Below are 72,089 nucleotides of genomic sequence, written 5' to 3'. Positions count from 1 at the left end.
TTTTAGCTATTGTGAATAGTAACTTTGGGTGAACAGTGTCACTTTGGAATACTGGAATAATGTTATTTAAGGTGTGAAGGGTGAGAGGATGAAATTTGGGTAATTTGGTTTTGGGAAATAGTAATATGTGAATAGTAATATGTAATTAGGTTAGTGAATGGTGTTTATGTAGATGGTTAGTGTTTAGGACTTTTTGGTTGAAATGGGATTGGTTTTAGTTAAATTTGGATGGAATTGGTTAGGTTTGGATGAGGTGTCAAGTTGGTGGTTAGGGTTGGTACTTGGAATAGTATTCAATGAAAGAGAAAATAAATTTGCTCAAGAATTGGCAATAGATGGCCGGGCCGAACTACACACACTCAACACTTCCTTACAATTTTTTTTTATCTATCATAACTCCAATCATCACAAATTCAATCCACAACCATAGCTCTGATACCAACTTGATATGAATTCATGCAACTTCAATTCATATATCACCCTACTTCAACCAATTCTAACTCAACCTAAATTAGGACTCACTTGTAACACCCAAAATCAAATCTGGCCAACACTCCACAAGCACACACAACCCTTATGACAACTTAAAGCGAAACCTTTTATCTATATTTAATCAACTCAAACTCATTATACTTGCAAACACAACACAAATGGGATCACAAACAAGGCAAATCAAACCCGAAAATGAGATGCAATGTAACCAAGGGAAATTAACTTACAAGAAAGATGACCAAGGATCAATCAAGCCTAAAGGAACTCCACCAGCTTGAAAGATCTATCCACCACCAAGTTCCGTCGAACTTGGGTAAAGGAACTCAAGAGAAAAACAATTCTCCAAGGAAAATAATATTCATGCAATATTCAATGTCTACTTCAAATTATGAAAGAGTGGCCTTTAAATAGGCATTACAAAACATGGGAATTTACCCTAACAAATATTACATAAATATTACAAAAAATACTAAGAATAATTCCCCACCATACAATATCAAAAGTGCAAGCCATACCCATTTAATGCTATGGACAACATTTCCTTAAATTAAGGATCTATGTCCCTAATCACAATTTGCTTGATTTTCCTTCAACATTTGAACCAAATAGCATCCACAACTTGGGCTTGGACCAATGAAGCTTCTGCCCACTTGATCTCCACGACTTGGGCTACAAATAAGGGCTTGTGCCATGTCTTGGACCCTTAACACCTGTTGGACAAGCTTGTGAGCTTCCTTGAGTGTTTGGGCCGAATGTTGTCCATCTTGGGGTCCTTGAATTGTAATACACACATTTAGAAATATGGTAGGGATTATTTTATAGTCACAGTGAATATACTTAACTAGTTTTATCGTGGAATTCCATAAAAGTTTCAATAGGGGCAAAATGGTCATTTCACACAGAATCACGTGTTCAAGTGAAAAGTGTGTATGATAAATATAATGTATTAAGTGTTTTAGCCATGAGAATAGAGTGGTAGAAAGATTATGGAAAATACACGTGACGTGATGCCGAGATAAATACGTGTTTGTAAAGCAATAGAAAGAAATTAAAGAATAAGGGTAAAATGGTTTTTTCACTCACAACTAGATGAAAAAGTGGGGAGTGAAAATGACCAAGAACATGTGTTAAATCCATTGAAAAGTGAGGGTATATCGGTACATGCACGTATGGCATAATTGGAAGTATCATAAAAGTGCGAGGGTAAAATGGGAATATATATATATATATCGGTATATGCACGTATGGCATAATTGGAATTATCATAAAAGATGCAACGGAAAAATGGGAATATATATATATTTTATTAGTTATAAGGCTTCAATTGACAAAACCCTAGCCATTCTTATCCCTTGGGCATGCCACCTTCTTCCCCCATTTCTCCTCCATTTCTTCAAAATCTTCCAAGAGAATTACATGAGAATTCATACCTAAGTGAATATATGTTCATTTTGTGGCTTTCGAAGGTAAGAATTTTAGCAAAAGTTTGTGATTTGTGTTTTATAAGTATGAGTTCTCATGAATTTATGTGTTTTAGCATGAATCAATGGAGAAAGTGAGCAAAGGAAGCAAAGAAAAGGATTCTTCCAAGAAAAAGGTAAGTAAACCCAATCTAAGCTTTAATTTGAGTAGTATATGTGTAAGTTGATTCTTTAGTGTTTGTGTATGATATATGATAAGAAGTATTAGCTGTTTAGATGCTAGTTTGATGGAGAATAATGTGTAGAAGTTCAGCCAAGATGAGTAGTTATGTAGATGTGAAGTTTTAATTGAACTTTGGATGAAATTTTGATGAGTTGATGTTGGAATTTGGAAGTGTTGAATCCGGATAGATTTGAAGTTAAGTTTGGTGAGTTTTTGCTCCAATTTTGGTGGATTTGGAGAGATGTGGAAGTGTGGCCAACCAAGTATTTGCATTTGCATGTGAATTGTTTGATGAAAGTTCAAAGAGAAATGCATGCATGAGTTTGTTAAATCTTATTGAAGAAATTGTTTGAGAAATGAAAGAATTGGAGTTGAAAGGTTATGTTAGACTTAACCAAGTGTAAGTTTTTAGTATTCAAGAGTGCATTTTGTTATGCCAAAATTTAGAATATCACTTGGTCATGTTAGTTCAATGAAATGAATGGCCTTTAGTGCATGGTTCAAGTTGCTTGAACTTTTAGCATTAGCTTGAATGGCATATTGTATTTAGTTATTGAATTATGAGTTTTGAAACTTATGACTTTAGAAAAATGATGGCAAGAATTGCATATTAAATTGTTGCTATAGTGTAGAATTAATGATAGTAAAAGATGGGTGATTATATTATAATATTACAATATGCCACCATAAATTGTCAAGCTTGTATGCTTGAAATTATAAAGATCATTCAAAGAATGGCTTGGCCAAATGAGTATATTGTTGTTTCTTGTTTTGAGATTAGTTATAAACAATATGTAATAAGTGATTTTATTATATAAAGAATAGAAAAGCTTTCCCAAGTATAAATATCAAAGAAACATCAAAGAAATAGAAGTTTAGTTTATGTCTTAAATACATGACCATTTTAGAAATTGATTGGTATGAGTATAGTTTTCATGCCTTATTATATATTACAAGCTATAGAATTGTGCTAGAAGATCTTGAGAATATGTTGTATTGGCCAAAAGTTTAGTTAAGAATGTTAATAAAAAAAATTAGAATTTAGCCAAAGTATATATGTTGTGCCATATGTTAGATTGAATTTACAATGATTAATATGGCAATATAGATTAATGTATAGAATGTAGCCAAAAGAAAAGAAGAAAGAAGGGCATGTATAACAATTGAAGTTGATGGTCATGTAAAAGAATGCAAATTCATGGCATTAAGATTTGTATTTAGAAAGTTGTACAAGGCATGTTTGTTACATTAGAAAAATATTAGAGAGTTGTTTAATGACATGGTTATGTGACATATAAGTTTGAGAAAATCTAGTAGCATAATTAGGCAAGTTAGTAGACTTAATACATAAGTTGTGGCATAACTTTTTATAGAAGAAATTAGATTGTCCAAAATGTAGAATTCATTCCCTAGTTGAGTTGTGCCGTTTTAATATCTCACTAATAGAATTATAGAAGAGTAGAATTTGTGAGAGATAATGTACTTGTGTATGTGTACATTTTATATAGCATGATAGAATTAAAAAATTAAAGAATTATGTAGAAATTATAGAATCGCGTACGTACACACGATGCATAGAATTCATAAATAAAGAATAAAATAGAAAATGTTTAAATTAAGCGCGTTGCTAGAATAGAACTTTGGGCTTTCCAGAAAAGTATAGAAATAAAAGCCTTAGAATTAATAGAATACATGCCAGAGTCAGACACATATTTTGGGATCATGCATAGACAACATATAAATGCATGACATAGCATAGCATATATTTCAGAAATTTTAAAATTATTGGAAAATGTCTAGCTAGTTATTTTGCAGATTTACAGAGCATGTTTTCAGAAGGCTGTTGCAATGAGGAACCTGTGAGCATTCACTGCGTTTGCTAGTGGCGACAGAGATGCAGAAGTTTCCCACATGCACGTCGCCATCAATGAGCGGCCTCAGAATAGAAAAAACAAAATTTGTACAGTCCGTTAGAAGTGCATGTGGATGAGGACTGTACCCAGAAAGAATTTCAAAATACGCTCACATGGCCATGGTTCCAAATCCATGCCTCTACCTAGTCCGATTGGCAAATTAGAATAGAATACAGAAATAATTTCAGAAAAAGAAAGAAAAATAGAATAAGAAATAGAAAACAGAAAGAGTTTCAAAAAGAAAGAAAAATAGAATAAGAAATAGAAAACATAAAGAATTTCAGAAAGAAAGAGAAATAATTTCAAAAAGACTTAGAAAAGAATTTTCAGAAAGAATAAAAACATGATTATTTACATATGCATCAGACATTTTATATGCATTGCATCTCATGCATTTATGCATAGATTAATTAGTTTATTTTATTATTGTGTATCTGACTAGCCAAGAAAAGAAAATAGAAGCCCATGAGAATAGAGAAGAAAAGAAAATAGAAACCCATGAGAATAGAGAAGAAAAGAAAATAGAAACCCATGAGAATAGAGAAGAAAAGAAAATAGAAGCCCATGACATTAGAGAAGAAAAGAAAATAGAAATCCATGAGAATAGAGAAGAAAAGAAAATAGAAACCCATGAGAATAGAGAAGAAAAGAAAATAGAAACCCATGAGAATAGAGAAGAAAAGAAAATAGAAGCCTATGAGAATAGAGAAGAAAAAGAAAATAGAAACCCATAAGAATAGAGAAGAAAAAGAAAATAGAAACCCATAAGAATAGAGAAGAAAAGAAAATAGAAGCCTACAAGCATAGAAAAGAAATTATAAATATACAAGAAAAGAACATAAATTAGATACATGCTAGAAAAGAACATAAATTAGAAACATGACAAATAGCAAGGAAATTTAGCGATTTGTTGAGTAAAGAAAGAAACAGAAAGTTATAATCTAGTTGAGAAGAGAAATAAAATGATAAAGAATAGCACAACACTAGAAGGATTTAGAAAGATTTGAGAAAAAAATAGAAGACTACTAAGTAGTACGCCTAAGAATAAAGAGAGAAAGCAAGCAGAAATTTAGAAGTAGTACAGTGAAAATGGGGATAGCAGAGTAAGTGATAATCCGTAAATTATACAGTTTTTATTTAATCTTTTTGTCGGATTTCAGGTACTTTCTAGTGCATTTTTACCTGAATTGGTGCGTAATTCTCTACTTTTCGTGTTTCAGGTTAAAATGGACTCTTTTAGTGAATAAAGACAAAATTTGACAAGTTTTGACTCAGAATTGAAGGATTTCAGAAGTTAGGAGAGTTCCGGAGTAGGACAATGCACGATGAAGCTTGTTTCCAAGGTGGAGAGTCGAAAATCGAAGAATCGGACGAAGAGGCAAGCAGAGTGGCAGTTCTGTAAATTTCAGAACTCTTGAAGAAGCTTCGCCCCGGCGAAGAAATTGTCTTCGCCGCGGCGAAATTGGGCAGAGTCGAATGTAAATTTTTCATTCTTCGCCGCGGCGACAGTTAAAAGTTTCAGTTTTGTAAACGCACAGTTTCGTGTGTGCGTGTTTTTGACTGGATTTTTAGGACTAGGTATAAAAGAAAAACTTTAACTTTTGAGAAGGGGACCCGAACTGTTAGGTGAGCCGTCTTTTACATTTTTCCTGAGAGAGAAAAAGCTGGATTTTTCGGATTGTTGGAGGAGAAGTTCAGATTTTGACTGGAATAATTATCTTTTGGGGAGTTTTCTATTCTTTCATCTTAATTTCATTATGTTTATTCTGTTTACTTGTATTTTCCGTTTTTATTCTGTTAAATTAGCTATGAACTAATCTTCTATGGGTTAGGGTTTTGATTGTAGTTTGGATTTGAAATGGGTTGAGTTTATGTTTGTGCTATTTTCATGTGAATAAGCTATGGTTGTGTGTTACTCTGAAATTAAGTGTTGTATGTGATGAACATGATGAGATTGAGAAATAATTCATGTTAAGCTTCATGGGTAATAACCATTATAGTATTGGATGCTAGAGATAGATTCAAGAATTAATGAAATCAATTTAGGATTCTTGTGCTTCATGATTTAGAGTTATTAACCTTCAAATTGTTGGGTGCGGAATGTTAATAAGGATAAATAGGAAAACATAGCCCGAGAGGGTATGTTATCATAGTAGTGAACCCGATTTACAACCATTGCATGTAAATGTGAAAATAGTGTAACTTTTAGGTATAACCCATAAATAATCCAAACGAAGTCAAAACCCTACCCGTTTTAATTAAATTGAATCTCTGAATTCCATTTCCTTTTCTTTTTAAGAATTTATTACTTGTTAGATTTTATTTTTGTTTTTCTTTCAATTACAAATTGCTCCCACAAATCCAAGATTTTCGATTACTTCAACTTGTTAACACGTTAGGAACTTAGTGCTTAGCTACCAGTCCTCGTGGGAACGATATCCTACCCATCACTCTATTACTTGAATGACTAGTGCACTTGCTAGTTTTGCATGTTGTAGTAGACACACATCAGTAAGAGCATAGTTATATTTGGTTTACTTACTGAGCATTTATAGCTAACCCCGTTGCTTTCTTTATTTTGCATGTTTTAGATTGTAGTGGTCGGGAGACGTCATGCTGGCAAAAGGATTGCACACACTATCTCAATGAAGGAATTAATGTGGATTTATATATGTGAGAAATAGTCATTGTGTAATAATATGTTATAACTGTATTAAGGATAAAAACTTTAGATGAACACCCTTTTTTAAGCTAGCAATTCTCTAGATTCTCTCTATAAGATACTTAGTGAATACTTGCCTATTGAGATATTACATGAATCTTCAATGAACTCTTTTACATGTTTAAAGAATATGATAGGTTTGGATTCTCATCAAGAAATTTCTTCATTTCTATGTTCTTGCATTCCTTTAGGGATTTGTTCCTCTTCAGGGGTTTATGTCTGTTCAGGGACAATTAACTCTTTTGATGTTGGTTTAGAAGGTGTGGAATCGTCAGTTGTTCCTATATTGTCAATATTGGCACCCGTTTGGTTTTGTGCCTTTCATTTCCTAGAAACAATATCCTTGGCTCCAATAGGCCTACCATACTTTTGGCGTGTAACAGGCGAATTGATCGTTGCCCATATGGATTTTTCATTGGTAACATCAATTATTGCTGGTGTATTAACAATCGGAATGTATGATCTCGTTATTTTTGCTGCATCTGTAAATGCATCAGGCATTTGGTTGGCAATATTTTGCAAATGTGTTATTCTTTACACTTCAATTTCAGATGGAGATGTGCGAGAATCTAAATGAGACATAGAATTCACTTTCTAAGAAAGTTCAAGCCTTACTTTAGGAGGCTTTACCTTTTTCCCTAAAGGTAGGAATGTTGTCTCATCAAAATGGCAATCCATAAAAAGTGTTGTAAACAAATCGCCCATCAAGGGCTCAAGATATCTGATGATAGATGGTGAGTCATAGCCAACATATATTCCCAAACAACGTTAGGGTCCCATTTTGGTGTGTTGAGGGGGTGCAATTGGAACTTGCACAACACAACCAAAAGTTCTTAAATGGGATATATTAGGCTGATGTCCAAATACAAGTTGTATTGGGGAGTATTGATGATATGCAGTGGGTCTTAGGCGAATTAACGTTGCAGCATGTAAAATAGCATGAGCCCAAGCAGAAGTCGATAATTGCGTATGTAATATCAAAGTTCTTGCAATTAATTAGATACGCTTTATAAATGACTCTACCATACCATTATGGGTATGTACATGTGGTACTGGGTGCTCAACATCAATTCCCATTGCTGTACAATAATCATCAAATGTCTTTGAGGTAAACTCACCAGCATTGTCCAGACAGATTGCTTTAATTGGGTAATCAGGAAAGTGTGCCCATAATTTGATAATTTGTGCTAGCAATCTAGCAAAGGAAAAATTATGGGTAGATAGTAGACAAACATGTGACCACATGCAGATGCATCAATTGGTGAATAGGTCCACATATGTCCCCTTGAATTCTTTGTAAAAATGATGGGGATTTTACACCAACTTTAGTGATGAATGGGTGCCAATTTGCCTTGTGAGCAAGCAATACAAGCACTCTCATTAAGTGACAGAATCTTCAAGTTCTTTAATGGGTGCCCATGTGAGTTTTTTATGATTCTAAGCATCATAGTGGATCTTGGGTGACCAAGATGGTTATGCCAAATATTAAAAAGTTTAGGATCAATGAACTTCTAGTTCATAACTGCATAGACTTCAACAGTCTTCAAGAATGTGTAATATAACCCTAATGAGAAAGCAGGGAGTTTCTCCAGTACATGCTTCTGGCATGAAATATTAGCAGTGATGCATAGAAACTCTCCATCATTTTCACTTAAAGTTTCAATGTAGTATCCATTGAGTTGTATGTCTTTGAAACTAAGCAAATTTCTTCTAAATTTGCTGGAATATAAAGCATCATGGATACTTAATTTAATTCCACTTGATAACACAAGTGTTGCTCTTCCAGAGCCCTCAATTATATTTGCAAATCCTGATATGCTATTTATTTTAGCCTCAGTAAAGGTCAAACCTAAGAAATATTTTCTATCCCAAAGGATGGTGCGCATTGTTGCATTGTCTACTATACAAATGTCTCCACCATTACTAGATATCGATGTCTCAGTTTTGAAGTCCATCTTTCAATAGGGTGCATCGTTACACTTGTTAAACTTTTCATGCTAATAACTTATTGTAATCTTAGTGGTATAAGTGTAATATATTAAGGAAGACAAAATGTTAAGTAAAGTCGAAAGGCAGCTGTAAAACTTCTTTTCTTTTCACTTAAAAGTGGTAGTCAAATGAAGGGGAGGGGGGTCTTTTATAGCCAATGCCCCCTCCCCCCATTCACCGCCTCAAAGTTAAGGTAGTGGATGGCCAATTACAACAAATTTAAATAAATAATTCATTTATTTTCTTTTTTCTACCAAAACCAAAATTTTAATTCCAAATCAATATTTTTAACACAACATTGGAAACATGAATCAAGCATTGATATATTTCAAATAAGCATTAATAATTTGAAGAGGTTTTATCAAGTGGGTAGATGATATTATTTTTCCTTTTTTTTTTTTTTTTTTTTTGATAAATATGTCGAATACATTTTCATTTTTTACATTTAAAAATTATTTTTAATATTCTTTAAAAAAAACACCATTTTTAAAAATTCTTGTAATAACTAGATGAGAACTGCTACGAACACTCACTTTTGCATTCTCTTTCTCACTCTCTTACAAGAGATAAAAAATTAACCAATAAATTATCACTTTTTATTTATTTATTTATTTTGGTTTTGTTTCATTCTCTTTGTCTTCTTCTATACTTGTCACATGATAAAAGAGCGAGTAAAAGAGTGTAAAAGTAACTGTTCATATGCAGTAATTTCTAAAAATATTGGGGTAAAAAGGTATTTTTTTCAGGGTCTACATGGTTATCCTAAACATTATTTGGGCATGTTTGGTAGATTATTTGAAATTTGTTATTCTAAAAAAACTATTTTGAGTTGAATTGAGTTGGATTAAATCAAATAGGATGAGATTCTGAGCATGTAATTGGTATAATATCTGAAAATTATATCAGAGTTAAATAAAAAGCTAAAAAGTTGTTTGATACATTTTTGGAAAATATTTTGTAAAAAATATTTAGATTATTTTAACCCCCTACATTTGTTAATTTAGCTAAACACCCCCCATAATAAAAGTTTAAAAATGAACAAAAACACCCCCACCCCTCAAGCTACTACCAACCACCTACAATCACCAGAATGGTGCACGACCAACTGGATCTAGGCGGTCGTGTGCCGATTTGGCCTTTTCTAGCCAGATCTACATCCATAATCTGGTCGTTGTCAACGGCCAGAACTTTGGCCATAGATCTAGCTGGAAATAGCACGATTGGCACATGACCAGTCGGTCATGCGCCGTTCTGGCACTTTTGGCTGTCGACGAATGTGGTTGCTAGCTGGGGTGCTTTAGTTAATTTTGAAACTTTTATTGGGGGTGTTTAGCTAAATTAACAAATGTAGGGGGTTAAAATAATCTAAATATTTTGAGTTGAATAAAATAGGATAAAAAAAAACAAGTCCCCCTCTTTTCATTTTCAATGGAAAAAATCTTATTAAATTCGGTTTAATTTTCAGAATAATAGTTTCAATAAGTAAACAAATATATATTCTCTTTTTTAATCCAAATGGGATAATAGAAAATTGTAATATTCTCTGTAGCTAGTAATTCGTTGAGAGATATATGATAAAATCCACTAAATAATTTTTGAAAACATATATACATATATGTATATAATGTAAAATTCAAAAACGCTAATTTTAATTTATATAAATATATACAAAAAAAAAACTAATATAAATTAATAAGTGCAAAATATCCTTGGACAGTGCTGCCAAACTCCTCCGCTTACTGATGTCCCACCCGACCGTATTTCATCTAGTACGTGTAAAACAGTAAAATAACAGAGTGAGCACAAATTGCTCAATAAGTAAACCAATTTGCACTATTGTTTTTCCTCCGTTACTCATATTCTGGCTTTCCTTTTCTCACTTCAATCTTTTCTATTATTCTTCATTTTTTTCTATTATTCTAATTTGCCAGTTACCGACATGCAAGGACAATTAATAAAAATGTAAATAGTCGAGCACATAAGAAATTCTAGTTAATACAAGTAGCATAATACATATGCAAAATAATAAACTTTTCCTAAGAAATAAAATTTCTTTTATGTTTTCTGTCTCTTATTGTGTTTCTCTTTCTTTTTCTTTATTCTATTTTGGTTTGTCGATCGGACTAGGCTAAGGCATGGATTTGGAACCCTGGCCGTGTGAGTGTATTCTGAAATTCTTTCTGGGTACAGTCCTCATCCACATGCACTTCTAACGGACTGTAGAAATTCTGTTTTTCACTCATGGCGGTGTGCATGTAGGAATTTTCTACATCTCTGTCACTCACTGGTTTCCCATCGCAACAACCTTCTAACATAATATTCTATATCTCTGAAAAAGATTCTATACACATTTATAAATAAATTCCCAAGTTATGTAAATTCTACAATTATATTCTTTAATAAGTAGGAAAATATACATATTTACATATTAGCTTAAAATGAATCTACAAAGTAATTTTCTTTTCTTTCTTTCTCTCAATTTTTGCTAAAATTTTCCTCAATATTCTCACTTAACAAATCAAGTATATATATATAGATAGATAGATAGATAGATAGATAATATGCACAATATATGTATGGCCAAACCCATTCTTTGATATTCTTTCCAAATTCAAGTACACAAACTTGAGAATTTATTATGGCATATTGATATGTCATGAAATTATACCATTCTCTACTATCAACAATGCTATATCAAAGTAACAATTTAACATACAATCCTTTCTAACACTTTCCCAAAGTTATAAGTTTCACAACTTCTAATTCAATAACTAAAAATAATGTGCTATTCAAGAAAGACTAAAGGTTCAAGTAACTTGAACCATGCACTAAGAGTCCTTTATCTCATTGAACTAACATGAAAAAGTAATATTCTAAATTTAGGCATAACAAAATGCACTCTTGAATACTAAAATTTACACTTAGTTACGCCTAACATAACCTTTCTACTCCAATTCTTTCCTTTCTCTAACAACTTCTTCAATAAGATTTAACCAACTCATGCATGCATTTCTCTTTGAATTTTCATCAAACAATTCATATGCATATGCAAATACTTAGTTGGCCACACTTCCACATCTCTCCAAATCCACCAAAATTGGAGCAAAAAACTCACTAAATTTAGCTTCAAATCTGGCCGGATTTCAACAATTTTCAACACTTCAAAATTTCATCAATAATTCTTTCTTATTTCATCCATAATTCCACCAAATCACCACATACTCATGCACTACTTCTCATGGCTGGAAATTTACACATCATTCAACATCAAAACAGCCAATAATTCCCACCATACAATCACATACAAACATACAAGAATCAGTCTACACAATTATTGCTCAAATCAAAACTAAAATTGGATTTACTTACCTTGAATTTCCACAACACTAGTGATATAACCTCCCTTTGCTAAAATTCTCTTCCTCTTGGACCTAGATCATATAAAACCATAAGAATTTAAAACTTTAAAACTTTAAAGTTTAATCACACACATTTGTGCTAGAATCTTACCTTTGGATGCTTTCTGATTGAAAATCTACAAAAACTTAAGCCAAATCCTATGAATTCTCTTTGAAATTTGGTGAAGAAGTTTGAGAGAAAAAGGGTGAGGGGTGGCGTGTACAAGGGATAGAAATGGTTAGGGTTTAGTCTAATGAAACCTTATAACTATATATATATATGAGGGTAATTTGGTAATTGACTAAAAGATATAGATGAGATTTATTAGAAAGTGCAAGGGCAAAATAGGAATATAGATATATATTCCTATTTTGCCCTTGCACTTTCTAATAAATCTCATCTATATCTTTTAGTCAATTACCAAATTACCCTCATTTCTATTATCTTCTTCACATTATTTTACTTCCTTTCACTCCCACTTTTTCATCTAATTATGAGTGAAAAGACCATTTAACCCCTAACGAAGTTTTAAAGAGTTTTCTTCACATTTGTCTAAGATAAACTCCAAAGAAATTCAACTAAGGGTATTAGGGCATAAATAAAATTACGTACCTTGATGTGGGTGTTACAAAAAATGTTTTTAAAGAGTGAAACAAACATAGGCGAAATTTTGTAAGTGTTTCTACTAATCATCCACATTTATAGCGTGAACATATCAATAATGCTACAGACACTAGGACTGTGCATCGAATTCTTACATCGAATTATGTGTCCCATGACTCACACAAGCCACGTTTCACATTCACAAATATTTTGCCAGTGAATGGTCATTCATCAACTATGGACGGTCGTTCACTTACGATGGACGGGAGTCCATATTATATGGACTAGAGTCCGCATTTAAAGGGCGCCCGTTCATCAGTAAATGGAAAAAACCTTACAAACAAAAATAATGGACGGCCATTCATAGGTTATGGACGGTCGTCCCTAAATAATGGATGGGTGTCTACATGTAATGGATGCCCATCCATAATTTAAATAAAATAATTTATGGCCGAAATTCAGGGATACCCGTTTATCAGTTATGGATGGTCGTCCTTGAATTTTGGACCAGTGTCCACATATAAGGGACGCCCATCCATACTGTAAATTAAAAAAAAAAACAAATTTTTGGATGGGTGTCCACATATAATGGACGCTTGTCCATACTCTAAATTAAAAAAAAATAAAACAAATTTTTGGACGCCCATCCATTATTTAGTGGACAAACGTCCCTAACTTGTGGACGGGCGTCAACATATAATGGACATCCGTCAATACTTTAAATTAATACAAAAATTTCAAAACAAATTTTTCGAACGCCCGTCCATATGTTATGGACGGGAGTCCATATAAAAAGGACAGTCGTCCATATAATATGGACGATTGTCCATAATATAATAAAATGTTTTTTTTTTAATTTACCTTTTATTTTTTCTATTTGTGAAAAACATTAGCTTCTCCAATATACGACTTCTCCAAAACAAGCGCCAAAATTTTGCGAGCGAAAGAAAAAAGAAAAAAGTTCATTTTATACCTATTGCCTTCTGCTTCATCGTTCCCATCTGTTCTTTGCGTTTGCATTGTGATGTGTTGTTACTACAACATGCAAATATAGCAAGTGCACTAGTCGCACAAAGTAGTAAAGTGATAAGTGAGTATCATTCCTACAAGGATTAATTGCTAAGCACTGATTTTCCTATTTGTTCTCAAGTTGGAGAAACCGAAAGTGTTTGGATTTATGGGAGAATCTAAAACTAAACTAAAAGCAAAATCTACTATGCAATTAAAAGACTAATTACTTAAAGCAAGAGTAATATCAAGTAAAGCAAACGGTTAGGGTTTTGACTTTACTAGGATCCTATGGATTAATTCTACAAATTATGCTACTTTTACACTCACATGCACGGATTGTAAATCGAATTCCCTAAGTTGTAAAACATACCTTCTCAGGCTATGAATTCCTACTTTTCCCTATTAATCTTCCGCACCCAACAAATTGAAGATTAACAAATCCAAGTTCGTTAAGCTAATGGAATCCTAAATTGATTTTATTGTTTCTCAAATCTATCTCTAGCATTCAAAATAACAATGGTGATTACCCAAGAAGCTCAACATGATTCACTTCTCAATCTCATCATGTTCAACAAGTGAAATCAATAAAAATTAGAATAATCACACAGTCTATGCAACAGAGTATAAAGGCAACAATAATCAATTGATTAATCCATAGAAATCCGAATTACATCAAAATCCTAACCCAAAATGGGTTAGTTCATAACTAAATTAACACAAATAGCAAGAAAAACAGTAAACACAGCAGTCAACATATTGAAATAAAGAGAAAAGAGTAGAGATCTCCCTTAGTTGAAGAATCCACAAGATTAAAGCTCAAATCTTGTAACGCCCACATGGAGGTACGTAATTTAATTTATGCTCTTATACCTTTAGTTGATTTTTGCTAAAGTTATTTTGAGAAAATGTGAAGAAAATGCCTTAAACTTGCATTAAGGGTAAAATGGTCTTTTCACTCAAAATTAGTTGAAATTGTGGGGAGTGGAAAGAGATAGAATTTCATGGAGAATGCAATAAAAATGAGGGCATTATGGTAATTGACTAAGGGACATAGATGGAATTTTAAAGAAAGTGCAAGGGCAAAATGGGACACTAATATATAATTTTTATGTTATATCAAATTGAAGAGTGAAACCCTAGCCACTCTTACCCATTTGCACGCCACTTTCACCTCCATATTCTCTCAAATTCTTCAATTCTTCTTCAAAGGAAATTCAAAGGTTTTGGGTGTTTTTGAGTGGATTTTCAATCTTAAGCTTCTATAGGTAAGATCCTTGCATTAAGAAGTGAATTTTAGTTTTTAAAGTGTTGATTTTGATGGTTTATGCTCATAGGATTTAAGAGGAAGAGAGTTTGATAAAAGGAGATTCTTAAAGGGTTGAATTTGCTCATATCAAAGATAAGTAAATCCTACTCTAAGTATGATTTAAGTTATGTTGTGTAGAGAACTTTCTTTATGCATATATATGTGTTATATGTAGAATTGTTGATTGATTTGGTGTTGAATAATGATTGGAACCTATCCATGAGAAGTTGTGTTTGTGTAGTTGTTATTTGATGAATGTTTGGATGAGATTTGGAAGAATTGCAGTGAAAATTTTGAAATGTGTATTTTGGGCAGATTTGGTGTTAATTATGGAGGAGTTTATTCCAAACTTTTGGTGGCCTAAAATAGAGATAGAAGTATAGCCAAATTAGTGTTGATTTGTGCACATGAATTGTTTGATGAAATGCCAAGAAGAAGTGCATGTATGAGTATGATTATGTGTTACCTTGGGATGTGTTTGTAGATGGTAGAGAATGGCATGTTTGCATTCCATAATGCATAATTGCATTTAAATATGTGAATTTAGAAAGAATTATAAGCATGAAACCATCTACATGCATACATATTCATAAGAGCATGAAAATGCCCTAAATATGTTAAGAGAAAATAGAAAGAAATGAGAATATTAAGATATTCAAATCTGAATTTTTCTTAAAGAAGTGTAAAAAAAAGATAAAAAGAAGAGAAGTTTGTTGCGATGGGGAGCCATGAGTGACATAGTCCCGCATGCACACCGCCTTTAGTGAGCGGCCTCAGAATTCAGAAAGAAGAAATGTACAGTCCGTTAGAAGTGTGTGTGGATGAGGATTTTACCCAGAATTAGAGAATTCAGTCACACGGCCAAGGCTCCAAATCCATGCCTCAACTGAGTCCGATCGGCAAGAAAAGAAAGAAATAATAGAAAGAATAGAAAGAAATAATAGAAAAGAAAAAAAAATAGAAAGAAAAGAAAAGAAAGACTAGAAAAGAAAGAAAGAAATAAAGAAAAAGAAACAGAAAATAGAATAAGAAAAATAGAAAACAAAATGCATAATTTATGCATGTGTGCATTTGCATCATGAATATGCATAATACCATGCTCATTATCATGGGTAGTGAAAAATTTAAAAAACAGAGAGCAAAACAGAGAAAGAATAAAGAAAGAACAAAGAAAGAACAGAGAGAAGAACAGGGAAATAATAGAGAATAATCGGGAAATGTGATGTAAGGAAAGAAAATTCAGAATTTTAAGCAACAGAGTGAGAGAAGGGTAGCATAGTGGGTTCACTTACTAAGCCATTAGTGCTCACTCCGTTGTTTTTAATGTTTTGCAGGTAACAGGTGAGTTGCAGTCGCTTGGAATGTCACACAGTGGAAGGGTCGGGGTACACTGTCCAGTTGCTATTTTTGAGAATATTTTGTAAATATTTGTATATAAAGAAAAATCAAATATGGGCCCATACTTTATTACTCGTATATTATATATATATATATATATATATATATGTGCATTTTCTTATATATATTTTTAATGAGTTTTAGTGATTATTTTACGAGTATACTAGCTAGAAAGAAAGCATTACAAATCTTCTCTCCAAATGTAAAAGCTACTCTAAACCGAATGAAAACCAGACGACCCACCACCAAAATGGTAAGGTTTTTCTTATATAGTTTGCCCAAAAACCTAAAACCTTTCCTAAAATAAAACTGTGCGTTTTGGATAAAACAAAATTTCACAGACTTCGCCGCGGCGAAGAAAGAATTTCGCCGCGGTGACAAACTAAAGTGAATCTCGTGCCTAGCTTCTTTCACCACGGCGAAGAATAAACTTCACCGCGGCGAACCTTCCTAGAACATTATGAATTTACAGAATTGCCCTCCGCTTGCTTCCTTGCTTAAATCTTCGATCTTCGATGCTTTCCCATGGGAACAAACTTCATAGTGCTTCAACTCTGCTTCAAAACTTTCCCAAATTCTGACATTCGCTTGCTTCTGGGTCTAGAAACTCCAATCTGCTCATTATTCGTTCAAAATACACGTTTTAGCTTGAAATAGAAAATGTGTTAAATTAAGTAGCAATTCAGGCATAAACGAACTAAGAAGTATCCAAAATCCGATTAAAAAGTCTAAATAAAATAGTATAATCCTCGAATTATCAAATACCCCCAAACTAAAGACATGCTCGTCCCTGAGCATCAGGTACAACACACGACTACAAGGAAAACGACTAACAAACAAAAACACAAAAACCGAAAATGAAATAAGAAACATTAGACTCAAACTCAAGACAACAAACTGCCTAGAATTTATACAAGTCTCAAAGATTGTTGAAAAATTATTACTAGAAAATGCTCAACACTCCAAGAAGTTATAAATTGCATTGACTATCTTTCTCTATTGGCCCCTGAGTAGGTGATCCCCACTTCAGTCCACATTCTGACTTCCCGGATTATTCTATGTAGAAATGTAAAGTTTATCAAATGGCGGCAGACTCCATAAGCCTAAGTATCGAACTACTCTCCACTAATGAGGACTAGACATCACTAAAGATCAAAAGGTCTTTACAGGCTTGTAACGTTAGGCTCGGTTAGTTGGCTTCAAAGAAAAGGAAAGGATAAACTAAGCAAGAGAACTCGGTTTCCTTTAAGCAAACACTTAGACTTACATCAACTTCCACTTTCTTTCTCAACCACCACTCAAGATGTCAACCATTTTATAACCCCCAACATGTGCACTTCTTATTTTTGCTTCTGAATTTCAATTCTCGAATTCTCTATTTTTAAAAAAAAAAACAACAATAGTCTTATCAAGGTAAATTACACCTCTTATTCTTCTTGCCCTTCTCACAACCCCCAAGCTAATCTTTTAGTACTTGAGCATCTCACACAACTCTCCAATCTCTTTATGTTTGCATTAGGTTTAGAGTTCTTTTAAAGGTTGCAGACGTGTTTAGGGTGAAAGGTTTGGGTATTATTGGTTGCACAAGAAAAATATGACAACGATGATTTCATAAGGCTCAAATGGGTAACTAGGGATAAAATTTATGGTCGGCTGGAAAGGCTCAAACGTTCTGAAAAACTGCCTAAATCACTTCTTTAATAATGCCTATTCCTAGAATTTCGACTAAAGCATTTCTCAACTAGGTTCTAGAGTCCACCAACATTATCAAGACTTCACCTAACCGCATCAAATGAATCTAAGCATGCCAAAATAATGAAAATGGTGGTTGAACCACTCAACAAACCTCAAGCTAAATTCAGTCAACCAACATAAACTTGAAGCAATGCTTAACATTTTTCAATAATAAAATCCAAACAATCTTATTCTCATCATAGACTTATGTAATTCATCATCGGCATAACACAACAAAACATGAAAACAACTAAACATAAATAAAAAATTTGTTCAAATTTTTCCTACCCCCAAACTAAAGATGACATTGTCCCCAATGTCACATTATGCACAATTTACGAATAGAAAAACAAAATTTACAAAGGTACGAGATAGTTCCCTGATTAATTCGTGAAGTCAGAGTTTCGCTCAAAGCAAGCACACCCATTCCTTGGCTTTCTCATCACCATAATCTGTAAAACAATTGAAATTCTGTGGTGTCCACTGTGTTAGAAAATTTCACTGACTAATATAAAAATATTACAATCCTAATCTTGCCCTTATGACTACTAAGAAGTTCAAACAAAATTAAACAATCCAAACAAAAAGAAAAATTAGGTTCAGTGTACAAAATAAAAGACAATACAACTGAAAATAAAAATAAACTACAAAACAGGTGCTCAGGTTTCATTCTTTAGCCTCCTCCTCTTCTTCGGTGTCTTCATCTTCTTTGGAGCCCATCCATTCCTTGGAATCTCAGTCTTCCCATTGGAAGCTCGAAGTATCAATGTTGAGCTTGGTGCAGCAGCTGTGCTGCATACGATACATCATCTGGGTCTGCTCTGCTAGCCAATCTTGACGTCGTTCCATCCGTTTCATCTTACCTAACATCTGCTGCAGCAGCTCCTTTACTGTGGATGTTGAACTAGATGACGTGGCAGCTTCTGTGGTTCTTTGTCTTTTTGTTCCAGAGCTAGGTTCTTCTCTAGGAGTATGCCCAAGTAGCTTCCGATAATAGGCGATGTCGAGAACTAGGGCAGGATGGATAAGTGGTTCATCATTCGTCTTCTCTAGTCCTGCTCGAGTGCACAACTTAGTGACGAGATGTGGGAAGGGGAAGCTCCCTCGCCCTAGTTGGGTTGCATTCTATATACTCGTCATGATAATATGCCCCACATCCATTCTCTTTCCTGCGGCAATGGAATAAAGCAATATCGCCTTATCAAAAGTTACTGAACTATAATGTGTCTCCCAAATCATCCTAGCACACACAAAGTACTGCCACAACCTAGCAGTCGGTATCAGATTAGTTCCCTTGATGTTCTTCTTTCCCTTCTTCGAAACCTCCTAAGGGGTATCCGGTTTTGCTATGACCTGAAGTATCTTATCCTCTAATTTTTCTTCTTAAATTCCAGATACTAATCACGGTCAATCGAAGGCAGGTTGTAAAAATCGTTGATGACCTTCGCATCAATTGCACATCAATACCCCTCACAAACACATGCCCAAGATCACAGTCAATGAGGTTGGCATAAAACTCTCTCACTATTGGCTCTACGGCCGCATGTCCGGGTTCACTCATAAATGAATCCCACTTTCTCCCTTGACTCCACTCTTCAGCATAGACAGTGGTCAAACCCCGCTCGGCAATAAACCCTTTATCCTTCCTTTTGATTGCTCCTTCATATCGTTGCTGAGCCTTGTCACTCACAAATCTATTGTCTACTTTTTTTCCTTTTCCTTTACCCTTGGACGGTACTTTGAGCAGCATTTTTGGTTCGATAACTCTAATGTACCCCCAAACTTAGATTCTAAATAGACAATTCAACTCTAAATACCCTTGCTACCAACCGCAATCAATCCTACAAATACACCAAAGTTCAAAATTTTGCACCTAGACCCCCAAAATCAATCTTCTTCCAAACTCAACAAAACACTCCCTAATAGAAAACCCAACCTCCTCAGCACCACACAATTCAAGATCCACACTTCTTTAATCACAATCAAAGCACAAACTTCGCAAAAATTCCACAACTCAACTCATCCAAACAATATTTCAAACTTAAAGCACTACAATCAAAATTGAGCAATTTAGATGTTAGAGAACTTGAAATCTTACCCTTCTCACGCTGAATGCACCACCAATTTCACCAATTGCGGCCCAGATTGCAAGATCCCCAAATTTTGAAAACCAAGGGTTTCCAAATTTTTTTTCGATTTTTCGCAAAAATCCTTGCTAAAATGAGTTGTTTGGTGTTTGTGAGGGTTAAGGAGTGAGGAAAAGTGATGGAAATTCACTGGAAAGGCTTTAGATTGAAGGTGGAAGTGTTTGGCTCTTGGATATGTTTTGAAGTTTTTCGCGAAAATGAAGAGTCACGACGCGGTATTTATAAAAAACAGTTTTTGCCACGGCAAAGTTCTTCATTCAGTTCAAAATTTTAACCCAGTCGATGCCGCAGTGAAGAAAAATTCTTCGCCGCAGTGAAAATTTCCAAGCCTACAGCGCCGCCGCAAAAAACACACTTCGCTGCGGCGAACTTTTCTTAGTTCAATTTCACTTTACCCTTTCTACCGCGGCGAAGAAAATTGTTTTGCCATGGCAAAAAATTCCAAAGAGCACGTCGTCTTGGCGAGGAACAATCTTTGTTGCGGCGAAGTCTAGGACTTTTCCAATTCCTCTTCTTGCAAAAAATGTATTTCACCGTGACTAAGAAAATCCTTCGCCGCGGTGAGAACTGGAAAATTTTCCTTCTTTCACCTTGATACGCTAATTCAACTGAAACACCAAAAAACACACGAAATCAAAATCATTCTAAATCATGAAACAACTAAACAAATTCAAATAGCAAACAAATGAAAACACTTGGGTTGCCTCCCAAGAAGCGCTTATTTATAGTCGGAAGCTCAAATTTCTCAAGTCCTTATGTCGGGATGCAAGTTGGATGGGAAATGACTTGCAACTCATCACCCCATCAATGTATGCTTCAATCTATGTCCGTTGACCTTAAATGTGCTCTTTGCTTCATGTAACACCTCAACTGCCCCGTATGGGTAAACTCTTGTAACTATGAAAGGTCCAGACCATCTAGACTTAAGTTTTCCAGGAAAAAGCCTAAGTCTAGAATTATACAACAAAACTTTCTGACCCAATTCAAAGTTCTTCTTCTTGATATGCTTGTCATGCCACTTCTTGTTCTTTTCCTTGTAAATCTGAGCATTCTCATACACTTCATGACGGAACTCATCAAGTTCATTCAAATTCAACATCCTTTCCTCCCCAGTAGCTCGTAAATCTATGTTTAGCTGCTTGACTGCCCAGTATGCCTTATGCTCAAGTTCCACCGGCAAGTGACATGTCTTCCCATAAACTAATCTAAATGGAGACATACCAATTGGAGTCTTGAATGCAGTGCGGTATGCCCATAATGCATCATCTAACTTCCGTGACTAATCCTTCCTAGATGCATTGACTATCTTCTCTAAAATTCCCTTAAGTTCTCTGTTCGATAGTTCCACTTGCCCGCTAGTTTGAGGGTGGTATGGTGTAGCCACTCTATGTTTCACTCCATATTTTCCCAATAGCACATCTAACTGCCTATTGCAAAAATGTGACCCACCATCATTGATGATTGCCCGTGGTACCCCAAATCTTGAGAAAATGTTCTTTCTCACAAAGTTAACAACCACCTTGGCATCATTCGATAGCAATGCAACTGCTTCCACCCATTTCAAAACATAGTCCACCGCTACCAAAATGTACATGTTTCCAAAAGAATTTGGGAAAGGACCCATGAAGTTAATTCCCCACACATCAAACAGCTCAACAACTAGGATATTATTCAATGGCATCTCATCTCTCTTTGAAATATTTCCACTCCGTTGACATTGATCACATTCCTGAACCATCTGGAAGGCATCCTTGAACAGGGTTGGCCAATAAAATCTAGATTGAAGGACCTTGGCTACTATCCTATTTCCTCCAAAATGGCCACCCATTTCCCTCTCGTGGCAATGCCGTAGAATACTCTCCATTTCCTCTTCCGGAACACACTTACGTATCATTTGATTAGCACAGTGTCTATATAGAAATGGCTTTTCCTAGAAATAATACGTCAAGTCTGAGAAAAACTTCCTCTTTTGTTGGAAGGTCATGCCAATTGGGAGCACTCTCGATGACAAATAGTTTGCAATATCTGTATACCAAGGTGCTTCCTCAATTCTCATCAATTTCTCCTCCGGGAAAGTTTCTCTGATTTGGGTTTCTTCTTCATTTCCCTAAATTCATCATTAAAATCAAAAGAAACATCCTTAATCAGTAAATTGCAAAGGGGTTTAAAGATTTTAGAGAAATCCTTAATAAACCGTCTGTAGAACCCCGCATGCCCCAAGAAACTCCAAACTACCTTAACATTTGCAGGTGGTGGTAGCTTCTCAATCACTTCTGCTTTTGCTCGATCCACTTCTATGTCGTCCTTTGAAATTCTGTGACCGAGCACTATTCCTTCCTGTACCATGAAGTGGCATTTCTCCCAGTTGAGCACCAAGTTCGTCTCTTGACATCGCTTCAAAACTTGTCAAAAGACGAACCAAAAACAGAGAAGTCATCCATGAAGACTTCTATAAACCGCTCCACCATGTCACCAAAGATCGACATCATGCATCTCTAAAATGTGGTTGGTGTATTGCATTACCCGAACAGCATCCTTCTGTAAGCAAAGGTACCATAAGGACAAGTGAATGTCATCTTCTCTTGATCTTCGGGAGCAATGGCAATTTGATTATATCTTGAAAAACCATCCAGGAAACAATAGTGAGCATTCCCTGCCAATCTCTCCAACATTTGATCAATGAAGGGAAGTGGGAAATGATCCTTCCTTGTCGCTTCATTCAATTTTCGGTAGTCAATGCACACTCTCCAACCCGTGACTGTCCTGATTGGTATCAATTCATTGCTTTCATTCTTTATCACTGTGATACCCATTTTCTTTGGAACCACTTGCACCGGGCTCACCCATGGACTATCAGAAATAGGATAAATTATGCCCGCATCTAGAAGTTTCACCACTTCCTTTCTTACCACTTCCTTCATCAAAGGATTCAATCTCCGTTGTGATTGTACCCTAGGCTTGACATCATCTTCCATAAGTATCTTATACATACAAAATGATGGAGAGATGCCTCTAATATCTGAAATAGTCCATCCAATTGCTGATCTATGTTCCCTTAACACCCGAATCAACTACTCTTCTTCCACTTTACTTAACCTTGAATTGATAATCACTGGGAAGGTTTTTGCTTCACCAAGATACACATATTTGAGGTGGGAAGGTAAAGGCTTCAGTTCAAGTTTTGGAAGTTCTTCATTTCTTTCCTTTTCCTTCTCTTTCTCAAAATCAAATTCGTCAAATTCTAGATCTTGGCTTTCATTAATCGGCTCAAGTGCTTCCAAAAATCTAGCACACTCATTCTTTGTCGGTTCATCTACCTCTATTATTTTTTATTGGGCAATACATGCTTCTAGAGGTAGTTGAGGGGTGTTCTCTTTAATAGCCTCTACTACTAGTTTATCCACCACATCTACACTAAAACACGAATCCGACTCTGATGGAAATTTCATGGCTTCAAAAACATTGAACGTTACTATTTCATCTTGAACCCTTAATAGCAACTTCCCTTCTTACACATTAATGAGGGCTCTTCCTGTGGCCAGAAATGGTTAGCCCAAAATGAGAGGCATTTCCTTATCCTCTTTCATGTCCAACACAACAAAGTCCACCAGAAAGATAACTTTGTCCACTTTCACCAAAACATATTCCACTATACCCCTCAGATGCTTGATGGATCTATCTGCAAGCTGTAAAGATATGGTCGTGGGTTTCACTTCACCAATCCCTAATCTCCTAAAAACAGAAAAAGGCATTAGGTTTATGCTTGCACCTAAATCACATAAAACTCTATCAAAATTAATGTCTCCTATAACACAAGGAATAGTAAAACTCCCTGGATCTTTGAGTTTCGGGGGCAGCTTCTTCTGTAGAATGGTGCTGCACTTCTCTGTAAGCATCACGGTTTCCTTATCTTCTAACTTCCTTTTGTTTGATAAAATTCCTTGAGAAATTTTGCATAGCTCGACATCTGTTGCAATACATCTGCAAAAGGAATGTTAATACGCAGTTTTTAAATATTTCAATGAATTTGGAAAACTGCTTATCTTGATTCTTCTTTCTAAGTCTCTGAGGAAAAGGCATAGAAGGAGTGTGATGTGCTAACTCTGGTGGTATCTCGGGGAATGGCAATTTCTCTTTCTTTTGTCTTTGCCTCTCTTCCCGCTTTTGTTCATCTTCCCTAGAACTGGTTGGTTTCTCTTCAACAATTATTTCTTCGTCAATTTCTTCATCGGAATCTTCCTTTTCTTTTGGTGGGCATCCTTCTTTCCTTGATTGTTCCACCTCTTCCAAGACTATCCCACTCCGTAGTGTTATTGCATTTGCTTGTTCACATGGGTTTGTCACTGTGTTACTTTGTAGGGAACCCTGTGGTCTCTCATTGAGTTTATCGGCCAATTGACCCATCTAGACCTCCAAGTTTCGAATGGACGCCCCTTGGTTTCTGAAATTTATCCTTGTCTCATTCATAAAACCTGTGGTCTCTTGCATAAACTTTCCGAACATATCTTCCAGTTTTGTCAATCTTTGCTCTTCCGGTTGATTGTTTATCCCTACTTGGTTGTTTGGCATCGTTCTTTGGTTCTATTGATTGTTCTACTGATTCTGATTTCCCCAAGACAGGTTCGGATGATTCCTCCACCCAGGATTATATGTGTTAGAGTACGGATTGTTCGATTGCCTCTGATTTCCTGCCAAGTAGTTAACCTGTTCTGATGATGAAACGTTAAAGCAAACGTGTTCCCCACTTGGCATTCACTGCTCACATGACCACCTGCACAAAATTCACAAGTTAGTTTAGGAGCTTGAATAGAATTTACCTGCATACTTCCCTATTGTTTATGAAGTGCTGTAAGTTGGGCTGAAATAGTTGTGTATGCATCAACTTCATGAAGACCCATAGATTTCTTCGATTGTATCCTCTCATTCGGTCTTTGATAGTTGTTACTTGCCAAAACCTCAAGCAACTCATGAGCTTCTTCCGGTGTCTTATTTTGCAATGCTCCTCCCGATGCTGCATCCACCATGGTTTGCACATTAACCATCAATCTATTGTAAAACGTTTGGACTTGCATCCAAATTGGCAACCCATGGTGTGGACACCTCCTCAGTAGTTCCTTGTATCCTTCCCAAGCCTCATATAATGATTCAGGCTCTTCTTGGAGAAACGATGTGATATCATTTCTCATCTTTGCAGATTTTGTTGGAGGTAAGAATTTGGTTAGGAACTTCTGTGCTAATTCATTCCATGTAGTGATTGTCCTTGGTGGTAATGCCATTAACCACCCCTTTGCTTTGTCCCTCAATGAGAAAGGGAACAGTCTCAATCTGATGGTGTCATCTGACACTCCGTTTGACTTGAAAGTATCACAAATCTCCAAAAAATTTGCAATGTGCAGATTTGGATCTTCCTTCAAATCTCTCTTGAACTGTACCAACAACTGGATCATCTGGATGATTGTCGGCTTTATTTCGAAAGTGTTGGCTTGTACAACTGGTCTAGTAATACTTAACCCAATGCCATCCACCGTGGGAACTGAGAATTCCCTTAATGTTCTATTTTCTGTCATCTCAACAGCTATGGCCTCTCGTTCTCTTCTCTCTCTGTTAAGTCTTCTTATGGTTCTTTCAATCTCAGGATCTACAGGAACCACTGGCTGATGTCTCGCTCTTCGCATAAACTACACAGAACGAGAGAAAACGTGAGATCACTTGCTAACAGAAAGAACAACAAAAATTAATTAATAAACAATTAAAACAAAAACAAAACTCCAATCTAGCTAACTCAAGAAAATTCAATGTTAACACAAAAATCAATCCCCGACAACAGCGCCAAAAACTTGATGCATTGTTACTACAACATGCAAATATAGCAAGTGCACTAGTCGCACAAAGTAATAAAGTGATGAGTGAGTATCGTTCCCATGAGGATTAATTGCTAAGCACTGATTTTCCTATTTGTTCTCAAGTTGGAGAAACTGAAAGTGTTTGGATTTATGGGAGAATCTAAAACTAAACTAAAAGAAAAATCTACTATGCAATTAAAAGACTAATTACTTAAAGCAAGATTAATATCAAGTAAAGCAAACAGTTAGGGTTTTGACTTTATTAGGATCCTATGGATTAATTCTACAAATTTTGCTACTTTTACACTCACATGCATGGATTGTAAATCGAATTCCTTAAGTTGTAAAACATACCTTCTCAGGCTATGAATTCCTACTTTTCCCTATTAATCTTCTATAACGCCCAACATGGAGGTACATGATTTAAATTATGTTTTATAGCCCTTAGTTAATTTTTGTTAGAATTATTTTAAGAGAAGATGAAGAAAATGCCTTAAACTTGTATTAAGGGTAAAATAGTCTTTTCACTCAAAATTAGTTAAAATTATTGGGAGTGAAAAGAGCTAGAATTTCATAGAGAATATAATAAAAATAAGGACATTATGGTAATTGACTAAGGGACAAGGATGGTGATAATCCGTAAATTATACAGTTTTTATATGATCTTTTTGTCGGATTTCAGGTACTTTCTAGTGCATTTTTACCTGAATTGGTGCGTAATTCTCTACTTTTCGTGTTTCAGGTTAAAATGGACTCTTTTAGCGAATAAAGACAAAATTTGACAGTTTTGACTCAGAATTGAAGGATTTCAGAAGATCGGAGCGTTTCCCGAGTAGGACAATGCACGATGAAGCATGTTTCCAGGGTGGAGAGTCGAAAATCGAAGAATCGGCGAAGAGGCACAGAAGTGGCAGTTCTGTAAATTTCAGAACTTTGAAAAAGCTTCGCCCCGGCGAAGAAATTGTCTTCGCCGCGGCGAGTTAGGCGATTCGAATTGGGATTTTTCATTCTTGCCGCGGCGAAAGTCAAATTTTTCAGTTTTGTAAACGCACAGTTTCGTGTGTGCGTTTTTTTTTACTGGGTTTTTAGGACTAGGTATAAAAGAAAAACAGGAACTTTGTTAGAAGGGCACGAGCGGTTAGGTTTAGCCGTTTTTAGATTTCCTTAGAGAAAAAGCTTGAGTTTTTCGGAGTTAGAGAGAAGGTTCAGATTTTGACTGGAAGATTCATCTTTTGGGGAGATTTCTATTCTTTCATCTCAGTTTCATTATGTTTATTCGTTTACTTTTATTTTCCGTTTTTATTCTGTTAAATTAGCTATGAACTAATCTTCTATGGGTTAGGGTTTTGATTGTAGTTTGGATTGAAATGGGTTGAATATGTGATTGTGCTATTTCCATGTGAATAAGCTGTGGTTGTGTGTTACTCTGAAATTAATTGGTATGTGATGAACATGATGAGATTGAGAAATAATTCATGTTAAGCTTCATGGGTAATACCATTATAGTATTGGATGCTAGAGATAGATTCAAGAATTAATGAAATCAAATTTAGATTCTTGTGCTTCATGATTTAGAATTATTAATCTTCAATTTGTTGGGTGCGGAATGTTAATAATGATGAATAGGAAAACATAGCCCGGAGGGTATGTTATCATAGTAGTGAATCTGATTTAACCATTGCACGTGAATGTGAAAATAGTGTAACTCTTAGGTTTAACCCATAAATAATCCAAACGAAGTCAAAACCTACCGTTTTACTTAAATTGAATTCTGTGTTTCATTTGCTTTCCTTTTAGAATTACTTCTTTGTAAATTTTATTTTGTTTTCGTTTAATAGCAAATTGCTCCCACAAATCCAAGATTTTCGGTTGCTTCAACTTGTTAACGTTAGGAACTTAGTGCTTAGCTACCAGTCCTCGTGGGGACGATATCCTACCCATCACTCTATTACTTGAACGACTAGTGCACTTGCTAGTTTTGCATGTTGTAGTAAGCACGCATCAAGTTTTTGGCGCCGTTGCCGGGGATGTTTTAAGTTAACATTAGGTTTTTCCTTGAGTTTAACTAGATTGAAGTTTTAATTTTGTTTTAATTTTGTTTGAGTGTGATTTTACTTTTCTTTCAATTGTGTTCATTCAGTTTATGCGAAGAGCAAGACGTCAACCAGTGGTTCCTGTTGACCTTGAGCTTGAGAGGACTGTACGAAGACTAAACAGAGAGAGAAGAGAAAGAGATACACCTACTGCAGAAACGGAAGAAGTGTTAGTTGAAATGGCTGAACCAGAAAATAGGACACTGAGGTAATTTTCAGTTCCCACAGTGAACGGAAGTGGGTCAAGTATTACGAGACCTACAGTACAAGCTACAATTTCGAGATCAAGCCGGCAATCATCCAGATGATCCAGCAGTCGGTAAGATTCAACGGTGATTTGAAGGAGGATCCGAATCAGCACATTGCAAATTTCCTGGAAATTTGCGACACCTTCAAGTCGAATGGAGTGTCGGATGATGCTATTAGGCTGCGTTTATTCCCATTCTCATTGGGAGATAAAGCAAAGGGGTAGTTAATGGCATTACCCACGGGAACGATTACAACATGGAATGATCTGGCACAAAAATTCTTGACCAAATTCTTTCCTCCAGCGAAGTCAGCGAAGTTGAGAAATGATATCACATCATTTCTACAAGATGATGCCGAGTCGTTGTACGAGGCTTGGAGAGATACAAGGAATTGATGAGGAAGTGCCCACATCATGGTTTGCCGGTTTGGCTTCAAGTCCAAACATTTTATAATGGTTTGATGGGTAACGTGCAAACCATGGTAGATGCAGCTTCAGGAGGGGTCTTGCAGAATAAGACACCTGAAGAGGCGTATGAGTTGCTTGAGGTTTTAGCAAGCAACAACTATCAAAGACCGAATGAGAGAGTAACAACGAGGAAATCGTCGGTCTTCATGAAGTAGATGCTTTCACACCATCTCAGCCCAACTCACTGCCCTCAAAAACAGTTGGGAACCATGCAGGTAAATTCTATACAAGCTCCTCAATTAACATGTGATTTTGTTGCAGGAAACCATGTGAGCAGCGAATGCCAAGTAGGACACCATTTGCACCGTCATCTTATCAACGGAGAAGTGAACTACTTGGCAGGGAATACAAAGACAACGAACAATCCGTTCTCCAACACATACAACCCAGGGTGGAGACATCATCTAATCTGGCTGGGGAAATCAAAACCAACAGGGTAACCAATGGAACCAGAGGCAAGTCCCAAATAACCCACCAGGGGTGACCAATCAACCGGGTGATCCAAGAGTGTCGAAGTTGAGGATTTGTTCGGTAAATTCATGCAAGAGTCTACAGGGTTCATGAATGAGACGAGAACAACTTTAGAAACCAGGGGCGTCCATTCAGAATCTTGAGGTACAGATGGGCCAATTGGCCGAAAAGCTGAATGATAGACCACAAGGTTCTCTACCTAGCAACACAGTGACCAACCCACGTGAGCAAGTAAATGCAATCTCGTTGGAAGTGGGAGAGTTTTAGAAGAGGAGAGGGACCCAAGGAAAGAGAAACTTCATCAAAGAAAAATGATGATTTTGATGAGAAATTGAAGCTGAAAAGAAACCACCCAGCCTGAAGACAGATGAGCAGAAGCAGAAAAAAAAGGAAGAGAAATTACCCTTCCCCGAAATTCCACCAGAGTTGGCACATCACACTCCACCCATACCATTTCCTCAAAGACTCAGAAAGAGAATCAGGATAAGCAGTTTATTAAATTTCTTGATGTTTTTAAAAACTGCATATAACATTCCTTTTGCAGATGCATTACAACAGATGCGAGCTACGCGAAGTTCCTGAAGGAAATTTTATCAAACAAGAGGAAGCTGGAAGAAGATGAAACGGTGATGCTTACAGAAGAGTGCAGCGCTATCTCCAGAAGAAGCTGCCCCCGAAACTTAAGGATCCAGGGAGTTTTTATTCCCTGCACTATAGGAGATAAACATTTGATCGAGTTCTATGTGACCTAGGTGCTAGCATTAACCTTATGCTTTTTCTGTGTTCAGGAAATTAGGCATTGGTAAAGTTAAGCCGACATCCACATGCTTGCAACTTGCAGATCAGTCATAAAAGTTTCCTAGGGTTTAGTGGAGGATGTGTTGATTAAGGTGGGAAAGTTTATTTTCCTGCGGATTTCTTTGTGTTAGATATGGAAGAAGACAAAGAAATCTCTCTATTTTTGGGACGACCATTCCTAGCCACCGGAAGAGCGTTGATTGATGTTCAAGAAGGAAAGTTAATCATGAGGATGCAAGATGAAGAAATAACATTTAATGTCCTTGGACAATGAAAGCTCCACCTGAACAAGAATCATGTTTAAAAATCGATGTGGTAAATCAGTCAAGAATGGAGCCTTGCCAACTGAATGATCTTAAGGTGGAAAGAACCAAGTGCATTGTTGAACCGAATAAGTTTGGCAGTGAGAACATGACGGAAGAGTTTGCACAAAATTCCAAGACAAGCCACAGTCGAGTTTGAGTACACATAAGGAACGGATTTCTGGATTGGAAAAGGGTGAAGTTAAGCAAAGGAAACGAAAGGCGGCGGAGACAAGAGTCGAACTACAAAGTTATGACGAAGGGCTGGAAATGGGTAGTGAAACTTGCAACAAAGCCAATGTGTGAAAAAGATCATCAACAAGTGAAGTTTCGGTACAAAGGAAATGTCCGGCGGTGATTATTGGACAGTCCGGCTGAGTGAGAATGAAAAGAGTCAAGCTTTCGACTATAAACAGCTTCTTGGGAGGCAACCCAAGTGTTTTTAACTTTTTTGATTTTAATGTTGTTATTTGAATTCTTCTTATTTCTATTGAGTTTGTAAAAATTTGATGATTTATGTTTTCAAGTGTTTCAGGTGAAGTCTAGAGCAAAGAAAGTATCAAAAATTTCCATACTTAATTTCCAGACTTCGCCGCGGCGAAGAAAATTTTTCGCCGCGGCGAAGATACATGAAGATAACAGGTGCTCTCGGAAGAATTCGCCGAGGCGAAGTAATTGTCTTCGCCGCGGCGAAGAAAAGAAAATTTTTTTTTTGAAAATTGGCTAAGGCATTTCGCCGCGGCGAAGAATTTTTCTTCGCCGAGGCGAAGTTGGCCTTGTGCTCTCGGAAGTTTCGCCCCGGCGAAGAAATTTTCTTCGCCGCGGCGAAACCTTGGAATTTTTAGGGTTTATGCGTGATGAACTTCGCCGCGGCGAAGAGCCTTTCTATAAATACCAACTTTTCTTCCTTCATTTTTCACGCCGCCTTGATCTTGAGTTGAGAGAAAATTTCCCACTTTCAATCTTTCACTTCTATTTGCTTTTCCAACCAAATATTACTCTACAACATCCTAAACACCAAAACAACCCATTTCAAATCCAAATTTCACAAAAATTCACAAAAAATTTTGGATCAAAAATTTGGGGTTTTCTTGTTTGGATCGTTTCTAAGTCAATTGGTGGTGCAAACGACTCATATTGTAAGATTTCAAAAACCCAAGCTTTATTTTGGAAAATTTTAGTCTCTATTCGTAGATCTAGAAATTATGTGAACTTTTAACTTGAGATATTTTGGGTTTGTTGAGTTGTGATGTGATTCATGTTGAGAAGTTTATATGCCAATGCTTGTTTTAGAAGTGTAGTTGTTGATTTGGAGTGTTTGTGTTGAATTGAAAAATCGTAGTTTGGGTGGAATTGGAATTTTTAGAAGTGTGGATTGTTTTGAAATTGTGATGTGGAATTTCTTTTAAGGGTATATTGGCTGGAAACCAGAACCCGCCTTAAAACTGCCTGGCGTACTTGGCAACCTCTGTATAACAACGCCGCGTACACCTAAAATATAAAAATCGTAGTTTGGGGGTTAAATTGCAAATTTTTGGAAGGTGGATGTTTTTGCAGGTTGGACATGTGATGTTTTTATAGGGAAATTCCTTGTGTTTAACAGTTTGGATTGAATTTCAGTGACTCAATGGCTCCGAAAATTAGCATACGGGTAAGGGGAAGAACGTTGACAAACGTTTTGTAAACGAGGTCGCCCGTAAGCGTTATGAGGACGTGATCAAAGAAAAGGATAAGGGTTTCATCCCTGAACGTGGATTGACAGCACCACAATCTGTGGACTGGAGTAGGGGTAGAAGTTGGAACATGTTTATGAGTGCTCCTATATGCAGGGTGTAGAACCATTGGTGAGAGAGTTCTATGCCAACTTCCCCGAGAGTCAGGATGGGATTGTGTTTGTGCGAGGGAAGATGTGCCATCTCAGCAAGGGATATCAACAAATTCTATAACTTGCCGAACATTATTACAGCTGATGAGTATGTGGCGTTCCAAAGATCAGGCTATGATGATGAATTATCTTGCCGTCATAGCAAAACCTAGGACAGCATGGGAAGTGTCTAAAAAAAGAAAAAGACACTCAAAGGAACACAGTTGACACCAATGGCTCGGCTGTGGCAGTACTTTGTCTATGCTAAACTAATGCCGGAGACGCCACTACAGCACAGTGACTCATGAGAAGGCGGAATTGCTCTACTCTATAGCCACAGGAAAGAGTATGGATGTGGGACACATCATTTATGACAGTGTTAGGATAGCATCCCAAAAGGGGCGATCAAGTTACTGTTTCCCGCATCTCATACACAGCCATGTGTCTAAAAGCAGGAGTCAAGGTTCAAGATGATGAGCCGCGTATTAATCCAGCTCCGACTCTAGATGACGACTATTTCAAGAAACACCTTGACCGAACGGAAGCTGCCCAACCAAGAGCGGGGGCAAAGAGGCAGAGAACGAGCATGGCCACTCATCCAGCTCCACAGGGTCACAAAAAGAGATGATGCAAGAAATGATGAGCATGATGAAATACATGAAGAGAAGACAGGATGGATGATGGAGCGGACACAGAGCATTCATGAATTGCTGACAGACAGTTTCAAGGAACTGAATGTTGACACTTCCGCGTATACATTGGGTTGACTGGAACTCAGATGATTGGCCGGAATCAGAGGAAGAAGAGGAAGAACAGACTGACCCGCGCATCGTTTGTGTTTGGTTTAATTGCTTTCATTTATATTTTTGTCCAAGTGAAACTTTAATCCATTTTAAATTGGTTTTGGATTGTGTTTATTGTGTTAGTTGTTTAGTGATTTTTTTTTTTTTAGTGTGTTAAAGGGCGATACAGGTTGAATACTTTCAATATAGTTGTGAATTCGTTCTAACATAAGGGACCACCACAGTTATTATTTTGACAGATTTTGGATGATGAAGTCCAAAGAACGGGTGAACATTGTGGAACGAATTCAACTTAACCAGGGAGCATTCTCGTACCTTTTTATGATTTGGTTTTCCTTTGTTGTTGTCTCTATTCCTAACTTGTACATAATGGAACATTGGGGACAATGTTATATTTGTGGGGGTAGGGAATAGATTTTTTTGAGTTTAAGGGTATATTGGCTGGAAACCAGTAACTGCCTTAAAAACGCCTAGCAGTATTTGGCGACCTCGGGTTTAAAACGCCGCGTACACCTTAAACGAAAAAAAAAAAAATCTATTTTAAGGGTATATTGGCTGGAAACCAGTAACTGCCTTAAAAACTGCCTAGCAGTATTTGGCGACCTCGGGTTTAACAACGCCGCGTACACCTTAAAGTTTCATTAAAAAAAAAAAAAAAAAAAAAAAAAAAAAAAAAAAAACGTATTTCGGGTTGCTATTTGCTTTCAGTTGTTTTGTTTTGCCGATGATGAGTTGTATAAATCAATGATGAGAATAAGATTGTTGAATTTTTTGTTGGAAATGTTAAGCATTGCTTCAAGTTTACGTTTATTGACTGAATTTTGATTGAGGTTTGTTGAGGGTTCAACCACGATTTTCATTTGTTTCAGCATGCTTAGATTCATTTTATGCGATTAGGCAAAGTCTTTAATGGTGGTGGATTCTAGAACCTAGTGAGAAATGCTTGAGGGCAATTCTAGGATTAGACATGGTTGAGGAGAGTTTAGGCAATTTTTGGAACGTTTGAGCCTTTCTAGCCAACCCATGATTGAAATTGTCACTAGTCACCCATTTGAGCATTGGAACTTTGCTTTATTTTTCTTAGAAAACAACAGATTTGTAAATTCCTTTACCCAAACACTTACCATACCTTTAGGAGATTCGGTCTTAGTGCAAAACCGAGAACGAAACGGTGTACATTTGAGTAAAAGATTAGTTTGGGGGTTAAGAGAAGAAAAATGAAGAAGAGACCAAAAGAATGATGTGGGAGTTGAGATAAAAGAATAAAACAAAGGAGGTAGTCACCTCAATTCATTCTAGTGTTGTGTTTAAAAAAAAAAAAAAAAAAAAATATGTCGAACACAATGCTGCCTAGTTTAAGGGTATACCGGCTGGAAACCAGAAACCGCCTCTAAAACTGCCTAGTATTTGGCGACCTCGGGTTAACAACGCCACGTACACCTTAACGAGTCTCCCCTGCATTTATGGTATCCAAAAGTTAAGAATACGCGTATGAAGACTGTGAATGAGTAGACATGTCGACTGGTGTTGAGAAAGTGTGGGTTTCGGTGTGATTTGAGTTTTGCTTTAGGACAACCGAGTTCTCTTATTTGTTTCCTATCCTTTTGTTGGAGCCCATGACCGAACCTAAAGTTACAAGCCTTAAAGACCTGTTGATTTCATCTGTGTTTAGTCCTCATTAGTGGAGAGTAGTTCGATACTAGGCTTATGGAGTCTGCCACAATTGATAAACTTTACATTTCTGCATAAAATAATCTGGGAAGTTGGAAGGTAGATTGAAGTGGGGATTACCTACTTGGTGGACCAATTGAGGAAAACAGTCGTTGTAGCTTATAACTCTTGGAATGTCGAACATTTCCTGATAATAACTTTCAACAATTTGTGAGACATGTGCATTTCTAGGCAATTCGTTGTAGCATTTGAATTCGTTTTATTTTGGTTTTTCAGTTTGTGTGCATGTTTCATTTTTTGTTTTTCGTTATTGTCTTTGTTTCGTTATTTTTGTACTGCTCGGGGACGAGCATCTCTTTAGTTTGGGGGTAGTTGATAATCCGTAAATTATACAGTTTTTATATGATCTTTTTGTCGGATTTCAGGTACTTTCTAGTGCATTTTTACCTGAATTGGTGCGTAATTCTCTACTTTTCGTGTTTCAGGTTAAAATGGACTTTTTAGCGAATAAGACAAATTTGACAGTTTTGACTCATAATTGAAGGATTTCAGAAGATAGGAGAGTTCCGGAGTAGGACAATGCCGATGAAGCTGTTTCCAGGGTGGAGAGTCGAAAATCGAAGAATCGTGGAAGAGGCAGCAGAGTGGCAGTTCTGTAAATTTCAGAACTTTTGAAGAAGCTTCGCCCCGGCGAAGAAATTGTCTTCGCCGCGGCGAAGTTAGGAGATTCGAATTGGGATTTTTATTCTTCGCCGCGGCGAAAGTCAAATTTTTCAGTTTTGTAACGCACAGTTTCGTGTGTGCGTTTTTTTTACTGGGTTTTTAGGACTAGGTATAAAAGAAAAACAGGAACTTTTTGTAGAAGGGACGAGCGGTTAGGTTTAGCCGTCTTTTAGATTTTCCTTAGAGAAAAAGCTTGAGTTTTTCGGATTGTTAGAGAGAAGGTTAGATTTTGACTGGAAGATTCATCTTGGGGAGATTTCATTCTTTCATCTCAGTTTCATTATGTTTATTCTGTTTACTTTTATTTTCGTTTTATTCTGTTAAATTAGCTATGAACTAATCTTCTATGGGTAGGGTTTTGATTGTAGTTTGGATTTGAAAGGGTTGAATATGTGATTGTGCTATTTCCATGTGAATAAGCTGTGGTTGTGTGTTACTCTGAATTAATGTTGTATGTGATGAACATGATGAGATTGAGAAATAATTCATGTAAGCTTCATGGGTAATAACATTATAGTATTGGATGCTAGAGATAGATTCAGAATTAATGAAATCAATTTAGGATCTTGTGCTTCATGATTTAGAATTATTATCTTCAATTTGTTGGGTGCGCAATGTTAATAATGATGATAGGAAAACATAGCCCGAGAGGGTATGTTATCATAGTAGTGAATCCGATTTACAGCCATTGCACGTGAATGTGAAAATAGTGTAACTCTTAGGTTTAACCCATAAATAATCCAAACGAAGTCAAAACCCTACCCTTTTACTTAAATGAATTCTGTGTTTCATTTGCTTTCCTTTTAAGAATTACTTCTTTGTTAAATTTTATTTTGTTTTCGTTTAATAGCAAATTGCTCCCACAAATCCAAGATTTTCGGTTGCTTCAACTTGTTAACGTTAGGAACTTAGTGCTTAGCTACCAGTCATCGTGGGAACAATATCTACCATCACTCTATTACTTGAACGACTAGTGCACTTGCTAGTTTTGCATGTTGTAGTAAGCACGATCAGATGGAATTTCTAAAAAGTGTAAGGGCAAAATGGGAAAGCATATGTATAAATAAGATGATAGGGTTTGTAACCCTTTCCTTCATTCCACGCCACTCTCCTCCTCCATTTTCTCTCAAATTTTCATTCACTTCTCAAGGAATTTGAGGGCTTTTGGTAGATTTTCATAGAGTTTTGATTCTAGGCATCAAAAGGTACGAATTCATGCTCTTTATCTATGATTTATTTGTGTAAAAGTTAAGTTCTTATGAAGTTTATGCTCAGGGTTAAGAGAAGATTTGGAATCCAACAAGAGTAGAGAGCTTAGGAGAGACTACTCAAGCATAAGGTAAGTAAATTCCACTCAAAATCCAACTCCAGTTAAGAAAATCAAGTGAGTAGAGATTTCCTTTAAATATGTATATGTTATGATTATTGAGAAATTGAGATGAGATTGATGATTATTTATGCTGTTGTTGGATATATTGAATATGAGGAGTGTATGTGATGGTTTGATGATGGGTTGAAATTGGAAGAATTGGAGAAATCTTTTGGGAGTGTTGTGCCGTGTAGGTATGGTGATGCTATAAGAGAGTTTTTCTCTCAATTTGGGGGGTTTAAGAAGGGGGGGGGGGGGGGGGGGGGGGGGGGGGGTGGGGGGGGGGGGGGGCGTGGGGGGGGGGGGGGGGGGGGGGGGTGGGGGGGGGGGGGGGGGGGGGGGGGGGGGGGGGGGGGGGGGGGGGGGGGGGGGGGGGGGGGGGGGGGGGGGGGGGGGGGGGGGGGGGGGGGGGGGTGTGGGGGGGGGGGGGGGGGGGTGTGTGGGGTTGTGGTGGTGTGTGGGAACCACTGAAAGGATAATTGTAAATTAGTGGTTGTTTGCATGCACAAGTTTGTTTGAGTGGATATTGCCTAAGAGAGTATGAGTTGGGATTTTTGTTTTTTGTTATGAAACCATATATTTTTTTTATGTAACATTGCATATGTGCATTTCATAAGTGCATTTAAGTAAGAAATTTTAAGCATGAGCCATCCATATGCATATAATTGTGTATGTGTAGAAACTTAAGAAAGAATGAAGAATAAAGAATAAAGAATAAAACACTCTAAGAATAAAGAGAAAGGATGAATAAGCATTAAAGAATTAAAGAGTGTTAAAGAAGAGAAAAGAATAGGTTGTTGTGATAGGGAACCGTGAGTGTTAAGAAGAAATTCCCACATAGACGCCACCTTAATTGAGTGGCATAAGAAGAAGAAGAATTGTACGGCCCGTAAGAGTGTATGTGGATGAGGGTTGTACCGAGAAGAATACCTGCATGCACGCCACCTTAATTGAGTGGCCTAAAAAGAAAGAAGAAGTTGTACGGTCCACAAGAGTGCATGCAGATGAGGACTGTACTCACTCACACGGCCAAGGTTCCAAATCCATACATCAACCGAGTCCGATCGGCAAAGAATAAGAAAAGAAAGCATAAGAAAATAAAGAATAAGAAAAGAAAGAATAAGAAAGAATGAGAAAGAGTAAGAAAAGAAAGAATGAGAAAGAATAAGAATAAGAAAAGAAAAGAAAAGAAAAACAAGAAAGAAAAGAAAAGAATAGAAAGAAAAAGAAAAGAAATAAAACAAGAAAATAGAAACAAGAAAGAAAAAGCATTTTATGCATTATTGCATATGCATTTTATTCATGCATATTGCCATGAATTTCATCATGGTTAGGAAGAATAAAAAGAGTAAGAAAGAAAGAACAGAGAGAAGAAGAAAGAAAGAAAAGAACAGTGAGAGTTAGAAACAGAGAAAGAAAAGAGAATGAATTAAGTAAGGAAAGAACCTAAGAAGGAGAAGAGTTAAGGAATTTACTTACTAAGCATTTTTATGCTCACCCCATTGTTTTTCCATATTTTTGCAGGAAATAGGTGAGTAGCGGTCGGAAGGACGTCGACAAGCAGGGAGGATTGGCATTACTGTCCACTGTCGCTAAGTTTTTGTACTTGTTATCTTGATATATGTAAAGAATTATGTTTTGTAAGTAAAGAAAAATTTAAGCCCAACTATTTTCATATACTAATTATGTTGTTTTTATTGTATATGTTCTAAAGTATACTAGTAGAAAGCAGTTATTACATCTTCCGCACCCAAGAAATTGAAGCTTAACAAATCCAAGTTCATTAAGCTAATGGAATCCTAAATTGATTTTATTGTTTCTCAAATCTATCTCTAGCATTCAAAATAACAATGGTGATTACCCAAGAAGCTCAACATGATTCATTTCTCAATCTCATCATGTTCAACAAGTAAAATCAATAAAAATAAGAATAATCACACAATCTATGCAATAAAGTATAAAAGGAACAATAATCAATTGATTAATCTATAGAAATCCGAATTACATCAAAACCCTAACCCAAAATGGGTTAGTTCATAACTAAATTAACACAAATAGCAAGACAAACAGTAAACACAACAGTAAACATATTGAAATAAAGAGAAAGAGTAGAGATCTTCCCTAGTTGAAGAATCCACAAGATTAAAGCTCAAATCTTCTCTCCAAATGTAAAAGCTACTCTAAACCGAACGAAAACCAGACGACCCCCCACCAAAATGGCAAGGTTTTTCTTGTATAGTTCGCCCAAAAACCTAAAACCTTTCCTAAAATAAAACTATGCGTTTTGGATAAAACAAAATTTCGCAGACTTCACCGCGACGAAGAAAGAATTTCGCCACGATGATGAACTAAAGTGAATCTCATGCCTAGCTTCTTTCACCGCGGCGAACCTTCCTGGAACATTCTAAATTTACAGAATTGCCCTCCGCTTGCTTCCTTGCTTGAATCTTCGATCTTCGATGCTTTCCCATGGGAACAAACTTCTTAGTGCTTCAACTCTGCTTCAAAACTTTCCCAAATTCTGAGATTCGCTTGCTTTTGGGTCCATAAACTCCAATCCGCTCATTATTCGCTCAAAATACACGTTTTGGCCTGAAATAGAAAATATGTTAAATTAAGTAGCAATTCAGGCATAAACTAACTAAGAAGTATCCAAAATCCGATTAAAAAGTCTAAATAAAATAGTATAATCCTCGGATTGTCACATTGCGTCTGCATTCTTCTCGTCTGCGGCTGTACCATTTTCTTCCTCAACAACCAGCTACCGTGACAAGAACGAAAGCCATAAATTTTTTATAAAAAAATCATTTAGGGTGGAAAGGGAGATAGGAAGATCAAAATTTGTTCAGATTAGAAAGATTTGTTGAGGTTGTTAAGCGGTTTTTATTTAACTTATGCATTTATTTAGTTTTGTATTCTATTTTGGATTGAATATATGTTACAATAGAAAGTAACTGATAGAGAATATTTGTTGGCGATTGTTGTGAATCAGATTCGTGAACGTGAACACTAGTATTGGTTTTGCATTAAATTACAGAATATGGAAGAGTCCAGTTTGCCTCATTTCAATGATGTTGAGGTAAATTGTGCTTGAAACCTTAACTTGTTCATTAACATGATTTTAAATTTATTGTATCGTATTGTTTCTTATGATGTGTTGTATTAGTACATTCTAATTTTGTCCATTATAAAACTATTAAATGATTAGGAAAATGAACGTGATGAATTAAAAGATATGGGATGTGCAGAGGAAAAAGTGGAGCCTCATATTGGAATGGTGTTTGATTCAGTTGATAGTCTGGTGTAGTATAACAAATGGTATGGTAACAAAATGGGATTTGAAGCAATGATACGTACGTCAAAGAAAGGCGATGATAGAGAGATGAGATATGTGACAGTGGCATTTTCTTGTTCTGGGAAGGAGAGATGTAAATCCAGAAATACCTTGAAAAAGCAACCTGTTGCCAAAACAGATTGTAAGAGTCGGATTAGTGCAGTTTTGAATGGTGAATACAAATGGGAAATTAAATTAGTTGCACTTGAACATAACCATGATCTTACAAGTCCGACAAAAAGAAGATATTTCAAGGTTAACCGAACGATACAACCTTATGTGAAAATGAGGCTTGAAGTTAATGATGTGGTTGGGATTAGACTGTGTAAAAATTTTCAGCCATGTTTAGTTGAGGCAGGAGGTGTAGAGAATTTGACGTTTCTACAAAAAGATTGTAGGAACTACATTGAAAAAGTGAGAAGGCTACGACTTAGAGTTGGAGATGCTTCAGCAGTACTTGAGTATTTTATGAAAATGTAAAAGGAGAATTCAAATTTCTGGTACATGGTTGATGTAGATAAAGAGAGTCGATTACAGAATGTGCTATGGGTTGATGCTAGATGTAGGACTACATATAAAGAATTCGGTGATGTTGTCACCTTCGATACAACGTATCTAACGAACAAGTATGATATGCCATTTGCTACTTTTGTGGGGGTTGATCATCATGGACATTCGATGTTGTTAGGTTATAGGTTAATTTCCCATGAGGACACTGAGATATTTGTATGGCTACTTCGTTCTTAGCTTGAATGCATGGATGTTGCTCCTAATGGAATTATCACTGATCAAGATAAGGCCATGCAAAATGCAATTGAGATTGATTTCCCTGGTACAAGACATAGGTGGTGTTTGTGGCATATAATGAAGAAATTTCCTAAAAAGTTAGGAGGGTATAAGGAATATGAAACTATAAAATTTAAGTTGCAAAATATTGTGTATGATTCCTTTAGGCGTGAAGAGTTTGAAGAACGGTGGAACCAATTTGTTGATGTGCACAACCTTCACGAGAATGGATGGTTATGTGGATTGTACAAAGAAAGAGTACGATGGGTGCCTGCATTTCTTAAAGATACTTTCTAGGCAGGTATGTTGTAATAACTGCTTTATACTAGGATACTCATAGCAATATATCAAGTAAAATACATTTATATTAGCAAAAGTAAATGGGCCCAAAATTTTCTTTTATTACATATAAACATTCTTTATACAAAATAAACTATCATTTACAGAATGCCATTAAAACAGCAGACAGTGTAGCTATTGCTCCTCGCTTGCCAAAGCCCATCCGACCGCGTTCTCACCTAGATCCTGCAACCACAAAGAAAAACAACGGGGTGAGCACAAAATAATGCTCAGGAAGTAAATCCTCTACTCGACTGTCCCCGTAACTCTTTCGTTTAATTCTTTCCTTACACTCTTCTTATCTCATATATTATTTTCTTTTTCACACAGCTCTCGTTACTTAACTTCTACTATATGTCACGGCCTCATCTTACCGGAGGCACGGCCGGGTGGAGTTCACACAGCACAACCCACTCTTCGTGACTTTCGGGTGGAGATCACAAAGCACCAACTCTCTTTGCGTAACTACCGGGTGGAGATCACAAAGCACCAACCCGTTTTTTGTATTTTTCTCATTCTCTCTACTCTTAGAGTAGTTCATACACAAAGGTAGTTCATACACAAAGTTCTCTACTCTTTCTCAAGCCACTTCTCATTGCACAACTAATCTTCTCCACTAATGCACTCATGAAATGCCAACATGCAATGTTGCAAGAATTAAGGTTTACTACTCATGATTCTCTTAGGCATTTCATCAAACAACTAGTGTGCATACATAAACTCTACTTTATCTATGGTTCTATCCTTCTCTTGAACCATCCAAAATGGGAGAAAACTCCTTCACCAAGCTATAATTCTTGGCACAACATAACACTTCCAAAGAGATTTCTCAATCTCCTCCAATTTCATTTCAAACTACATTCTCATCACACATCACACTTCTCATAATTGAAGTATATTTAACAACCACAAAGCAATTCATCTCCATCTCAATTCTCAATGACATATCATCTAACATGCATACACAATTTCTACTAAATCTCTACTTAAAAGAGTTCTCAAATATCAACTTGGATTGGGATTTACTTACTTTGTAATGGAGAGATCTCACTAGCACTTTCATTTCCTTTACAATGCTTGTCTCTTCTCTACCCTTTAAACAATAACACCATAAGATTTTAATATACCAATATATGCAAAACTTCACATCTAAAGCAAGAATCCTTACCTTAGGATGCCTTAGATTAATTTTCTACCCCCAACTACTCAAAAAGCCCTCTAAAAGTCTTGAAAGGTTGAAGGGAAAGTTGAGAGGAAATGGAAATGGAAGAGGCGATGGAAGATGAAGAATGAAGGGTTCACTATGCTTAACCCCTTTTTAGCTCAAAATTTCTTCATATTGCCCTTACGCTTTCTTGAAAACTCCATCCTTGTCCTTTAAATCATTACAATCACACTCCCACTCTAACATCTTCTCCATAAAATTTCCTTACAATTCACTCCCCACTGTTCTTGCTAATTAAGGGTAGAAAGGTCATTTTACCCCTATGGAGAATTCTCTAGAAACCTCAATAAACTTTTATGCCGTCCCGTCGTCGCGGCGAAGGAAGTTCCGTCGCTCCGACGAAAAATTACAGAGCCGACACCACAATTACAAAGTCAACGTCGCCGCGGCGAAGAATGAAATTTCATACTTCGCCAAAACTCAACCAATTTCATACTTCGCCAAAACGCAACCAAAATCAGGGCAAACACTCAACCAAACCAACTAAGGGCCAACCAACTGAAAATAACGACATACAAGCTCAAATGAGAACAAATCAATAAACATTCAAACATACAACATAATTTACTACGTACCTCAATGGGGAGTTACAATTCTCCCCCCTTTAAAAGAATTTCGTCCCCGAAATTCACACAAACAACTCTGAGTAATGATTCTGCATGTCTTGCTCTACCTCCCATGTGGCCTCTTCGACTTTGTGATTTCACCAAAGGACCTTTACTAATGGAATACTCTTATTCCAGAGTTCTTTAATCTTTCAGTCCAAAATCTGTACTGGACGCTCCTCATACATAAGGTTCTCTTCCAAGTCAACATCGTCTACTTTCAAGATATGGGAGGGGTCACTTACGTACTTCCGAAGCATCGAGACATGGAACACATCATGCACCTTGTCCATGCCAGGAGGTAGTGCCAATCTTTAGGACACCTTTCCCACTCATTGCAATACTTCAAATGGACCTACATATCTCGGTGCTAACTTCCCTTGGCTTCAGAAGCGCATTACTCGCTTGTAGGGAGAAACTTTCAAAAACACTTTATCGCCCACTTGGAATTCAACCTCTTTCCTCTTCAAGTCGGCATAACTCTTCTGTTAATCTTGGGCTTGTTTCATTTTGTTTCTGATTAACTTTACATTCTCTATCATTTTCTGAGTCATCTTTGGCCTAAGAGTGGTACTTAACTCGTCCCTTTTGCCAATCTCATCCCAATGTAGTGGAGACCTACATCGTCTACTATACAAGGCCTCGTAAGGCGCCATTTTAATTGTAGACTGATAACTGTTGTTGTAGGCAAACTCCACTAAGGGTAACATCTCATGCCAGGATACTTTATAATCCATACAGCAAGCTCTCAACATATCCTCAAGCACCTGATTCGTTCTCTCTATTTGGCCATCTGTCTGAGGATGATAGGCAGTACTGAATGCTAAACGGGTACCCAAATTCCTTTCTAAACTCATCCAGAAAGCTGAAACAAACCTGGAATCTCTATCTGACACTATTGTCTTGGGCACACCATGTAACCTGACTATCTCCTTAATATAAATCTGAGGTAACTGATCTGTAGTGGTGCTCTCCTTTACTGGAAGGAAATGGGCTGACTTGGTTAATCTGTCTACAATCACCCATATAGCATTATACCCTCTCTGTATTCTGGGGAGACCTATGATAAAATCCATCGAAATGCTCTCCCATTTCCACTTAGGAATACTCAGTGGCTGAAGCAACCCCGATGGCCGTTGGTGTTTTGCTTTCACCTACTGACAAATCAGACATTTAGCTACAAATTCTGCAATATCTCTCTTCATACCTAGCCACCAATAGCCTCTCTTTACATCTTGGTACATTTTGGTTGCTCCAGGATGAATAGTGTACGGTGTGTCATGAGCCTCTGTAAGTAGTCTTTTCCTCAACTCATCATTCTGAGGGATACATAACTGATTCCTAAAATAGAGGACACCATCTATTACTTGAAACTCTGTTGTCTTGCCCTCATGCACTTGCTGAACTATTCTCTGACACCACTCATTGGCCACTTGCTTATCTCTGACTTCCTCCAGTACAGTCGACTGAACCTCTAACCTGGCAATCCTTTCTGGAAGTCCTTCAATCTGTTCTTTACATAATTCTTCTACCAATTCTTTTTGCTTAGTAAGCCGAGACAAATAAGCTTTTCTACTCAAGGCATTGGCTACTACATTGGCCTTTCCTGGTTGATACTTAATCTCACACTCATAGTCCTTAACCAGCTCTAACCACCTTCTTTGTCTTATATTCAACTCCTTCTGAGTGAAGAAATACTTTAAACTCTTATGATCGGTGTAGATACTACTTTTTGCACCATAAAGGTAATGCCTCCAAATCTTTAGTGCGAAAACCACGGCTGCCAACTCTAAATCATGCGTAGGGTATCTAGTCTCATACTCTTTCAATTGCCAAGAGGCATATGCTATCACCCTACCTAACTGTATTAATACAGCACCAAGTCCTTGTAGTGAGACATCTGTATAAATGTCATAATCTACACCCTCCTGTGGTAACACTAACACAGAAGCTGTCGTTAATCTCTTCTTCAGCTCCTGAAAGCTCTTTTCACATGCTTCTGACCATACAAAAAGAGTTCTCTGTTTAGTAAGAGCTGTCAACGGTTTAGCCAACTGGGCGAACCCTGCTACAAATCGCCGGTAGTAACCTGCTAAGCCTAAGAAACTCCTGACTTTTTTCACTGTTTTCGGCCTCTGCCATTCAAGGATGACCTGCACTTTACTTGGATCCACTAAAATCCCTTCCTTAAACACAGTATGACCCAGAAATATCACCTAATCAAGCCAAAACTCACACTTAGAAAATTCAGCGTACAAATTTCTTTCTCTCAATTGTTGCAACACTATCCTCAAATGTTCCTCATGCTCTTCCCTCGACTTAGAATAAACCAGGATATCATCAATGAAAACCACTATAAACCGATCCAAATAATCATGGAATACCCGGTTCATCAAGTCCATAAAAACTGCTGGGGCATTAGTCAAACCAAACAGCATCACTAGAAACTCATAATGCCCATACCTTGTACGGAAAGCAGTCTTAGCCACATCTTGCTCAGCCACTCTTACCTGATGGTACCCTGACCTGAAATCAATTTTAGAGAACACTGCAGCTCCTTTTAACTGATCGAACAAATCATCAATGCAAGGTAGCGGGTACTTATTCTTCACTGTCACTTTATTCAACTCTCTATAATCGATACACATCCGTAGTAACCCATTTTTCTTCTTCACAAACAAAATTGGAGCTCCCCAGGGAGAATGACTTGGTCGGATAAAACCTTTGTCCAAAAGCTTTTGAAATTGCTTCTTTAATTCTTGAAGCTCTGTTGGGGCCATTCAATAAGGGGCTTTGGATATTGGTACTGTTCCTGGTGCTAGTTCAATACTAAACTCAACCTCCCTTTTTGGAGGCAAACTCGATAACTCTTCCAGAAACACATCTAGAAAATCTCGAACTACTGGCACCCTTTGAATCTCTGACTGTGGAACATCACCACTCTGAACTACATGGGCAATATATCCCGAACACCCTTTTCTCAACATCTTTCTAGCCTTCACACTACTAATCAACATGCTCAACTGATGGCCCTCTCCAAAACTAAACTTATCTCCATTATTGAGATTAAATCTCGCTTTCTTCTTCTGACAATCAATTTCTACCCCATATCTCCCTAGGAAATCCATGCCTAATATCACATCAAAATCGGGCATATAAAAAACTATTAGATCAACTGTTAAATCTCTACCCTGGATCACCACAGACTCTCCTGTCAACATCTTTTGCGTCAGAACACTAACCCCATCGGGTAACTCTATCGTAATGGGTTGAGTCAATCTAGTAGGTTTCAAACCTAACCTCTCTATCATCCCATAAGATATAAAAGAATGAGTGGCTCCTGAATCAATTAAGGCATATAAAGGAACAGAGTGAAATAATAACTGACCAGTAACGGCTAATGGACTAGCTTTTATTTCACCCTGTACCACTGTAAACACTCTGGCATTCGTAGTACCTTCAGAACTCTGTGCGGGTGGTGGAAGAGGAGCTTTACAATCTCTCATCAAGTGCCCTGGCTGTCAGCACCTAAAACACAACCTCTGATCTCTCAAACACTCTCCTAGGTGGTTCCTCCCACATTTAGGGCAAAGAGGAAACCCTTCCGTTCGGGGCTGCTTATTCTTCCACTCTCTTCTGTTCTGTCTAAACTGAAACTTCTTCTTCTGATTTTTCATTTCTTTGCCTTTCACACCCTTAAATTTCTTTCTCTGTGGGGCGGAGGGTGGCTCCCTTAGTCCTCCTGTCGAGGAACCTACTAAGGAATTTTATTCTCAAATATTTTCGCCCTCATTGCTTGCCTCAAGGCCTCACTATAAGTCCCAAGGGGATCGAAACTCGTCATTATATCCTGCGCTATCTCCGGCTTTAACCCATGTACAAACTTATCTCTTCTCAATGCCGGAGTACTAACTATTTTGGGTGCAAATCTTGCAAGGGAATTTAATTTCACTGAGTACTCCTTCACGGTACTAGACCCTTGCTGTAAACTGATAAATTCTTGGACCTTCTCATGAACTCGGCCCTCTGTCCTATACTTAGCCTCAAACTCTTACCTGAACTCTTCCCAAGTCATCGTTGCCACATCATGGGTTTCTTCCATTAGTTCCCACCAAATTCGGGCATCACCCCGAAACAAGAAACTCGCATATCGGATCTTCTCCTGGTCCGTCATGGGGAATAAATCTGTTGTTCGCTCTACGGACCTAAACCATTCTTCTGCTATTCCTGGGTCCGTAGTACCCTTAAACTCTGAGGGTTGATGTTGACTAGGAAGACCATAAATCGATTCAACTCTATTCTGTACTAGGGGAGGTACCGGTTGTCCTCTTTCGACATTAGTATTTGGTGGTACCTGCACGGGGGTTACAACTCTCCCTTGGGTTTCTGCCATAACTTGCTGTATAATCCCTCGAACTCTCGCTTCATCCAAGGGAGGGGGCGTAACTTCTGGTGGGTTAGAAGATTCTCCCTCATTCATCACACCCTTACCACGTTTTCGGTTACTACGCGTCATCTACAAAACAATCACATTTAATCAATTCGAGACATACGTATAGTAAGGAAAGAATTAATTCACACAGTCGGTTATCAGACGTTGTGGCGATGAGAATAGTACACTGTCCAATCCCAAAAAACTTGGCTCTAATACCAAAAATGTAATAACTACTTTATACTAGGATACTCATAGCAATATATCAAGTAAAATACATTTATATTAGCAAAAGTAAATGGCTCAAAATTTTCTTTTATTACATATAAACATTATTTATACAAAATAAACTATCATTTACAGAATGCCATTAAAACAGCGGACAGTGTAGCTATTGCTCCTCGCTTGCCGATGCCCATTCGACCGCGTTCTCACCTAGATCCTGCAACCACAAAGAAAAACAATGAGGTGAGCACAAAATAATACTTAGTAAGTAAATCCTCTACTCGATTGTCCCCATAACTCTTTCTTTTAATTCTTTCCTTACACTCTTCTTATCTCATTTATTATTTTCTTTTTCACACAGCTCTCGTTACTTAACTTCTGCTATATGTCACGACCTCATCTTACTGGAGGCACGGCTGGGTGGAGTTCACACAGCACTAACCCACTCTTCGTGACTTTTAGGTGGAGATCACAAAGCACCAACCCGCTTTGCGTAACTACTGGGTGGAGATCACAAAGCACCAACCCGTTTTTAGTCTCTACTGGGTGGAGATCACAAAGCACCAACCCATTTTTTGTATTTTTCTCATTCTCTCTACTCTTAGAGTAGTTCATACACAAAGGTAGTTCATACACAAAGTTCTCTACTCTTTCTCAAGCCACTTCTCAATGCACAATTAATGTATATGGATGGTTCATCTCCACTAATGCACTCATGAAATGCCAACATGCAATGTTGCAAGAATTAAGGTTTACTACTCATGATTCTCTTAGGCATTTCATCAAACAACTAGTGTGCATACATAAACTCTACTTTATCTATGGTTCTATCCTTCTCTTGAACCATCCAAAATGGGAGAAAACTCCTTCACCAAGCTATAATTCTTGGCACAACATAACACTTCCAAAGAGATTTCTCAATCTCCCCCAATTTCATTTCAAACTACATTCTCATCACACATCACACTTCTCATAATTGAAGTGTATTTAACAACCACAAAGCAATTCATCTCCATCTCAATTCTCAATGACATATCATCTAACATGCATACACAGTTTCTACTAAATCTCTACTTAAAAGAGTTCTCAAATATCAACTTGGATTGGGATTTACTTACTTTGTAATGGAGAGATATCACTAGCACTTTCCTTTCCTTTACAATGCTTGTCTCTTCTCTACCCTTTAAACAATAACACCATAAGATTTTAATATACCAATATATGCAAAACTTCACATCTAAAGCAAGAATCCTTACCTTAGGATGCCTTAGATTAATTTTCTACCCCCAACTACTTAAAAAGCCCTCTAAAAGTCTTGAAAGGTTGAAGGGAAAGTTGAGAGGAAATGGAGAATGGAAGAGGCAATGGAAGATGAAGAATGAAGGGTTCACTAAGCTTAACCCCTTTTTAGCTTAAAATTTCTTCATTCATTCCCATATTGCCCTTGCTCTTTCTTGAAAACTCCATCCTTGTCCTTTAAATCATTACAATCACACCCCCACTCTAACATCTTCTCCATAAAATTTCCTTACAATTCACTCCCCACTCTTCCTAATAATTAAGGGTAGAAAGGTCATTTTACCCCTATGGAGAATTCAGCTAGCCTGATGATACTCACCATGCTTCCCAATTGACTATAGCCCCTTGGTCTTGGGTTCGAGTAGTCAGGGAGGCAAAATAAAAAAATGCCTTGGCCCACTCTACGTGACTTCTACTCGGTACTTCCCCCATCCCCCCCCCCCCCCCCCTTTAAGGGATTTTTTATTTCACCTCCCCCACCACTCGAACCCAAGACCAAGGAAAAATCCCTTAAGAGGGGGGACAGTACCGAGTAGAAGTCACGCAGAGTGGGCTAGGCCCGGCCGTGCCTCCGGTAAGATGGGGCCGTGACATATGTCTACTACCCAACGTAGTGAAAGTATGCATGCATTTTTTTATGGATATGTAAATTCCAAAACTGCTTTGAAACAATTTGTGGAACAATATGATAATGCATTATGAGATAAAGTGGAAAAATAAAGGGAGGCTGATTTTAGATCTTTCAAATCTTGGATACCATGCATAACTAATACCCTATTGAGAAACAATTTCAAAATGCATACACAACTGCAAAGTTTAAAGAGTTTCAAGAAGAGATTGTGGGGAAGATTTATTGTGAATTATCTTTTCTGAATAAATGTGATTCATACGAGGAGAATCAAGTTTTGGAAGATGTTTGGTTTGATGATAGTAGTCACGGTGTTCCCTTTGCGGTATACTTTGAAGAAAGTTAGTGTGATATTTGTTGTACTTGTCATTTATTTGAGTTTAAGGGGATTTTATGCAGACATGCCATTATGGTGTTGATTTATAAAAGGGTTTCACATGTTCCAGAAAAGTACATTTTACGGCGTTGGAGGAAAAATATAAACAAATGCCATACGAAAATTAAGGTGAGTTATAATAGATGGAGCACCAACATTGAAGGACAACGTTTTGATAAGTTGTCTAATATAATGCTGATAGTAGCCGATATGGCATCAAACAATGAGGAAGATTATAATATGTTGACGGAGTTTCTGATTGACATGAGAAAAAAGTTGGAGCAAAAGGAAAGTGAGGGAGGGCTTGGTGCAAAATTGAACATCTCTTCCACAACCAGTTTGAGTAGTAAAGATGGGGGCAGTCCTTCAAAAAAGGGGAATAGTCTAATTATTAGTCCACAGGGAGTTCGTAGCAAAGCTCGTCCTCCATATAGAAAAAAGCAATCGAAGGTTAAAGAAATTGTACGTAGGGTTAAAAAGAAAAAATTACAAAAACAAAGAATTGGTATGAGTTATACACCTATTCTTACATGATATTTCTTTTTTGAAACATTATTTACTTATTTGAAGTTTGTAATAATATCAGTTTGATTATTAATGTGTTATGCTACTTTTTAGGAAAAAGATCATCAGTAGAGCGAGAAAAGGAACAATTTCTTTCATCTACTTCTGTGGCCAATGAGGAAACTCAAGTGTTGTCGAATGATATTGTTACTACCCAAATATGTGTTATTTATGTTGTATAATCGTAATTGGCTTAAGTTTTCTATAACGTGTGCTAAATTATGGTTGTTAAACAATGACAGTTGTCCACTGGTCCAGTTCAAAATCTCGTAGGACAAAGTAATTTCTGTACTGGACAGAAGTTTGTAAATGATGAACATGTCTCGTTGGGAGATGTTTGATATTGTTGACAGGTTGAAGCATATAGAATTGTATTTGGTAGAAATTATTCATGCTTTGGTTAATTTCTGCCTAATGTAGTTAAGTTGTATGCTGATTCAGTTGTTTTGTTTTTAGTATTTTGTCATTGGTTGTGTATGTGTAGGCTATTTGCTCTAGGGTTGTGAATTCATGATAATGACTTTTATGTAACTTATTATGAATGTTTTCAGCATATATTATCGTCACATTGCAGACTCCCGTTGTAGATGGAATTTTGGATATGCATTTCATTTGAGATTTGAATTTTGATGTCTTTGGGTATGTCTAGTATTACATATACATATGCATTCAAAAGAGTAGTTGAGATATGTATAAACAAAAGGCAATCTTTATCAAGAACATCCGCCGAAATCAATCTATTTATAAACAAAAGGCAAATTTAATCTTCGTACATAAAACTTAGTATTTGAACTACACATAATCACAATTAACATTCATAGTGTGTTCCCCAAGAATGTTGACAAAGAGGAGGCTGTTAAGAAATTCTTCATCATGGTGCAGGGGGTGGAGGTTGACTAGAGGAGGAGGAGGCTGTTGAGAAGTTCTTCATCATGCTGAAAATCTTTGTCATGCGTTTCCCAATGATGTCAACTGTTTCTTCTATTCTTGATGCGAATGAGTTGAAATCACTTTGCAATTGATCATGTTGTTCTTGCATTTTCCTCTCAATACGTGAAAAACGCTCCTCTTGAAACGTTTCCATTCGCTCAAATCTGCTTACTATTTCGTCTAAAGTATGAGAAGACATATCTTCTACATTTTGAGATGATCCAGGTTCAATACTCGTTCTTCTCCTTTTGCGCACATAGACTTGTCCTTCATTTACCCCTTCTGGAACATTAACACCTTCTTGAACTGTGGCATCTCCCTCCATTTCATCCCTAATCACAAACCATTCTCCTGCCATATTCTTTTTAATCAAACCCATTTTACATAATGTCACATGCCCCAACACATTATTTGCAGAAAACTTAATCTTATTTGCTTCATCATTAGGGGTGATCTGAATACCCAACTTCTCACATATTAACATAACAAGCATCCCCCAATATATTTCTCCTTTTTCTGCTTGAACCTCTCGCAACTTCTTAATCAATAACTTCGCTGAATTTACTTGCCTCCCTGCTATTGCTGCTTCCATGAACATTAAATCCTCAACTGTCACATTTCCATTTGTCTTTTTCCTACCATTAAATGTGTAAGTCAGATATCTGTGAAATACTCTCATAGCAAGATTCTTAAACTTTGTAGATTTACACCTATGTGGATGGTAAATCCCTATCCTAGAAACATCCATCCAAGCTTGTTTGGAATCCCACGTTCTAGATACGTTATCCAAACCTTTAAAATCAAATCCTATCCAGGTTGCTCTCACTACAAAGTTCTAATTCTTTAATCTAAAAAACATTGTATATGCCAGAAACTCATCAGTATCTATCTCCACAACTTCCAAACTACCAAAAAACTCATAGATCAAATGCTTATATCCATCTTATCTAATACTCACCAACTGGTCCCATTTCAAATTATGAATCCAACCATTCATTTCATCACCTAAACCTAAACTTGTTATAAGTTCTAAATCCAAACTTCTTCCAAGGCAAATATCTCTTTTCGACACCTCCTCGTATTGTTTTTTATGTCGCAAGTCTCAAAATTGGATTCCAGATGACGATGTGCCTTCATGAGGAATAGTTGTATTTTTTGCTCTCACCATTTTCTGCTTTCTTCTAAAACCTATATACATAAAAAATTCATCATCATAATCAGTCATAACTAAATTAATCATCATCCCTTACTGTTAGTCAACCAATAGATGATGTACATGGTTAATAATATAAGGCATCATCATGTACATGTTCAACTGCGTATGAAAAATCAAGCTTACCTATCAACAAGAATATTTCCTATTCTATTTCAATTCATGCTAATGAAAACACTCTATGGTAGACTTTAATATTCTATGCTATAGATGAGACACATGGCCAACTTTAAAATAGAGATGTAAGAGTTAGAAGCAGACTCACCCAGACATGTTTGCCGAAAATCAAATTATTGTATAAAACATAGAATTCCTTTAATAGCCTAAAAATTCCTCAAATGCTCAATACACCATAGGCCCGGATAAATATTATAAAATCGGATTATGTCTAATTGAAAAAAAAAAACCTAAACTCGAAATATATACCTGTCAACTACCAAGCCTATTTGCACCTTGTCAATATTTTAAGATAGGGCCTACTGTAAAACTTCATTATGGAACTGAGTCACAAACAATATAACTACCTATGCAATATTACACCTTTATCCTCAATATTTTTACTAACCATGATTAGCAATAAAGGTGTAATATTAAGGATAAATGCCATCATGTAATATTACACCTCCCTCCATTGCCAATTCCAAAACCTTTTGATAACCACCCTCAGTTGCCAATTTCAAAACCTTTTTATAACCACCCTCAATTGCCAATTCCAAAACCTTCTAATAACCATCCTCAGTTGCCAATTCCAAAACCTTCTGATAACCACCCTTAATTGCCTTTGCCTCCTCTCCCGTTTCCAAAACCTTCTGATTCAGGTAAGCAACCACATTTGCCTTTGCCTCCTCTCCCGTTTCCAAAACCTTTTGATTCAGGGCAGCTACCACATTTGCCTTTACCTCCTCACCCACTTCCAAAACCTTCTGATTCAGGGCAGCTACCACATTTGCCTTTACCTCATTTCCACGGTGCAACAGGACCAGAGATCCCAAAACCTTTTGATCCAGGTAAGAAACCACAATGAACTCAGTCTTTTCTTTCATCTTTATTATCATCATTTAAAAATACATGCACAAAAGAAATAAATCGTTATTCTTGTTGATAAATTGATGATCCCTAAAGATAACACATCCTTGCAGCTCTTGCAAGTATCAATTGCACATTCCACTTGAACTACTTTGTTGGTGCATAGCAAACTAAGGTGGCAATGATATATCGTTATAAAGTCTTTGCTATGTCATTGCGAGGGATGCATTTTTGTCTTATAATATGGTTAAACCTACATATCATCAAATTATTGCAAGACTGGGTTGTATAATGCATGTTGGAGATTTAACCCATGACTAAAAGTGTTTAAAGCAAGTGGAACTATGGCCCGTTACTGAACATCACAATTTTGCAGGACATGATAATGCCTCTGCTCCAACGACGAGTTCACCTACAACTCTACACTCATCCGTAATAGTATCCAGAGGTTCTATAGTAACAACACAGATTTTCAATAGCAATAGTTGGTTTCTACTGGGAATACTGATTTCCCTTCTTGTCTTCTTTCATACATAGTGTTACAGGCATCATATACATAATACTACTCATTTAGATGTTCTCACTTTCAACATTAAACAAAAATGTAATTGCCTCCACCAAGTATATGAAGAAAATAAGTCACCTATCTTTTAGGCATAAATGTGTGGTTCTAATAGCAATCTCCATCTTAAGTGAGACGGCACAAACAATTTTAAGTTTGTTGGTAGAAGCAAAGTGTTCTCTCTTTAGTGGAGCAATATTCAAATTCAAAACCTAGAAGTTTTGGTTTTATGCTATAATTGTCTCCCATCATTGCATGCTAAATTATTCAAGTCAAATATAAGTGAACTTATATATTGCACGTTAAAGCTTGATCAAACCTTTCTAATGGCGTGTAACTCCAAACTCAGACATAAAGCTTTACAAAATTCAATTGTCTGACACACTCTATTGTCTGTCCCAAAAAGGTAACAAAATTTTGCATCAAAAAATACACGCTCAAAATGGCAGGTGGCTTCACCTCAATCATCAATCAAACACAACCTCAATCATCAATCAAACACAACCTCAATCATCAATCAAACACAACTTCATATCTCAGCCACTCAACCTCAATCATCAATCAAACCCAATAAAACATTATGAACACAAACCAAATTAACTAAAACTTACTCGAAAAATGGCAGATGGCTTCATGACTTGGAGCGGCAGATGACGAACCAAGACAACGAATTGAACGCTGTAAAACAAGCTCAATCATCAATCAAAACCAATAAAACGTGATTAATAGAAACCAAATAGACTAAAACACTTACAATAATAATGGTAGATGAGGAACTTGAAGAAGAATAGCGGCAGATGAAGAACTACGAAAAGAAAAGCGGCAGATGAGAACATCGATGAAGAAGAAAAGCTGAGATGAGTAATGAAGACGAAGAAAAAGAGCGGAGATGGGGAATGAAGACGAAGAAGAAGAGCACTGTTTTTTAAAATTATTTGGGAGCCAAATTAATTTGACCTAAATCCCATTTAAAATACTCATTGCACAATAGGTGGGCGTCCATGTAACGAGGACGCCTGTCCATTAATCAGGGACGCCTGTCCATGAAATATGGACGGATGTTCAAATTTTTTTTTGTAATTTAAAGTCTGGACGGGCATCCATTATGTGTGGACGCCCGTCCATTATTCAAGGACGGCTGTCCATAATATATGGACAGGCGTCCCTGAATTTTGTTTATAATTTTTTCAAACCATTAATAATGGACCGGCGTCCATTAAAGGTGAACACCCGTCCATTAATTTTTTTTTGAAATATTTTATTATTTAAAGTTTGGACGGGCGTTCATTAGTATGGACTCCCGTCCATTGAATGTGGACGGAAGTCCATGATTTTGGTTTTCAAATTTTTTAAATTTAAACTATGGACGGACATCCATTATAGGTGGACACCCGTCCATATAATATGGACGGGAGTCCATCGTTCATTTCTCATGGACCGGCGTCCACATATAATGGACTCCCGTCAAAAAACAAGAACGGTCGTCCATAGTTGATGAATGGCCGTTCATTGGCAAAATATTTGTGAATGTAAAATGTGACTGGTGTGAGTCATGGGACGCGTAATTTGGTGTAAGAATTTTATGCACAGTCCCGATGTCCGTAACATTATTGGTAAACATATATATGCAAGTCACTTTAACAAATCCCCCCTCTAAAAATAATTGAGAAAGTAACAGCAAGTACTGACGTGGCAAGCCATCAACGGAATCTTCAATCAGTACAGAGGTCATAAAATTCGGGACCCTCAATCGTAAACCCTAACCCCGCCACTATAAAAACGCTTAAAAGGGCGCCTTCATTCCAAGTTCAGCCTCACTGAAACTAAAAGCAAGCCATCAAAACTTCCTCCAGACGACGCCGTTTCGATTCACGGTAACCTTGACAACTCCGCATTCTCTTCCATTTAGCTTATTTTCGGATTTTTCGTATATGAAATTCTGAATATAACCTATTTTTTGTTGATTAATTAATTAATTAATTAATTCGTGAATTGTTAAAAAAAAATTATTTTTTTTCTTGTTTGCTGACAAAGAAGAAGATTTAATTGAAATGTGTTCGCTTAGAGAGAGGAAAATGGATCGGTACCAGAAAGTGGAGAAGCCGAGGACGGAGGCTGCTATAAGTGAGAATGAGTTGAGAATAACGGCTCAGGGAAGACTCAGGAATTACATTTCTTATGCTATTTCTCTCCTGCAGGTATTTTTTGTCCAAATATGAGTACTTTTTCTTTTTTAATTTATTAAGATTGATTCTATGAGATGTTCCTGATCAGGATAAAGGTGCCAATGAGATTATCCTCAAAGCCACTGGCAGAGCTATTAACAAGACTGTGATGATTGCTGAGTTGCTTAAGGTGCCTATTTATTTAACCTTATTTGTGCCATTTCTCCAAAATCAATACATATTTATAATGTTGAATAATTTACGATTTAAGTTTGTGGCATCGGGTGTCAATGTTTATTCATGTTGAATGCGTTTTGCTTATTTCAGAGAAGGATTGTTGGTCTCCACCAAAATACTTCAACTGGGTCTATTGACATAACCGACACATGGGAGCCTCTAGAAGAAGGGCTTCTTCCGTAAGAACTATATCTCTTGGTGTTAATTAATTTGTTGATATTATTTGGCTGATTGATGATTTGTTTATGCAGATTAGAGACTACCCGTCATGTTTCAGTTATCACAATTATTTTGTCTAAGAAGGAGCTGGATTCATCTTCCCTAGGGTAATGACAACTGAAATTAGATATTTTGAGTTTTTGGTGTTTATGATATGCTAGTTTTTCGTGCATTCTTTTCTATTGAAGCCATTGTAGTTGCTTTGTAGTGGTTGATTCAATGGAAATGATTTATGAGAAAGAATTATTAGATTATTGGATATACTAGAGTTGTTAGAGTTCCATTTCGATGTCATCAATAGTTTAGATATTTGTGTGATGTTCTCTAATAAAGATGGTTATAGAAGCATCATGTCATTTTTTTAGCAATCATGGTGGATTTTTGAAGAAGCTTTTGGGCTCAAGTAAAACTTTGGTTTTGAAAGATGCTTTAAATTAGATGAGTCATGATTAGTCAGCTGGATACGTTCATATTTATATGTACACTTTTAAATCACAAGGATGCTGTGGAGAGATACTTGACTAGTTATTTGGTGCATTCTTGTGGGGTTTAGTTACTTCTAGTTGCTGATCACCCTAACAAGGTTGATATAAATGGAAGTTAATGTGAGATTCATGTATTCTCCATTACGGCCATTGAGGATTCTATAAAAACACCCTTTACCATGTATATGGTAATATGATGACAACTCTGGTGTAATGCAAACTTTGAAGAATTGGCAATGTCCAGTTAACAATTAATTTTTCTAACGCACTCATTGTGTAATTTGCATCATATGCCATGTTTGAAAAAGATGGTTTATTGACTTTATATAGACTAGGTTCTGTGTATTGTGATGGAATTGAAACAATTTTCTTGTTATCCATTCTTTGTGTTTTTGCTTCTCATCTTCATGTCTTCACTTATGATGGTACTGCTTGTCGCATTATGACGTGCTTTAGAGAAATGACCCTTGTGTTCCGTGATGCATACAAACATAATGTATTTACAAAACTGTTTATTGTCTAACTACTTATGCAGGTATTCTATTGACAACTTTGATGCATGTTAATTTTATTGGACTTTTGTTTGCATGATGACAGATACCAATCACCAATCCCAGTTGATCAAGTGAAGCCGTTAACTGAATATTATGATGGAGGTGAGCAATTTTTAATTTTTTTTTTTTTTTTTTTTCTGATTGTGCAATTTATTCACTCTAATGTGTTAGTCTAAGTTAATATATATACTTCTCTCTCATGCAATTTAGAAGCCGCACCTGGCATGCGAGGCAGGGTACGTCATGATCAAGGTCAAGGAAAGAACGGAGGTAAGGGCAATTCCATGAGTAGAGATAAGTTTTTAACTGTTTCCATTGACCCAGTATACGCGCATAGTCCTTTTTAATGCTACAATATTATTGTGATCAACAATAGCTTATTCACAGGGGCAATATAAAATACATAAGTTTTGAGTTATTATCAATATGACAATGTTGGTATTTCTCAGCTATGACAGAGAGAAAGATATTACTTACTGAATATGTATGGTTGTTAACTTACTAGGTTTTTCATGGAGACATTTTTAAGTGGTTCTTGGTGCCACAATGTTGAAATTATTGTATTTGTTTTTTAGATATTGGTGGTGTTAAGATTGGCCTCATTTTTTTATTACTTCTACCATGCTGGCTGGATAAAATTTGCCCTGGCTGTTCCATGTCATATCCCCTACTGAATTCACATGAGCATGTTGTGAAACAGCAAAAACTTCTGGTGTTTCTGTTTATGCAGGTACTGGCAATGGTGTAGCCGAGTATAGTAATGGACATTGGGATGGTGGACGTGGATATGGAGGTCGAGGTCGAGGTTATGCCAGAGGACGCAGTTCCCGTGGACGCGGAAGGTGGTATGGTGGTGGAAACATGCAGCATGAGTCAGGATATAACAATGGTTATAGTGGATCAGGAGCCTTCCCTCCTCAAGGACGAGGTAGTTTCTATCTTTATTCACAAAGCTTTCTCTTGTCCTTTTAGTCCACTGTACATCTTTAAAAGAACAGTTACACAGTGTGCAGCCAACATGAATTCATTCTCTTTCGAAATCTTTTGTGTGGTTCATTTCTGTCTATTTTGCTGATGCAAATCCAATCCCTTGTATGTTTTAAGCTTTTCTTAATGACTTTGGGTGGTCATTAGTTTGTAATTATAATGTTCCTACTGTTAAAATTTTCAATCTTTTTAGTTCAGTCAAATGTATATATAGGAAAAGTATTTCCCTCTTGCATGCATAAGTATGTACATTGTTACCTACCTACAAGCATATAGTGGACTCGTGATTACTATCTTTGGTTTCCGATTCAAAGTTTTAATTATCTAATGGTTTGCCTGCAATACAAAATGCCCTGTTAAACTAAATCAACTTTTAGAAACGCCCTATGTATAAAATAATATGAAAAAGGACTCCTGCTTTCATCTCTGATTTTGGTTGTGCTAATCTGTTCAATAAATATATTCTTTCCTGTTGTTTTATCCAAAGTGAAAATAGTTCTCTGAAACATCTCTCGATTTAAGCTGGTTTTTCTCTTTTAAAAGATATGCTTCAGACACTGCTAAAAGTTTTATATCAAATGAGTAACTATGTTAAGCAGTGATTACCTGTTCGCCTGGTACCAATAAATCATAACCATGTTGACAAACTGTTTCCTGCTGTGATTTGTTTGCAATAACTAAGATTCTGTGGGTTTGCTCATGCACTTTATTATTGTTTATACAACGAATATGTTATATTGCCTTCCCTTTTCTCATTGTTTTCGTTGGCATGGTCAATTTTGCTGCGAATATAATGCCATTCACTTGTTTAGCACTTTACTCAAATATTTATCCATGTAATGTTGCAGGGCGTGGTCGTGGAAGGGGAAGCGGTCATGGTCATGGGCTAGGTTTTAGATCTGATGGGCCAGTCCAAGTCCAAGCAACTGCTTGAATGCTAAACTTTGGAGGTACTACTTTGGTATCTAGTTGAAAAGTAGTATGGGATGCCTGTTCAGCACTTGATCTTCTAAAGTTAAATGAACTTTAGACTTAAATTATTTATGGCAGCGGTTAGTTACTTATGATTTGTACAAGATTTGGCAAATTTGATCTTCTGTAGGTTGCAATTTTGTAGGAAGTAGTAGATAGGATTGTGAAGTTATCACTAGTCCTTAGTTAATGTTGTATAATTTCTGGAGTTTTTTCTTTTTTCAAAATGTCAAAACTCTTTTCTATAAATAATAGAGCAGTGCATTCTTTCATTATGATTTTTTTGGCTTGCTTGTTTTCTAGAATTAATTAAAGAAAGAAGTTTTGTTGTTAAGGGTAGCCTCATTGAAGTTTGTTGAAATATGAGTTAAAAGACATCGATCTGTTAGAAGAATGTAATAATACAAATCCTGACGAGGTTTCTTAAATAACAAAAACCTCTCTATCGTAAGTAATTACATTTTACACTATTATGAGTTTATAACTATTTATCGAATTGCTTTCTTGTCAATAATTTTAACACCTAAGACTTAATAGTTAATGAATTTATGTTATTTCCATTGTTTTAAAAACCAGACCGCTTTTTGACCAGGTCAAGGGATCGGTTCCCGAGTTGACCAGTATATAAGAGATACATCTTTGAATAATTTATCAGTCCTTATAAGTTTAAAAGTCTGTAAATACACCTCTAAAATTTACGTATGAGTCCTTATAAGTTTGAAATAGCCAGCAACTTTTATTATTAATTATTTTTTTCTCTCTCCATCACTTTCATCTTTCTTCTTTTTCTCTCTCTTTTCATTACTTTCATGTTTCTTTTTTTTTTCTTTCTCCCCATCAATTTCTTTTGTACCCGTCACTTTCTTGTTTCTTCTATCCCTTTCCCCTCTTTCTCCTATAACTTTTTTTTCTCTTCTCTTTCTTCTTCCTTCCTTCTTCGCGTCTCCTCTTTTATTTCTTCTAATCTTCTTTTTTCCTCTCTTCTTCTTCGTCTCCTCTTCTTTTTCTTCCTCTATTCTTTTTGCTTACTCTTTCTCTTCGTCTCCTCTTCTCTTTCTTCTTCCTTCCTTCTTCGCGTCTCCTCTTTTATTTCTTCTAATCTTCTTTTTTCCTCTCTTCTTCTTCGTCTCCTCTTCTTTTTCTTCCTCTATTCTTTTTGCTTACTCTTTCTCTTCGTCTCCTCTTCTCTTTCTTCTTCCTTTCCCTCCCCTTACTTCTTTGCATGGTAGATTTTAGAGTAAGTGAAGAAGAATAAAAGATGAAAATGAAAGATACAATTTGGTATTTAGAGATGAAAATGGTATTGAAATGAAATGGAGAATGCTTGCTAGCTCAATGAAATGAAGAATGAAACGGTGCTGCAAATCTGGTTTAGGAATTAGGGATCAGATTAATCCTAAAATAGTGAACCGGTTTAAGCTCCAAACCGGCCAAACCGACGATTTTGTACTATTCCACCGGTCTATAACTGGTTCAAAGCGGGTTGTATGTTATTTCCAGTTTTTATGTTAACTTGAACCAAAGTTAAGGTCGGGTCCCGATCGAATCGGTTGGACCGGTCGGTCTGATTTGGGTTTTAAAACAGAGGTTGTTTCATAAAGCTTAGGGTGAATTTTATTATTTAGTCAAAATTCTAAGGAGATATAATTCATTAACTTGAACAATAAAGATTGACTCATAACCAAATCTTACAAACTTTCTCTTACAATCCTGACATGACAACTTACAATTGGTCAGTTTGCAATGGGTCTCGCCTCTCCAATTATGAACTGATCAGTTGCAAGCTATTACGTCGTGATTGTGAGAGAAAAATTGTAAAATTGGGTTGTAAGTGTAGTATTACCCTTAAGTCTAGATGTTTGGATTATAAATCAAACGGTATTATAATTTGAATGATACAATTGCTAGCTAAACATATATATCAAACGTGTACTCCATGTGGACTAGTCTATTCATTTAACTACCTTATAACTTTGTCAACTCAAAAAGTTTATATATTCTTATATTTTGGTATAACAAGACAATATATCAAGCAATTTTGGATTCATGTATCATACATGCATATGTTAGCCATATCAAGGAAGCATTAATTCTACAAATTGGCTTTTAATCTTCCAATAACAATATTGTTTTAACTAATCTAAGAGCATCTCCAAAAGACTCTTTATATGACTTGAACTTTTTATTATGAATAGTGTATCTATAAAAACAAAAGTCAATACACTCTTTATTAAATATACATTAAAGAGTGAGTTTGACTTTTCACATCTACAGAGTCAAATTTACTCTCTATCCTAATTTTAATTAATAAACTACAAGTTTTATGCATTTTATTTATTAATTCTCTCTCATATTAAGTCTCTTTTTTGAAAATAAAAAACATCTTCATTAACTTTAAAGAGTTCATTGGATTTGAATAAAAATTTTGTTTTTTATATTTAGAAATTAATGAAGATGTTCTTTATTTATATGAAAGATGCTCTTTAAAATAAAGAGCACTATTAGAGATGCTTTAAGAGCATCTCCAAACGACTCTTTATATGACCCAAACTCTTTATTATAAAGAGTTTATCTATAGAAACAAGAGTCTAATAGACTCTTGTTTCTTTAAATATAAATTAAAGAGTGAGTTTGACTCTCCACATTTAGAGAGTCAAATTTCACTCTCTATCCTAATTTTAAATAATAAATTCAAAGTTTCTATGTATTTTATTTATGATTGATCTCTCCTATTAAGTTTCTTTCTTGAAAAAACATATTCTCTCTACTAAAATTTAATTGTCTATTGGATTTAAATAAAAACGTTGTTCTTTATATTTAAAAATCAATGAAGATGTTTTTTTATTTATACGAAAGATGCTCTTTAAAATAACGAGCACCATTAAAGATATCTAACACTCTCCCTAGCTATTTTTCAATTATGTAGTACTTCTAAAAGAGAGTTATATCTTAGAATAGATCGATTTTTTTAGATATTTCCTTCCTTTAAATGGTACAAACAGAGATATCTTCAAACGGTAAGACACAAGGTTAGACTTATTCTCTAAATCAGTGTTTTAAAATTCGGCCCGGGTGACTTCGTTTAATCGGGAATCGAAGCTTGGGCCGGGTTTTAAAGGGATAAATCTCGGAATATGCAAGTCACTTGGTATGACTTGTAGTTGGATCGGGGTTACTGTAGCTAACCTTCAGTTCAACCGGTTTTGGGACAAAACCAGGTTACTGCATAAAAAAAATCCCCAATCCCTTTTCATTTTTTCAAATCTCAATTCGATGACATTAGATGGATTCAACCTCCAACGCAATTCATTTCTTCATCTTCAATTTCAATCTCCAATTCCTAAAATTAAAATCCTTAAATCCTATTCTTCAATTTTGTTTCTTCATTTTTAAAATACTTCTCTATCTGCATTTTCAACTCTAATATCAAACAACAAACCGATTAAATCACATATAATTCAAATCCCAAAAATCCAATACATTTTTTCAATCCAAGCTTCAATTTTTTTCAAAATAAACTTTAGTAATACAAAATAAATCGAACCCATAATCCTTTCATAAATCCTAGCTGAGAATTCTACCAGAATAAATTTTAGATTCAATAAAAAATAAATTAGGGCCAGAAGAGAATACAAAGAGAAAGAAGGGGAGAAAAAGAAAAGAGGAAGGAAAAAGAAAGAGGAGAGGAGAGAAGAAAGTTACAAAAGAGAGGGGAAAGTGATAGAAGAAAGAAGAAAGTGACGAAGAGAAAGAGAAAAACAAAAGTATAGATGCTACAGTAAGGATAGGCGCAAGGCTAATCGAGGTTGGTTGGGGGATCACCCGTCCCCACCTCATCCCTAGGATAGGGAGGTCGGGGAATCCCCATCCTATCCCTCCCTTGCCCTGCCTCGGAGGTTAGGGATTTGCGGGCATTAATCCTCGTGGGAAAATTCTTCCCAGCTCTTGGCGGGGAATTTTCCCCAAATGGAGGATTATTTCAAACCTTTTTTTTTTTTTTTTTTTAAATACATTGATTTTGTATAATTCTTTAGTGATAATTCTAGATAGTAAAAGAAAAACTCATTGAAATGTATGAATAAAATTATGATATGAAAATTGTTATAAAATATCAAAGTCAGAATATTTGTTGTCTATAATTAGATTAGAGTAGCTGTTGACAATTTATTTTTGCTAGCTGTAGGATCTTTGCTACTAGTATAGGATCAATTGTAGGATTTTTAGAGATTGATTAGTTTACTAATTATTTCTTTCCTTACTTAATTTTCCTGTAAATCCTATAAATACCTACTATTTATATCAATTCAGTATAAGAATCATATGACTTCGATTCCAATTCTATAGTCTTTATGGTATCAGAGCAAGGCTTTTTTCTAGGAATAAAATTGTTAGAAAAAATTCTTCACTATGTTTGAGATTTCATCTGTGTCTCCCCCTGTTGTAACCACAAAAAACAATGAAACCAAGATTACCCATACCGAGTCCCATTCCGTCCAAGTTATGACTATTCGACTCAAAGAAGGAAACTTTATTCGTTGGTCCCAATCTGTACGTATGTATATTCGAGGGAGAGGCAAGATCGGGTACTTGACTGGTGAAATCAAAGAACCTGAGAAGACAGATCCATCATACGCTACATGGGATGCATAAAATTCCATGATTATGTCATGGCTGGTGAACTCTATGGATGAGGACATCAGTTCCAATTATATGTGCTACCCCACTACAAAAGAACTTTGGGATAGTTTTGTTGAGATGTATTCTGATCTTGGAAACTAATCTCAAATTTATGAGTTACAACAAAAGGTGGGAGAAATCTAACAAGGAGAAGGTAGCATGTCTAAGTACTTTAATGCCCTCAAGGGCCTTTGGCGAGATCTGGATCTGTTTAACAATTATGAGTGGAAGAATTCAGATGATTGGAATCACCACAAGAAAACTGTGGAGAGTGCAAGAATTTTTAAATTCTTGGTTGGACTGAACGTTGAGTTTGATGAGGTTAGAGGAAGAATCCTTGGTAGACAACCTCTTCCTTCCATTGGAGAAGTCTTCTCGGAAGTAAGAAGGGAGGAAAGTCGTCGAAGCGTTATGCTGGGTAAGAAGGAAACTACAAGATCAGGATCTACTGAGAACTTTTCCTTGGTTACTATCAACAATGCTGAAAATTCTGCATTTGCTACAAACTGGTCACAATACAACAACCAAAACTAGCAAAGGCTTTATGAGAAACCACAAGTATGGTGTGACTACTGCAACAAAGCACGTCACACTAGAGAAAATTGTTGGAAGCTCCATGGAAAACCAGCAAATGGGAAGGGCAACAGACCTGGAGATAAAAGTAGTCACATAACTTCCAAAGCCAATGCAGCCGAAACTAATGATTTGAGCAAGGAGCAGTTTGATCAACTTCTTCAACTACTAAAATCCAATCCATCATCAGGTATCCCTCTTGGATCTGTTGCCCCAATCAGGTAGAATTCCTAATGTTAACTCTAGTGTTTATGCCTTTGCACCATGGATCATTGATTTATGTGCATTCGATCACATGACTAGTATTCATCATTTGTTTAAATCATATTCACCTTGTCCTGGTAATAATAAATTTAGGATTGCAGATGGAAGCTTTTCATCCATTGCTGGAAAAGGCTCAATAAAAATTTCAGAAACAATTGAACTAAAATATGTTCTTCATGTTCCTAAACTCTCCTGTAATCTTTTGTGTGTGAGTAGATTACACAAGATTCTAATTGTCATGTCACATTCTTTGATTCCCATTGTGAATTTCAAGACCAAAAGTCAGGGACGATGATTGGCAGTGCTAGGATGATTGATGGCCTATACTATTTTAATGATAACAACTTCAACAATAAACAAGCTCAAGGTTTGAGTGGTAGAATCAGTTCAATCCCTGTGCATGAGCAAATAATGCTTTGGCACCTTAGACTAGGATATCCTAGTTTTGCTTATTTAAAACATTTATTTCCTGATTTGTTTAAGAGTTTTGATTATACTTCGTTTGATTGTGAAACTTGTCACTTATCTAAAAGTCATTGAATTTCTTATAAGTCAAAACCATATCGTGCATCAAAGCCTTTTTATTTAATTCATAGTGATGTTTGGGGTCCGTCAAAAATCACTACTTTATCTGGGAAAAAATGGTTTGTGACTTTTATAGATGATCATACTCATCTATGTTGGGTTTATTTGATGAATGAAAAATTTGAAGTTGGAAAATTGTTCAAAGACTTTTATAGTATGATTGAAATTCAGTTCCAAACAAAAATTTGTATATTTCGAACTGATAATGGTATAGAATATTTTAACACATATTTGGGAAATTTTTTGAAAGAAAAGGGTATTCAACATCAATTGGCTTGTCGTGATACACCACAACAAAATGGCATTGTTGAAAGAAAAAATCGACATTTATTAGAGGTTGGAAGAGCTTTAATGTTTTTTATGCATGTTCCAAAATTTTTATGGAGGGACGCTGTATTAACTGCATGTTACTTGATTAATTGGATGCCTACCCGTGTTTTGTAGTATAACACTCCTCTGTCAATTTTTGAAATATATGTTTCCTGAAAATAGATTACTTTCAGACGCTGTATTGCACTACTTTTGTTCACATTCCTAACTCCCTTAGAAGTAAACTTGATCTAAGAGCAGAAAAATGTATTTTTCTTGGGTATGCTCCAAATAAAAAAGGGTATAAGTGCTTTAATCCTAGAACAAAGAAACCTCATATAAGCATGGATGTGGTGTTTATTGAAAATCAAGCTTTTTACCAAAATAATCTTCAGGGGGAGAAAAGCAATGAAGATCAGTTTTGGCAAACTACCACACCTATGCCTATCTTTGAAGTTTTTGAAAAAAACTCTTATGAGAAAGAAAAAGAGGTTTTAATTAATGAAAAAGAAGGAAATCCTAATTCTCTAGATCTAGGCATAGATGTACCACAAGTAGGGGGAGAAATACTACAGGATGATCTTTCTTCTGAGCTTCTTGTTTATTCCAGACGTAGGTTACATTGAAATAGTAAGGATTAGCTCACAATTCCCGAGCATGATCAATCATTGCCTCCAACAATTGATCATCCTGAAAATCTAGGTAATTCTTCCTCTGTTACAATTCCTGATAATGAATCTTCAGATCTTAATGTTCCTATAGCTCTTAGGAAAGGAGTCAGAACATGTACCAAACACCCTTTTGCTAAATATCTTTCTTATCATAGACTTTCAGAAAGCCATAAAGCTTTTACCTCCAATATCTCTCACTTGTTTGTTCCAAGAAATGTCCAGGAAGCCCTTGATCATCCGGATTGGAAATTAGCAGTTCTAGAGGAGTTAAAAGCTCTTCGTAATAATGATACTTGGGAGGTTGTTGACTTACCAAAAGGAAAAAGGACTGTGGGGTGCAATTGGGTGTTTACCATTAAATGTAAAGTTGCTGGGACACCTATAGATTCTAATGTAAAGCTACAACTTGCCAAGCCTGAAGAAGTTATCAATAGAGACCAGTATCAAAGACTGGTTGGAAAACTGATATATCTCTTACATACACACCTCGATATAGCTTTTGCAATCAGTTTGGTAAGTCAATTCATGCATTCTCCTGGACCAGAGCATTTTAATGTTGTTTACAGGATTATGAGATATTTAAAGGGAACTCCAGGTAAAGGTCTATTGTTTAAGAACCATGGACATCTTCAAGTGGAAGTATATACTAATGCAGACTAGGTTGGGAGTGTAACGAACATAAAATCAACCTCTAGATATTGTAGCTTCATTGGGGGAAACTTGGTTACTTGGCACAACAAAAAGTAAAATGTGGTACCTAGAAGTAGTGCGGAGGCTGAATTTAAGGCTGCTGCTCATGGAATTTGTGAAGTATTGTGGATTAAGAGAATACTAGAAGAATTGAAGATCTCTAATCCATTACCTATGAAGGTGTACTGTGACAACAAGGTTGCTATTTCTATTGCCCACAACCCAGTACTTCATGATAGAACGAAGCATATTGAGGTTGATAGACACTTTATAAAAGAAAAGGTGGAGAGTGGACAGATTTGCATGACTTACATTCCTACTGGTGAACAAGTTGCGGACATACTCACAAAGGGACTATCAAAGAAGCAGTTTGTAATTTTAATTAGCAAACTGTCTTTGGAAGATATCTTCAAACCACTTTGAGGGGGAGTGTTGGAAAATGTCAAAGTCAGGATATTTGTTGTCTATAATTAGATTAGAGTAACTGTTGACAATTTATTTTTACTAGTTGGAGGATCTTTGTTATTATTATAGGATCAACTGTAGGATTTTTAGAGATTGATTAGTTTACTAATTATTTCTTTCCTTACTTAATTTTCTTGTAAATCCTATAAATACCTACTGTGTATATCAATTCAATATAAGAATCATATGACTTTGATTCCAATTCTATAGTTTTTAAATGTACATTTAGTTAATTTTTGAATATATATTTCATTGGGATTGGATGTTACTTTTCTTTCGTGCTATTTTTTTTTTTTTTTTTTTTTTTTTTAGTTTTTTTTTTTGCAAGTGCTTAATTTGTATTGAACTAATTGACTAATTTTTAAAATATTATATTGAATATCAACATTGAATATCATTGTTGATATGAAAATCGCACCAACTTTAGAGAACTGATTAACCTTAACGAAATCGAAACTAATGTGTGCATGATTTAGTGAAAACCGGCAATGGAATATCTTATACGGTAAAATAAATAACACAAAAGGATTAAAGTGGCTCGGCAAGTTAGAACTTGAGCCTATGTCTACTGTTATCTTATTGCTTTGGAGGGCTTACAATCACAAGTATAATATGCCTAAACAAATTTGCTAACCCCTTTCTTATCATTTGAGGGGGTTTATATACAAGTTTGAGATAAAAGAAAGAGAGAGAATATCGTGATTGCAATCAAATTCAAATTACAACTCCAATATTTATGTGATTAAGCCCTAAGATCGTGTTGTCATCAATGTTACTCTTATCTTGTCCGAAATATCTGATATTTGCTCTTATCCCTGGTTTGTTGAGCAACTACTATAGTTGATCGAGACTAGCTTGTGTTGAGTCTAGCTATCCCTCTCGACGAGCTTATGTTGGGTCAGACCAATGCTGAGTTGAACTATATTCTCGTGAGCTTTTGACTTCTCTAAGCTTAATGGAAAATTCACACACAACATCTCTGTCCCCTAGTGTTTAGTGCTTGTTTCAAGCTTTGAAGACTAATTGACCGCTTTGACATGTAGCTCGAACTTCTTAAGTCACATGTTGACAGACTTGGCCGATCTTCATGAATCGGCCTTAGTTTCAATCAACATGAACACTTGGCTTTTGCTGCTGTATTCTTGATGCATTTGGAATTTGAAATGAGGGACACACAAGTAATTTCCACGTGGTCATGTTGCATTAAACGCGGTTGGCTTTTGCAATTACTTTTTGTCACACGTGGGCAACTATAGCTGTCCATGCACGGAGTTGAGGCAACGTGGGATAACGATTATGATTGTAGTACTCTAACAGTTGATCACCCTTTGTGGATGACTGACATGTGAAGCCATTAAGTGGTCAAGATTTCTCACCAAATTGAGGGTTAAGATTCATCGTAGATCGATGGCTTAGGTTGAATCTTGCCTTTTCGTCTCCCCGCTCATCACTATAAAAGCAGACTTTTTTGCCAGAATTATATAGTTGCAAGAATTTTTCTACACCCCAAAGTCATTTGCTTTCTCTTCTCAATCGTTGCTCTTTAGATTTACGATGACTTTCCAGTGAGTTATCATTACATCTCATATTCCAATAAGGGTTCTCATCTTCATTCTTGTTTTTTTTTTTATTTTTTTTTTTTTTTAGGTTATCTTTTTTTTTGTCTTTTTTTTTTTTTTAGGGTTTTGTAGGCCCAGTAACTAGGGTCTTAGGAGTGTTTGGATGGGTGGTTGTTTGAATCTTGATAGCTCGCTTGCATCTCTATGTTGATGCGAGCTTCTTTAGATGCCTGAATTGAAGGTAAGTGTGCATAGGTCACCTGTAGTCTGAGCTCTAACACTTAGTCCCTTCTGTTTCAAGTATCTAGAGATGAGCTTATACGATGTCTTCATCTAGTGATCACAGCATTAAGCGTCTATTCAAGGCAAGTTCCCCGACAACCTCAGCTATTCGCAGGGAAAGGATCTTAGAAGAGGTTTCCAAGGAAATCATTGTGAGGAGCTCGGACAGTGATGTTGTGAGCTCTTCAAATGTGGTTTTTGTCGAGAGGCTCCTACCAGTCCCTAGGTTTAGGAAGGAACCAAGCTCCTCAATTAGTTTAGAGGACCTTGGTTACATAAAGGAAATTTATGTGACCTAACTCCCGTTGATGGCTCCGGGAAATGTCTCGCAAAAAGATCCTTCCCATGACTTAGGTGGCAATCTTTAAAATCCTTCTAAAGTGTGGTATGTCCGCCTTACCTCACTTCTTCATTATCGATGTGTTGAGAAGATTCGGCATTGCTCCCCTCTAACTCACAAGGAATTCATAAATAATTATAGTAGGACTATATATAGCTTACCAAATAGTTGACATAGGTGAGCTATTGGTAGACGAGCTTGTCCATTTGTATAGATTAAAAAAAGAGTCAAGACCAGACGTACTATCTCTCTAAGGCGAGGAAGGTGCCCCTGAATGGTCTAGTCGGAGTCCCAAAAAAGTTGGGAAATTGGGACTCCTTGTATTTCTTTTACCAAGCCGGGGAGAAGGCACCTTCACCTCAGATGCTAGTAAGTGTTCTGGTCACCGAGCTAAACCAGCATTATATTTTCACTTTGCAGTGAACGTCGACCATAATTTTGTCAACCCAGAGCGTCAAGAGCGGCTCTGACATTTTAGTGAGCTTCCCGCTAGTGAGTGCAATGTCACCTAGCTCATTACGCTTTCTCACTTGCAAGCGTACGACTTTTGTGAAGACTCTGCCAAATTTTATCCCTTTTTTTAGAAAGGTAAGTGTTCAAAAGCTTGTCTTTTATGGCTTTCTTGTACTTTTTAATTTTGCCAACCCAGAGAGTCAAGAGCAGCTCTGACATTTTAGTGAGCTTCCCGCTAGTGAGTGCAATGTCACCTAGCTCATTACGCTTTCTCACTTGCAAGCGTATGACTTTTGTGAAGACTCTGCCAAATTTTATCCCATTTTTTAGAAAGGTAAGTGTTTAAAAGCTCGTCTTTTACGGCTTTCTTGTACTAGGTCGCTAATAGCTCTGCTGCTTTTGTAGATATATGGATTGGCAAGCCTAAGAATCTAAAGAAGAAGATGGTAGCTCATAGAGCTATCAAGATCAGCCGATAACCTAGGCAAAAAAGCGGCCTGTAGATCTTGTCGGAGTGTTTGGGGCAGGTTCCTTGCAACCGGCCCCCAAGCGAACTAGTGGTGAGCTTGAGGGGGCCCTATGTTCTAAAAAGCCCGTAATTGCTTCTAAAGCAGTTGCCAAGAAAGACACACCCGAGCTCCAAAAAAGCTCGTTAAAGAAAACTACCAAGCCAATGGAGGGCTTGGGGAAGAAGAAGATGATCGAGTAATTGAAACGCTCGGGAAAGAAAAAGATGACCAAGCAATTGGAAGGCTTAGGAAAGAAAACGGTCAAGCCTAGGGGGAGCTCGAAGAAAGTCCTGGTCAAGAGTGTGGCCAAGAGGAAGTTCACTCCTGCGGTTGAGATTGTCATGCAAAAAGGGAGTGGAGAAAGCTTGTCTTGGTGACGTGACTAGGAGGAGCTAACTGAGCCAAAATAGACAAGCTAATCAGCGAGCTTTATAAGCGCTTGGGCACTGGAGCATCTGTTGTTAGGGATGTTGTGTCTGAACAGTAATATGAGTTGTTCAAGTTGGCACCTCCTCACGAGTTGCTTTCTCGCACATGCA

The 72,089-nt window shown here is 36.4% G+C and overlaps 2 protein-coding genes and 1 non-coding gene across 3 annotated transcripts; 2 read left to right on the top strand and 1 right to left on the bottom strand.

Moving 5' to 3' along the window:
• Nucleotides 1-28,856: 28,856 nt before the first annotated feature.
• LOC116144155 lies at nt 28,857-28,962 on the bottom strand. Its single transcript, XR_004130225.1, has one exon. It is a non-coding gene; the product is annotated as a small nucleolar RNA R71 (small nucleolar RNA).
• Nucleotides 28,963-56,364: 27,402 nt separating this feature from the next.
• Nucleotides 56,365-57,286, top strand: LOC116144135 (ribonuclease P protein subunit p25-like protein). Its single transcript, XM_031429590.1, has 5 exons — nt 56,365-56,428; nt 56,589-56,752; nt 56,829-56,909; nt 57,047-57,135; nt 57,208-57,286. Exons 2-5 carry the CDS (start codon nt 56,606-56,608, stop codon nt 57,284-57,286), a joined length of 396 nt encoding a protein of 131 aa, XP_031285450.1. The 5' UTR covers nt 56,365-56,428; nt 56,589-56,605.
• Nucleotides 57,287-57,955: 669 nt separating this feature from the next.
• On the top strand, nt 57,956-60,388 carry LOC116144134 (protein argonaute 2-like). The gene is made up of 5 exons (XM_031429589.1): nt 57,956-58,107; nt 58,258-58,316; nt 58,425-58,484; nt 58,945-59,142; nt 60,050-60,388. The coding sequence occupies exons 1-5, from the start codon at nt 57,956-57,958 to the stop codon at nt 60,133-60,135; spliced, it is 555 nt and encodes a 184-aa protein (XP_031285449.1). The 3' UTR covers nt 60,136-60,388.
• The last annotated feature ends 11,701 nt before the right edge of the window (nt 60,389-72,089 follow it).

This window comes from Pistacia vera, unplaced genomic scaffold (assembly GCF_008641045.1).
Source record: "Pistacia vera cultivar Batoury unplaced genomic scaffold, PisVer_v2 Contig439, whole genome shotgun sequence".
NCBI classification, from domain to species: domain Eukaryota; kingdom Viridiplantae; phylum Streptophyta; class Magnoliopsida; order Sapindales; family Anacardiaceae; genus Pistacia; species Pistacia vera.
The sequence above is the reverse complement of the archived record's forward strand: the minus strand, read 5'-3'. Positions and strand labels throughout refer to the sequence as shown.

Bases quoted from the DNA above. Each gene is read 5' to 3' on its own strand.
- LOC116144135 (XM_031429590.1), top strand. From the start codon at position 56,606: ATGTGTTCGCTTAGAGAGAGGAAAATGGATCGGTACCAGAAAGTGGAG. The intron at 56,753-56,828 runs GTATTTTTTGTC...GTTCCTGATCAG, and splicing joins ATGCTATTTCTCTCCTGCAG to GATAAAGGTGCCAATGAGAT. The intron at 56,910-57,046 runs GTGCCTATTTAT...TGCTTATTTCAG, and splicing joins TGATTGCTGAGTTGCTTAAG to AGAAGGATTGTTGGTCTCCA.
- LOC116144134 (XM_031429589.1), top strand. From the start codon at position 57,956: ATGTTTGAAAAAGATGGTTTATTGACTTTATATAGACTAGGTTCTGTG. The intron at 58,317-58,424 runs GTGAGCAATTTT...CATGCAATTTAG, and splicing joins AACTGAATATTATGATGGAG to AAGCCGCACCTGGCATGCGA. The intron at 59,143-60,049 runs GTAGTTTCTATC...GTAATGTTGCAG, and splicing joins CTTCCCTCCTCAAGGACGAG to GGCGTGGTCGTGGAAGGGGA.